The following is a 72,089-nucleotide window of genomic DNA, read 5'->3' on the forward strand; positions in this document are numbered from 1 at the left end:
CTTGATAGGGTATGAAGCATCCGTGGCTATACCACATATTCCTTCTTCATCGGCTATGCCACGCTACATTCTTATGTAACATTTCTCACCCCTATTCTGGTCCCCGTGAGTTCTTCACTATCCAATACTTGATCACCACCCCATGATCTAGTTCTTTGCCACAATCTCCCGTGAATACACCCTGTGATCATAGTCAAGTCGATTCATGCATATAAATTAAATCCATACCCTCTTGAGCTAAATTTTTTGGCTGTTTAGATAAATGGGCCAAGATTGGTCTTTAGAATTAACAACAAAAAGGTCAGACTCTGACCCTTATTGGATGGGCTAGAATGGCCTTACATCTAGTCCAAACTTGGCCCATTAACACCCTTAGATAGGCTAAAATGATACAAATCAAACCAATATACCAAGACATTAATGCTATAATGGTGTAGAATTACACCACTGTGATAATTTTGTAGATAGTTAAAGAGAGCTTCTATTGCCACACAACTTTTGCTAACACCACCCTAAATATGTGTTAGTCATTGGTGATTTACACATGAATTGGGGTGGCGTTAGCAAAAGTTGGTGTTGTAATAGAATTTTTCTACTCAAACTCTTAAGTGAAATACCTCGGAGTAAAATTTGAAGTGAGAACCATCAGTGTCAGTGGCAACAGATACGGGCTGATTAGCAACAGCTTTCGTCAAGGCATTCTCGTTGTTGGCAAGTATATTTTCACGTCCATCAATTGATACCGCATGAGAATCTACTGTCTAACATCCTCTAACTGTCCAATATAACCTGAAATGGGAAACTATTGAACCTCAAAAGCTAATCGTATTAGATCCATAATTAATAAAGAAATGCAGCTCCATGATTTTCTAGTGATTGGCATATACTCACTTGGATGGTTGTGATGAATCAAGCTGCATCGTGACAGGACCATCATTAACCAAATTAACCTTCCATAATCACAAGAAGAAAGAGTCAGACTATCCTTCCAGATTGACATAAATCTTTTGAAATTTAATGTCAGAGTAACTCTACCTTCATCATATTAAATCCACGATAGAAGAAATCAAGACAAGGGACACTGCTAAAATGAGATAGGCTATAGAATTATTATTCTGAAATCTTCTGAAATTTGAAGGTTTAGAACTAAAAATGCATTTCATCAAATAACTTTAGAAGACATATTATATACTTGAAAAGGTGCATATTTCGACCGAGGCCCCTTGCAAATTTCAAAAGCCAAGCCACAAATGATTGTTTGTGACGTTAAAACGCCTTAAGCCATTTGAGCTGGCTGAGTTGTTAATCACTTCCTGTTGATTCCTAAGGAAATTCACATCGGTTAGAGTCAATGGACTCAAAGGGATATTCACACGCTTCAACCACCAATTGATGTCCCAATGATCACAGACATGAAAAAAAATGCAAATATTGATAAAACCATAACTATTGAACTACAAAAATCCTTGAAGAAGTATTCAAATTTTAAAACCCACTCCCCTTCCTTGGTTTGAAGATACATGTAAGTGTAATAAAGATGATTAAATCTAGGTATGGCAAAACAAAACAATAATAAAAGAAAAACATAGAGAATAGATCTCATCACACTATCAAACAAATAAATAATTAATAATTAAAAAAATTCTCTCTTATCAGTACGTACTATCAGACAGTAATACCTTATAATCATATTTCGAAAATGACTGATGAGGCCATAACTGCAAATGTATGTTTTATGTAATGGTATGGGAACCATTATAGGGGTTGAACACACATGCTTAACACCTGCACACGCACACACAAAGCTTTGGATCATGTTCATATTTATTAAGCACGTTAGTCATACAAGTGAAATTCTAAGTTTGCTTCTATTATTCCATAGAAATAAATGAATACGAAAAAGGTTTGACCAGAATAACAACCTCAATGACACAATGAACAATTGGAATGGGACATCCCTGAAACAAAATAAGTTGAAGAAAAGATATGTTAGCAATTTTAGCAAATAAAAATAAAAGAAAACTATTAAAAATAGATAAATGCAAGTATTAACAGTATAATACAGTACGTACATCAATATTGAACACAACGATTTCCCCAGTTCGAATAGGGTCCTTACTCATGTGTAAGAACAAAATATCATCCTGCAAGGCCAATAAACATGTGAACTATTCGTAAATAATGTTCTCCACTTGTTGAGTACTTGATTTTTCATCCCAGAGTGAGGTGCTGGAATGTCCTCGAACATGAGTGAGGCTTCGAATAAGTTTGGAGCATTTTTCAAACATAAATGTTTGAAGAATCCAGTAAAAGAGATTGATACAAGATTAGGAGCATAGATTTCTATTTCCTTGAGATAGTTTAACATGCTCTAGAATTGAACCTTCAAAGCAGAGATCAGTTGACGACGTCAAGGACCAACTTGTGAGACTTCAGAACAGACCACTTCATGCATCGGTAATAAGCAGCTTGAAGAAGTGCAAGGGACAGTACAAATATCCATTTGAATCCCATCTGTATTTAAATGCTCATGAAGTAAGAAACAGAAACTTTTATTTAAAATGTCAACCAATGGAAAGATTAAGTATGCCTATTTACCAGTTTTCTTTCTTCCATTTCTGGTTCTGCTGCCCATGACAAAAATGTCATGACATCTTTCCCCATCTGCACCAAAATTACAAAAAGAAATGAGCTTTTAGGCTATGATAAATGAAATTTTCATGCAGGCTTGGATCATTTGATAAGATTTTTATTACACAAATATTGCAATTGAAGAATTGGGAAGAAATACCTGAGCTTCTTTCCCCAAGGTAGATCATAAAGGTCTATTCAAAACATCCAAATGCAAGATGGGCCATCACCTAAGGAGATCTCCCTACACTAGATATCCACCCAACCATATGATCCAAATCATCCAATCTACAAAGAAAAAAATTTGAATAGTTAAAAGAAACACAGATAACTTTCCATTAATAGACTTCAGATTTTACACTCATTCTTGGATAGATCTTTGTCATCCTCTGAGTACCTTAGCTCACTTGGTTTGATACATTGCAAAGCAACTTCACAACCACCCAAGCATATTGGTGAGTAGTAAACCCCACTAAGAAAGTGAGGAAACAAGCATTCAAGAATTACAACCAAATTAACAAGAAATAATTGATACAAAGAAGCAAGACAATGAAGTGAACCTAAGTACCCAACCTTGAATGGCTCATTGTCTATTCTGAAAGCTATACTAAGAATGTATTTCAGCCAAATTGGGAATCCCCTTAATTAGAGACAGAACAGATTGTTCAGCATCAAGAACACCACTAGATTATTTTATTTTTTTTCCTTTTTTAAAGATAGATATAAAGGGAAATAAACATAGAGTTGGAATTATTATTACCCAAAGTTCCATTCAGCACAAACATAGGGACCAATCCTAATTTCTTTAGAATTATAGATTCCTCCCCAAATGTATAAAAATCTTCTAATTTAAAATGTTGCTAATGGTTATTGATTCAAAATCAGATAGAACAGTTAGCAAGAAACAAAAATGATGTTAATCCGTCAGTTAATTCAAGGCACAGTGAACATCTTTGCCTTTAAGACAATCTTGGCCCCTTTTGTGCAACAGATTATTGGTAAATTTTGACTCCAGCATACAATGAAATCAGGTTACACACCATAAAAAAATGAATTACTAACAACTCTTTTTATTGCGCGGTTGTTAAGGAAAGAGTAACTTCCTGTATTATTTGAGAGTTACTATTGCCAGACAAACTGTTACTAACGCTACACTGACTATGTGTAATTATTTTAATGATTTATATAAGAATTGGTGGAACACTAGTAAAAGTTGATGTGGCAATAACAGCTCTCTTATTATATAAATTTTTTTTTTTTTGCACTTTACTCTAGGTTTTGTGAATATTTTTTTATGACAGAATTTGTGGGTTTCAAGTAAATAAGACTAATTCACTAACCTAGTAAAATTTCCTATCTTACTAAGGGTCTTTGAGCTCATAATGTGGCATTTAAAACATAATTTAAGTGACAAAATTTTTATACTTTGAATTTTTTTTCAAATACAATTATTTTTTTACTAAAGTTTTTCTCAATTTTTAAATTCGATTTCATAGCTACCTATTTTCAAAAACTTGGACCTAAGTTTATTATTTTTAAAATTAAATTTTTTTCTCCAAGCCTTTATGAGTTGATCAAGTTAACCTATGTTCTCAAACGGTTTGCCATGCTTGTCCCTCAAAAAAATAAAAAAATAAAAATTTTATACCTATCTCAATGGTTTGTCATGATTGATTGATCAGATTTGTTTTTTTTTTTTTGCACTATCTTGATTAATTATTTGTATGATATGTCATGATCTTGATATATCTTAGATGTGCATACGTTGATCTTGATTGATGTTACAGATACATTTACATTTTATGACCATATTTTTCTAATGTCCATACTTTGGTGATGTGATGTGACCCTTGGGCCCATTTATTTGAAAAACGTCTCGGGTACACCCTACTGTATTTGCAAACAGCACTAGCATGTCTAAGTTATGATGCATTGCATGCTTACATGTCCCTTATGGTCAACTTGGTACTAATACGTGGCCCGATCTCCTCGTGAGATGTAACGTTATTCATGAAAATCACAACTCCAATCACGTACCTTTATGGTATATAAAACTAGGGTATCTATACCATTTGATCAGGTGACCTTGAAAGGTATATCGATGTACTCACATTAGAATGACCTAAGCCTATGTTCTATTATAAGTTGCAGAGTCACATATCTCGATTGCCAACGGAGTACTAGTACGTGGTCAGTGTTATTATGGGATGTTAAATCATTTACGAAAGCTACAACCATAGACTCGTGCTTATACAATATTGTAAACACCCCATTTTTACACTCGCCTGATTAATCAACTCGTCAACTCGATCGCAACGATTCCCAATAATGGATGTTTATTCCATTGCTTTATTTTGTTACCAGATAAGTTTCAGAAATCCGGATAAGGTATCTCGAACTGACAAAACATTAGAAACCACGCTACGCTAAGAAAATACGATCCCAGAAACATAGAAATCATCATCTTGCAAACAAAAAGAAGCTTCATGATAAAAATCACTAAAAAATGATCAAATTACCAAAATACCCCTAACATCAAAATATCCTTAGAGCCTACATTACGCTTAAGAAAATCCATTCAAACACATAAAACAACAAATCGAAATCAAATAAATCATTTCACCAATTTTAACAGAGTTTGACAAAATTATAAAAATGCCCCTCATAAAGTTCATAACCATTTCACACGAAAATTTTTATAAATGACACAAACTAATATTTCCTTGAATTCCTTATGAAAAATCGATTCTAAAACATCCTAGAACATTAAAAATCGACTTAAAACATAAAAAGTCCTCTCTAGGGGCAAAATGATAATTTCACAATTTTCATAATTAAAAAATTCGAAATTAATAAATAAAATATTAAATAATTAAAGGAAAACATTAATAAAATTAATTTAAAATTTTGAACTAAAAAAATCGATCAATCGGGCTCTCACGAAAAATTGTTGAGGGTTCGTGAGATATTTCTTTAAGGACCCCTCCATTTTGGAATCCAAAGAATTAAAGATATAATAGAGGAGGATTCTCCAAAAAAATTAAAGTCAATTAAGCAAAACTAAAGTCAAGGTATTAAAGTCAATCAAGTAAGACTAAAGTCAAAATTAAAATCAATTAACTAAGACTAAAGTCAAAATCTTAAAGTCAATCAAATGAGACTAAAGTCAAAATCTTAAAGTCAATCAAATAAGACAAAAAGTCAAAATTCTAATAGAGTTCTACTTAAATAATAACTCTATTTAGTAGAGTTCTAATTAAAATAGAACTCTACCTAAAACAATTCTAATTAAAATACAATTTTACCTAAAACAATTTTAACTAAAACACAACTCTAACTAAAAGAATTATAATCAAACACTAATTCTATCTAAACCAACTCTAAAAAAAATCTATAAATAGGGGTCCTCACACCCTATTTTCGTATCAAGTTATAAATCCTAGGAAAAGTAGGTAAAAAGCCTTCCTAGCCTCCCATAAATCCAAGTTTTGGAGTCCCAACTCCTTACCTAACACCCATACTTCAATTTTAGCCTAAAAAACACCTAAAAGCCCTTCAAAAACACCCCAAAACCCATAACAAACTCAAAGAATTCAGATAAAAAAGGAGATACATTGCCTCGGAGATCAGAAATCAAATCCGGAGACATAATGAAACAAGGAGTACGGTACAAGGAGCAATTTTTGTTGGATCTGAGGGAACAAGGTTTTTACTATCGAAAAGATATAATTTCTTACTTTTTTTTATTATCTAGGTTTTTTTAGCAATGTAACTTATTTGGAAAATTAGTAGAGACCGACTTTGGCCGGGCGGGGTTGGTACCTAACACCTTCCAACCCCGTAACATGATCCCCGAATTCAGTTTTTTTTTTCTAGATTAGTTCTTTATCCGTTTAGAGTCATTAATCGATTCCTAGACCGTAATAACTAGGTGGCGACTCCCAAACCTCAAGGGTCAAAAGCGGATCCGCGCACCCCGCCGATCGAGGGCGCTTTCAGTGGCGACTCCGCTGGGGATCATTGAGGAGCAGACTTAAAAAGTCCCAAGTATGGGAAGCATTGCCAGTAGAGACCTTTTTATTTTTTATTTTACTTATTTATTGTTTCAGTTTATTTGTTTATGGTTTATCCTTTTTTTAGTTATATTATTAATGGTTATATTGAATATTTTGATCGACACATTTTTTATGGTTCAATCCAAGATCATTCGGAACGACTGTAAACAATGCAAAATTTCAAGAGAGTAATATCATTGAGGATAAGATAATGGTTGTTGGATCATGAGGTTTAGTTTATTTTATTTATTTAAAAAAAAAAGTAGTTTTCGATTGAGGTACGTGTGTTTGATTTGTGGTATTTTTTTTATTTAAAAAAAAAGTAATTTTTAGGCTTGCTGTTGGCAGCAACAACAAATATGTTTTTGTTTTGGGCGGTGTGTTGGTAGTAAAAGATTCTTTCACTTCGTGCGTGATGAGAAAAGTAAAAAATAAAAATAAAAAAAATCAAACAAAAACATCATTTTATGCATGTGTGCCAATAGTAAAATTAGTTTTTTTTTTTTTTTTTTGCTTTTTTCTATCTTCTTCTTCACATGGTAAAGAACAGACAGCAAAGAAAAATGTTTTTTTACCTCTCTCTCTCTCTCTCTCCTCTTCTGTTCTCCTAATGTAATCGAGTTTTTTTTTAGTTCTAATGAATTCTTTGAATCGTCATTTGGATTTGATCAAACCAAGCAAATAAATATAAAATAAAAAAAATAAATCCAACGCCACAAACACATTTTCTCTCTTGATTGGCCGCGCTACGAGTCATAGAATCATTTGTAATCCATCAATTTTGGTTTGTGATTTCGCTTCTGTACAATTGGGGAATGGACAGTCTAATGGGGAATACTTGAAGCCCGTAGTATTTCTCAATGTAATTTGGAATTTGGCCTTCGTTTTGCTCTCATCAGTTTTGCTTTCAATGACGATTTGTGTGGGACCATCCACCCCTCTTAAGGTTTGGATTGCTGGGTTTGCTCAGCAGTGTCTTTTACATGTGGGTTTCGTTTATCTTGAGTTTCGAATGAGGAATTCAGTTGGCGACGGTTAGGGAGATGAGGAAAATCAGATTTCCCCTTCATCTGATAACAAGCAAAACTTGAAAGTCCTCTATTTTTCAAATCAAGACCAGGGAGAACTGTTGGTTTAGAGAGTAAATCAGATTTGTTAAGGTTTTGAGAGATTTAGAGGGAAGCAGATGCATCTAATTGTTTTTTATTTTTTATTTTTTTGTTTTGAACTTTTCTTGATTTTTTTGTTTATTTATTTACTTGTTTTACTCTTGCTAATGGGTCATCTTTAGGTGGTTAACTGGAACCCAGGTTTAACCCCTCTTAAGTTAAAAAGGATTGATAGAGACTGAGGAGATGAGTTACTAACTAAAGTGGCCATGTGGTGTTGAGCCCTCATTTCTTGTCTTGTCAACGAAGGTATTTGAGGTCCTTGTGGGCTCAACTTTAGCTAGTTAGCAAAATAGTACATTAGAGAGGAGGTCATAACTTAATATTTCAACAATTATCATTCTATTATTAACTTAATATTCTTTGAAAATCTCGATTTGGTTAGAATCACCCAAAGTGATATTTGATTGCACCATAAAAATTAGAAAAATTGTTTTGATTCATTTAAAAAAAAAAATCTTTGTATGTTCAATGTTGAATCTGTTTGATTAATCTGTGTTATATTCATTGATTGCCTATCTGATATACCATGATCTCTATAGATATATTTTTGATGTGCTTGCTTTGATCTTGATCTCAATGCTATGAATTTTGTATTCTTAGATTAGTATTTATGTGGCATCTATATGATAATGGTTTGATGATTTGATCTGGTCCACAGGCTCATTTATATGAAAAAAACCCCGGACACACCCCACCTTATTTTGTACACACCACATGCACGTTTACTGTTTTGCACACTTACACGTTCCATATAGCCAACGTGGCACTAGTGCGTGGCCCGATCTCTTCAGAGATGCGACGTCATTCATGAAAACCATAACTGCAGTCATGTACCTTAGGGTATATCAAACTGGGACATCAGTACCGTCTGATCAGGTGACTCTGAAAGGTATATTGATGCACCCAAGCTGGAGCGACCTGAGCCTTTAACCTATTGTGAACCACACAGTCACATGTCCCGATTGCTAACGTTGTACTAGTATGTGGTCGGTCCCCTCATGGGATGCCAAACCATTAATGAAAGCTACAACTCTTGACTCATACGCGTAGGTATATAAACGATAATCCAAGTATATCAATTACACTTTTTGGTCAAAACCGGTGCCTAAGAGAGATCTGCCCCGCTATACCCTACTGTATGAGGGGGATAGACTACGTCTATTCTAGACGAGAGGTATTTAAGTGGGCCCTTGTTCAGCATTGTGCGCCACCTCTCAACTGGGGATCAAACTGGCTATTTTTGGCTTTAGAGAAATGAGTTGAGGTTTCAGATTATCACCTATACGGTATATCAAACCAAGTCACCACGTATCGAGAGGTATATAGGTGTATTTGGACAAGGGTGGCCAGATAAATTGCATTGCACGTAGTAAACCTAGAGTCTAGAAGCCTTTCTACAGATCACAACCCGAACTGACTACAGGTGTTCCCGGGTTGCTTTATTCAATCCAACCAACAGGTAAGTAAGCAGACCGATCCAGAATAATCAAACAAAACCCGCAATATCGGTCCGACCTAATAGGTGAAATGTACCGATTAATTTGAACCACTCAAACCAGTTGGCCCAATTGACAAATGGATCAAACTGATCAATACCAAATCAGTTAAACTAATTGGTTTTCACTTTTAAAGATCCAGACCACTTTGTATAGAAAGATTCGATCTTAGGATCAAATTAATTTATCTGATCAAAGGTTCAATCCCAATCAGGGGTAGACCCGTGTCTAACCTTTCTCACTTTCTTGGTCACCATAGACTTATAGTGCATTTGGATTCAATATTTTCCACCGGACTTAGGCTATTCTATATCGAAACGTTAATCATGTGGTTAAGAGTCAATGGTTAACCTTGGTTTACTTCCAATCAGGTAATAATTGGTCCCAAACGTTTTAAACCTCCATCTGTACCACTTTGGGTCCGTGAAAAAAGTCGTCTTTCTAGAGTACCATTGCCAAGTAGTCAGTTTTTGCCACGAAAAGAAACGAGTACCATGGATGAGCTGCGCTCCGTCAGATTTTAGAATCTTTTCAAGCACAGATTATTACTTCTGTCCAAACACGAATCGAATCCCTGAAAATTGAAAAGGGAAAAGATAAAGCTATAGAATCTTAGGATGTGTTTGACCTCGTTGAAAACCAAAAAGATGATCAGTTACACGTTGACCCTATCCTAGCTCATCGAATAACTCAGGTTGAAACTGCTTTGAAGAATATTGAAGACCCCGATGATCTTACTCTTGGATTATGGGCAATGACCTTGTTTCCTATTGTCCATCTGCCAGAGAAGTTCACAATGCCAGATACGGAGAAGTTTGACGGTATTGGATGCCCTAGGACTCACTTAAAAGTCTATGTCGGCATAATGCAATCTCAGGGTCTGAGTGAAGCTCAACTTTTTCAAAGAACCCTTATAGGTCCTGCCCTACGCTGGTTAATGTCATTGGACTCGTCTCGGGTAAGAACATGGCATGAATTGATGAAAGAGTTTATTGGTCGATATCATTCAACACAGATATTAAACTCACAAGAAGAGATCTAGAAACTACTAAACAGAAACCCGGGGAAACTTTCACTGAGTTCATTGCTCAATGGAGAGCTAAAGCAGCTCAATTGTGGGACCGACCTCAAGAAAAGGAACAAGTCAAGATTATCCTCAGGAATCTCACTCCAAATTATGTCAAGTACTTGATGCCTCAGTACCTTCCTACTTTTCAATCCCTCCTTGAGGCTGGAAATCAAGTTGAGGATGCTTATTCTTTGGGACTTTTTGGTAACTCGTCTGAGTCAAAACCCAAACATTTCAAACCTAATGTCAATTCTTTACAAGTGGCCAACACCTCCTTCGCACTATCTCCTCAAGCTACTCAACCTTCACAAACTAAGCCTAGGAGACAGTTTGCCAATCTTGGAATGTCCCTTAATGTTGCTTATCAAAAATTGATGAAAAGAGGATTGCTGGCGCCTTTACAACCTAAGCCTTTGCCTAATCCTCTTTCCCTAAATATGGATAATGGGCAATTCTGTGAATTCCATCAGATGCCTGGTCATGTTCTTGACAGGTGTATTACTCTCCGACATGCTATCCAAGACCTTATTAAGCAAGGAAAAGTCATCATACCCATTCCTATTACTCCCAATGTTAAGACTAACCTTTTGCCTATATTTCAAAATCAACCCTCTCCTACTCTAAACCTAATATCAATATCCAAATCCGAATCAGTTGACCCAGTTTCTTTTATTCACCCAATTGGTCTTAACAGTGCATTCGCTCTATGCCAGAATGAGCTCAACTACCCTAAGGCAGTGACAGAACTAAATAATAGAGAAATCATTGAAGCAACGGGTTGTCCCGCATATAACAGGCTTGAATCAGAATATGAAGAGAGTGTAAAAGCAGGTAAGTTCAAGTCATCCATCGAAGATAACTGAAGTGGCATAGACTCTAGAATTGTGTCCCTCTATTCATAATGATGTCGTTTTAGGATTTTTTTTAGCTTCAGTTGTGTCAGTCTTTGAATTCAGTTAGTCATCTTTATTTTTGGGTTTTAGTTAGGTTTGTCAGTCTATGTTCTTTTCAATTCAATAAAATAAAGAAGCTTTTAATTATCATGTGTGCAATAATGATGTGAATATAAAATCTAACATGAGAAATGACTTAAAGCTCACTAACCAAATTTGATAAATATTGGAATTAAAGAGTACACTCAAGAAGTGCAAATTGGTACTATATTATCCCCAAGGGAACATGAGAGAATTATAAACTTACTTGAGAAATTCAACAACATTCCTACTTGATCTCATGATGATATATTGATAGATTGCACCAAAATAGATCAAGTTCTAAAGTTGATGATGAACTTCAAAATCAAAGATTATTAGTCAAGAATGATGTAGTTGAAACCATCAACAAAGGTGTTAAGATTCATAAGAAAGGATTCATCATGTTTTTCACTCGAGTGAAGAGAGTTCTCATTCACAAAAGAATATGAGATTTCTTTTGAAGTTTGGAAATGGTTGAACAAGTCAAAGTCAAATACAAAGAACTCAAGCTCACTCAACTCCGTAGAAGAAGACTGAAGATTACTCCTTCTCATAAGAAGATTGAAGATTACTCATTCTCAAAAGAAGACCTTACTCGACAAAGTAATCAAGACCTCGAGTTCCTAAAACCTTAACCAAATCAATTAGTATTTCACCAAAGGAGGCCTTTTTTGGCCGAACTGTTTTCCTGTTTTACCAAGAAAAAGATAACCTTTCCAGCCTTTTGCAACTTTTAAAAAAATCAATAGCCTTTTTTTTCTAAACCACACCAACCAACCTTGGGAGGTAAATCAGTATGAACTACGTTTTGACCTGATCCCAAAAGAAAAAGAAATATTTGGAGTATGTAGGCAACCTGAGAAGTTACTTCAGGCCCGGTCACGCAAAGAATAAGTGTATTCTCTTAAGAAAAGTGTCATCTAAAAGGAAAATCCCCTATTGAAAGGTTCAAAAGAAAAGAATGGCAAACTAAGGGTATTAGAAAAAAGAATCAAAAGAATTGATAAAAAGAAAAAAAAATGCCAAACTAGGGGCATTTAGAAAAAATCAAAATGATTGACAGAAAAAGAGAATATCAAATTAGGGGCATTTTGGGAAGTTGAGCCTTATATCTTTTTTTCTAAATCATATCCTAAGCCTACCTATTAAGTCCTCCTGAATGCTAATTGACTCGGTTAAGGTGCAGGGAATGAAGAAGTTGTCGAGTTGGTTATTCAAGATCATCAAGAAAAAAAAAAGAAGCCTGTTAAGTCGAAAACCCAAAAGGGCGACTTAGACAAAATTTATGGCATAACCATAAAAAAGAAAGCCTGCTAGGTTGAAAACCTGAAAAGACGACCTAGGCAAAAATCAAGGCATCATCAGAAAAAGGAAAATAAAGCCCCTTAGATTGAAAACCTAAATAGGCGATCTAGGCAAAAATTAGGGCATTACCAAATGGGAGGAAATGTTTCATCAAGAAGAAAAATTCAGAAGGAAGCTTGTATAGAAACTAGAAAATGCAGAACCATTCAAGCCACAATATTCATTTTTTCAGCTAAGAGCTCATGTCCGACGAAGACAATGTTGAAGTCGAAAAAATCAGAAGTCATCTTGAACATTGTAGGATCTTCAAAAGTATGTTTACTTGTTCAAGTGTTCGCTAATGGAAAATGTAAAACCATCAACCACTTTGAAGAGGAAGATATTCTATTCTAATATTTATCAAGATTTTTTAAGTCCAGCTCAAGCATTTTTCAAAAGAAATTCGAAAGAAAATGGTCAATCCCTTATTGCACATATGATAATCTTAAGAGTCTTAAATTTAAGAGAATGTCATTTCTTTTATCTGTCATACATCAGAGTCCATATTTTTCAAACGTAATCCATTATATCAGTCTCATAGAATTAATAGGATTATTTAAGTTCCTATAAATCTAAGCCCGAGAAACGTGGATTAGTAAGTTCGAGTCTGAGAAACGAGACTCCAACTTTTTGAATCATAGAATGAGTAGGTTTTTTGAAGTCCCTACAAACCTAAGTTCGAGTCTGAGAAACGAGACTCCAACTTTTTGAATCATAGAATGAGTAGGCTTTTGAAGTGCCTACAAACCTAAGTTAGAGTCCAAGAAATGAGACTCCAACTTTTTGAATCATAGAATGAGTAGGCTTTTGAAGTGCCTATAAACCTAAGTTCGAGTTCGAGAAACTCCAACTTTTTGAATCATAAAATGAATAGGCTTTTTGAAGTGCCTACAAACCTTAGTTCAAGTCCGAGAAACGAGACTTTAACTTTTAGAATCATAGAATGAAAAGGCTTTTTGAAGTGCCTACAAACCTTAGTTTGAGTCCTAGAAATGAGATTTTAACTTTTAGAATCATAGAATGAATAGACTTTTTGAAGTGCCTACAAACCTAAGTTCGAGTCTGGGAAACGAGACTCCAACTTTTCGAATCATAAAATGAATAGGCTTTTTGAAGTGCCTACAAACTTAAGTTCGAGTCCGAGAAACGAGATTACAACTTTTTGAATCATAGAATGAGTAGGTTTTTTGTAGTGCCTACAAACCTATGTTTGAGTCCGAGAAGCGAGACTCCAACTTTTTGAATCATAGAATGAATATGTTTTTTTTGAAGTGCTTATAAACCTTAGTTCGAGTCCAATAAACGAGACTCTAATTTTAATAGGATTGTTTAAGTTCCTATAAACCTTAGCCAGAGTCCGAGAAATGAGACTCCAACTTTTTTTATCATAGAATGAATTAAAAGGATTGTTTAAGTTTCTTAACCCGAGAAGCATGGCTACAATAGGCTCGAGTCCGATAAACGAGACTCAAACTTTTTCGAACTCTAAAAAAGAATTTCAAATTTCAAATAGGATTTAATGAAGTTCCTACAATGTTATGACTCCAATTACCACATTGTTAAACCTTACCATGATTGTTTTCGTTGCATAAGTGCATCTCAATTTTGAATCATTATTGTCAGTGAGAGAATATCTCAACGACCTGACACATTTTTACTTAATAAGCATTACACCATTGCACACACGTGCACTTTTGCATTAGTCAGGGATAATTTTCTAAAATTTGAGGATCTGACATCATCAGTGAGAGTTCAAGCTCGAGGACCTGACAACCTTTTAGTTCGAGGAGAGTTTTACCCTCAAGGATCTGAATGCCTCGACGAATTGCTAAATCAGGCTGCAAAATGAACTATCACTAGTTTTGGCATTCGGATATCGCACTATCTACCAAAATAGATTTGCTATCTAGTTTGCTTCAACTCTCTACCAAAGAGGGGCATCTGTAAACACCCCATTTTTGTACTCGCCTGATTAATCAACTCGTCAACCCGATCGCAACGATTCCCAATGATGGATGTTTATTCCATTGCTTTATTTTGTTACCAGATAAGTTTCAGAAATCTGGATGAGGTATCTCGAACTGACAAAACATTAGAAACTACGCTACGCTAGGAAAATACGATCCCAGAAACATAGAAATCATCATTTTGCAAACAAAAAGAAGTTTCACGATAAAAATCACTAAAAAATGATCAAATTATCAAAATACCCCTAACATCAAAATATCCTTAGAGCCTACATTACGCTTAAGAAAATCCATTCAAACACATAAAACAACAAATCGAAACCAAATAAATCATTTCGCCAATTTTAACAGAGTTTGAAAAAATTACGAAAATGCCCCTCATAAAGTTCATAACCATTTCACATGAAAATTTTTATAAATGACACAAACTAATATTTCAATTGAATTCCTTACGAAAAATCGATTCTAAAACATCCTACAACATTAAAAATCGACTTAAAACGTGAAAAGTCCTATCTGGGGGCAAAACGGTAATTTCATAATTTTCATAATTAAAAAATTAGAAATTAATAAATAAAACATTAAATAATTAAAGTGAAACATTAATGAAATTAATTTAAAATTTTGAACTAAAAAAATCGATCAATCGGGCTCTCACGAAAAATTGTTGAGGGTTCGTGAGATATTTCTTTAAGGACCCTCCATTTGGGGGTCCAAAGAATTAAAGATATAATAGAGGAGGGCTCTTCGAAAAAATTAAAGTCAATTAAGCAAGACTAAGGTCAAGGTATTAAAGTCAATCAAGTAAGACTAAAGTCAAAATTAAAGTCAATTAACTAAGACTAAAGTCAAAATCTTAAAGTCAATCAAATGAGACTAAAGTCAAAATCTTAAAGTCAATCAAATAAGACAAAAAGTCAAAATCCTAATAGAGTTCTAATTAAATAATAACTCTATTTAATAGAGTTCTAACTAAAATACAACTCTACCTAAAAAAATTCTAATTAAAATATAATTCTACCTAAAATAATTCTAACTAAAACACAACTCTAACTAAAAGAATTATAATCAAACACTAATTCTATCTAAATCAACTCTTAAAAAAATCTATAAATAGGGGTCCTCACGCCCTATTTTCGTATCAAGTTATAAACCCTAGGAAAAGTAGGTCAAAAAACATTTCTAGCCTCTCATAAACCCTAGTTTTGGAGTCCCAACTCCTTACCTAACACACATAATTCAATTTTAGCCTAAAAAACACCTAAAAGCCCTTCAAAAACACCTCAAAACCCATAACAAACTCAAAGAATTCAGATAAAAAAGGAGATACATTGCCTCGGACATCAGAAATCAAATCCGGAGACATTGCCTCGGAGATCAGAAATCAAATCCGAAGACAGAACAAAACAAGGAGTACGGTACAAGGAGTAGTTTTTGTCGGATCTAAGGGAACAAGGTCTTTGCTATCGGAAAGGTATAACTTCTTACTTTTTTTTATTATCTAGGTTTTTTTATCAATGTAACTTATTTGAGAAATTAGTAGAGACCGGCTTTGGCCGGGCGGGGTTGGTGCCTAACACCTTCCAACCCCGTAACATGATCCCCGAATTCAGTTTCTTTTGTTCTAGATTAGTTCTTTATCCGTTTAGAGTCATTAATCAGTTCCTAGACCGTAATAACTAGGTGGCGACTCCCAAACCTCAAGGGTCAAAAGCGGATCCGCGCACCCCGCGGATCGAAGACGCTTTCAGATATATCAAACCAAGTTACCATATACCATTTGATTAAGTGCATTCAAGAAGTATATAAGTGCATTTGGATAAGGGTGGCCAGATAAATTGCATTTCACGTAATGAACATAGAGTCCAAGAACCTTCCTATAAGTCATGATCCGAACTTATCATGGGTGTTGCCGGGTTGCTTTATTCAATCTAACAAAAAAGTAAGTGGGTAGATCGGTCCACATCGCTCAAAGTGAACCCGTAATACCGGTCCAACCTAATAGATGTAACTAATGAGACATGCCAATTAACATCAAGTTAAACTAGTTTGCCCAATTGGTAAATGGGTCTTATGGATCAACATATGGACCAGTTAGACTAATTAACTTAAAAATATTGGATGAAGTGATTCAAGTAGAACATTCGGACCTATTAGATCAAACCGACCCAAACTCAAATGGGTACATAGTCCTAATCACCTTGTATTGACCAATATAATTCAATAAATTGAATATTTCATATTTAACAAAATCAAGATCAGTAAAAAATCATATTAAAGGATGTACTAATTAACACAACCTAGATCTTACCTTTTGAAGATTGTATAACCCTTAATTATGATTTGAAAATTTCTAAGATTTATGATCAATCGACAAATCATTTTCATGTAATATTTCTTGCTTAGAATGTTTTACCAGTTTGAGATTCTGAATCTAGAGGGTTAAGTTAACAAATGCTATCAAGAGGAATTTTTATTTTTAATTGTTAAAAACTTACTCTCGGGTTTACCACCAGTAATCCACCTTTGAAGGGGTCTCAGGGTTATCATTGTACCTAAGCTTAATTGTCCACTGCCTAGTTAGGGTCGTAAGTTTAGTCAGTTAGAACGAATATCAGTACCAAGTCAACAGTCAGAAATGTCCTCAGAATCTCTTAACATTGCTCAGTTATTCCTTGAAGATCACAATACCTCAGTCCTACAAATTGTAAGTAATGTCCTGAGTCCTCAGTCTACAATTAAGCCTATTGTGGGTACTTGTCTTTAGTTTTCATAAGTCATGTGAGTTAGTTTAGGTCTAGTTTTTTCTGTAATGTTATGTTTTCTTTAAATCGGATCTATCCTTTTTTTTATTTTTGTTAAGTCAAGTTAGTCTGTCGCCCCATTTGAATTTAATTGAATAAAGAAAATTTTTAAATACCTCGAGCGAATTAATTAATTAACTGGTAATTTAGTTTTAAGGAAAGATTCTTGAATGAGAAGATAAACGTCATACTCCAGCTCCAATTGAGGAAGCAAAGGTTATTAACCTTGGAATAAAGGAAAATCCTCAAGATATTCGGATTGGTGTCACATTATCTCTCGAGGAACACAAGGGGATAGTTGATTTGTCAAAAAATTCAAGACGTTTTAGAGTGGTTTTACGAGAACATGCCAGGAGTAATCACATGCATTATTCAACATCGGATTCTGTTACATCCCGATACTTGATTAGTAAAACAAAAAACTTTGACATATGAAGCCAGAATGAAATCTGAAAATCAAAAAAGTGGTTATAAAGCAAATTAACACTGGATTTTTGAAAGTAATAGAATACCCTGAGTGGATTGCTAATATAGTCCTAGTTCCTAAAAAAGATGAAAAGGTTAAAATGTACGTGGATTTTAAGGACCTGAATAAGGCAAGTCCAAAAGATAGTTTCCTTCTATCACACATAGATGTTTTATTAGATAACATGGCAGGACACGCTTTGCTATATTTTATGGAAGGATTTTTATGGTAGATCAAACAAAGATGGACCTTCATGACATGCAAAAGACTTCGTTCATCACATAGTGGTAAACCTTTTGTTACAAAGTCATGCTTTTTTATTTAAAAAATGTTGGGACCACCTATCAAAGAGCAGTTACGATGCTATTAAGTTAGTCTTTTTCTCCAACACCAATAATACAATTGAATATGAAGAGTACATCATTGGGCTCGAAACCGCTTTGAATCTAAGCATCACAAAAATTGAAGTATTCGAGGAGTTAGCCTTGGTCATACATCAATCGTTAGAATAATGGAAAACTAGGGACTAGAAGTTAAAGTTCTATCATGAGTATCTACTAAGCTTGGTGAGAAAATTCAAACCCATCCTATTCTAACATCTATCAAAGGAAGATAACAGATTCGTTGACGTCTTGGCCACTCTCTTATCAATGATCAATTTGCCTCTAAGCGTGGAATTACGGCCTATCATTGTCAAAGTCAAAGATAAATCCGCATATTACTATCAAATCAACATTGCTGCTTAATTCCCTGATGGAAAGTCATAGTGAAAGCGCCCTCGATCCGTGGGGTGCGCGGATCCACTTTTGACTCTTGAGGTTTGGGAGTCGCCACCTAGTTATTGTGGTCTAGGAACCAAACTGACTCTAACATGGATAAAAAGAACTAATCTACCACAAAAAATCTAAATTCGGGGATCATGTTACGGGGTTGGAAGGTGTTAAGCACCAACCCCGCCCGGTCAAAGCCGGTCTCTACCAACTTCCCAAATATATCACATTGCTAAAAACCTAGATAAAAATAAATAAAAAAATTACATACCTTTCCGATAGCAAGGATTTTGTTCCCTCAGATCTGACAAAAAGAGCTCCTTGTACTGTACTCCCTTGCTTCGTTCTGTCTCCGGATTTGACTTCGGATCTCCTAGATCAAGGTATCTCCTTATTTTTGGATCTGAACTCTTCAAGTTTGTTGCGGATTTGGGGGTGTTTTTGGAGGGATTTTAGGTGTTTTCTATACTAAAATTGAAGGAGGGATGTTAGGTAAGGAGTTGAGGCTCCAAAACTAAGGTTTATGGGGGGCTAGGGGAGCTTCAAAACCTACTTCTCTTAGGATTTATGATTTGATCCGAAAATAGGGTGTGAGCACCTCTATTTATAGAATTTTTTTAAGGTTGATTTGGATAGAGTTAGTATTTAATTAGAGATCTTTTAATTAGAGTTGTGTTTTAGTTAAAATTATTTTAGGTAGAATTGTGTTTTAATTAGAATTGTTTTAGGTAGAATTGTTTTTACGTTAGAACTCTATTAGATAGAGTTATTATTTAATTAGAATTCTATTATGACTTTTGGTCTTATTTGATTGACTTTTAATATTTTGACTTTAGTCTTAATTGATTGACTTTTAATATTTTGACTTCAGTCTTGCTTAATTGACTTTAGTTTTGACTTTAGTCTCACTTGATTGACTTTAATACTTTGACTACAGTCTTGCTTGATTGAATTTAAATTTTTGGAGAACCTCCTTCCATTATTTCTTTAATTCTTTGGACCCCCAAATGGAGGGGTCCTTAAAGAAATATCCCACGAACCCTCAACAATTTTACCCGAAAGTCCGATTGATCGATTTTTTAATTCAAAATTTGAAATTAATTTCATCAATGTTTCACTTTAATTATTTAATATTTTATTTATTAATTTCGAAATTTTTTAATTATGAAAATTGTGAAATTACCGTTTTACCCACGGAGAGGACTTTTCTAATTTTAAGTCGGTTTTTAATGTTCTAGGATGTTTTAGAATCGATTTTTCGTAAGGAATTCAATGGAAATATTATTTTGTGTTATTTATGAAATTTTGTGTGTGAAATGATTGTGAACTTTATGAGGGGCATTTTCATAAATTTGTCAAATTCTGTTAAAATTGGTGAAATGATTTATTTAGTTCCGATTTGTTATTTTATGTGTTCGAGAGAGTTTTCCTAAGCGTAACGTAGGCTCTAGGGTTGTTTTGAGGTTAGGGGTATTTTGATAATTTGATAATTTTTTAGTGATTTTTATCGTGAAGTTTCTTTTTGGTCTACAAGATGATGATTTCTATGTTTATGGGGTCGTATTTTCCTAGCGTAGCGTGGTTTCTAAGGCTTTGTTAATTCGAGATACCTCATCCGGATTTCTGAAACACATCTGGTAACAAAATAAAGCAACGGAATACACATCCATCATTGGGAATCATTGCAATCGGATTGACGAGTTGATTAATCAGGCGAGTGCAAAAATGGGGTGTCTACAGATGCCCCTCTTTGGCAGAGGGTTGAAGCAAACTAGATAGCAAATCTATTTTGGTAGATAGTGCGATATCTGAATGCCAAAGCTAGTGACGGTTCATTTTGCAGCCTGATTTAGCAATTCGTCGGGGTGTTCGGATCCTTGAGGGTAAAGCTCTCCCCGAATTAAAAGATTGTCAGGTCCTTGAGCGAGAGCTCTCACTGACAGTGTCAGATCCTTGAATTTTAGAGAATTCTCCCTGACTAAAAAGTGCAAGTGTGTGCACTGTGTGAAATTGAGTAAAATTTGAGTAAAACAAAACTCGAAAAAATTTGAATGATATTTGAGACAAATCTGAGCAAAAGTTGAGAGAAAGTTAAATGTCCTACTCTACCTACTCTACGTGAAAGAGTAATAAATTTATATTTTTTTGAGAGTCTTATTCTACCTACTCAGAGTGAAAGAGTAATGCACTAAATTTTTTTTAGGAAGTTCTACTCTACCTACTTGGAGTGAAAGAGTAATGAACTATTTTTGTTTTTTTTTTTTTTTGGAAGTTCTATTCTACCTACTCGGAGTGAAAGAGTAATGAACTAAGCTTTTTAGAAGTCCTACTCTACCTGCCCAGGGTGAAAGAGTAATGAACTAATTTTTTAGGAGTCCTACTCTACCTGCCCAGGGTGAAAGAGTAATGAACTATTTTTTTTTTTGGAAAGTTCTACTCTACTCTACCTACTCAGAGTGAAAGAGTAATGAACTAAATTTTTTTTGGGAAGTTCTACTCTACCTACCCGGAGTGAAAGAGTAATGAACTAAGCTTTTTAGAAGTCCTACTCTACCTGCCCAGGGTGAAAGAGTAATGACCTAATTTTTTTGGGAAGTTCTACTCTACATACTCGGAGTGAAAGAGTAATGAACTAATTTTTTAGGAGTCCTACTCTACCTGCCCAGGGTGAAAGAGTAATGAACTAATTTTTTTTGGAAAGTTCTACTCTACCTACTCGGAGTGAAAGAGTAATGAACCAAGCTTTTTGAGAGTCCTACTCTACCTGCCCAAGGTGAAAGAGTAATGAACTAATTATTTTGGGAAGTTCTACTCTACCTACTCGGAGTGAAAGAGTAATGAACTAATTGTTTTGGGAATCCTACTATACCTACCCAGGGTGAAAGAGTAATGAATTAATTTTTTTTTGGAAGTTCTACTCTACCTACTCGGAGTGAAAGAGTAATGAACTAATTTTTTTTTGGAAGTTTTACTCTACCTACTCAAAGTGAAAGAGTATGAACTAATTTTTTCTGGGAAGTTCTACTCTACCTACTCGGAGTGAAAGAGTAATGAACTAATTTTTTTCTTTTTTAGGAAGTTCTATTCTACCTGCCCAGGGTGCAAGAATAATGAACTAAGCTTTGAGGGAACAAACGGGGGATTAACCTCTTATTTGACTTTTTTTTAATAAAAAGTTGGATTTTATGAAGGTCTGGTAAATATTTTAACTCTCTTTGAATCTGAGGAGTTTTCAAAATTGCTATCAAGAGGGTAACCTTTAATGCAAAGTTAACCTTATCCTTTGGGGTTGAAATTGACCAGGCATTAGGACAAAAATGCCCCTAGTTTGACAAGGAACATTGCACTAGGGATAATTGAATATAATTTGAAAATAAATGCCCCTAGTGTAAGGGGGGGAAACTGTACTCTTTAGAAAAAAGGAAGTGCTCTTGTTATGAAAGTTTGAAATCCTTGATTACCGCAAGTGCAATAAAGGTTTAACTTTTAATTTTGACTTTTTATATTGAAGATTTTGAGTCAGGCTCAAAGATATTGGAACAAAATATTTCTTTCTGAAATTCATCATAGAATTTGTTCTTTCTCCCCGTCGGTTCGCTTAGGGACATGAAACTCTTCAGATTAATCATAGACGAGATACTTGTATCCACTGAGTCTATATTTGGTTCAAACTGGGTATTGAAACTTGATCATTCGGACTTCTGATATTTCGGCTCGGGCTACCTTTTCAGCTTCTCAACTCAACGGAGATTTTCTTTTATTTTTTGATAGCTCTAAGTTTTGCCTAGATTGCCTATCCAGTTTTTCAATCTAGCGAGCATGCTCTAGCTTTTGCCTAGATCGCCTTTTTAGGTTTTCGATCTAGCGAGCTTACAATTTTTTCTTTTTTCCTTGCTTTGATTGTTGTCAAGGTCATCCTTTCAGATCTTCAACCCTGCGAGCTTACCTTAATTTTTGCCTAAGCCGCCCTTTTTGGGTTTTCAACTTAGCAGATTTTTTTCTTCTTCTTCCCTTCTGAACTTCTGGAGTTACTGTCTGATCATGCTTTGCTATCTTCCTTTACTTCTCACACGGTACTTAGGAGGACTTTCATGGGTAAGCTTAGGACTAGGTATAAAAAGAAAGGACTTTTGAGGCTCAAAAACCCAAATGCCCTTTGTGTGACATTTCCTTTTAAATTATTTTCTTTTTCCTTAAATTTTTTTCCCCACTTTGACAATTTTTTTCTTTTGAATTTTTTTTTTAGATTTTTTCTTTGTTGGGGAATCTATTTTTATTTTTTTGATGTGGTCGGGCCTGAAGTAACTTCTCAGGTTGCCTACGTACCCCAGAATTTTGGGATCAGACCAAAACGTAGTTCGAATATTTTTCCCTCCCTTAGGTTAGGTGATCGGGCTAAGAAAGAAGAAGGCATAATTTTTTTCTTTTTGAAAAGGCTGCGAAAGGGTTGAGAAAGGATATATTGAACTGGGTAATAAGAGAATTGATTCGGCCAAAGATGGCCTCCTTAAATGTAGTTCCGTTTGATTTGGTCAAGGTTGGTTGATTCTGGTAATTCGATTCCATCATGATCTTGAAGTCTAACAGTTTTTCCAGATAATATTTCCTTGATGATTGAATCTCTCCAATTGAGTTCAAACCTTCTATAATCGAGAAGAATACTCAAAAATTTTTTTTGGGTAGTATGATGCTTAGATCTTTGACTTATAAGTGATGAACTTTGACTTTCTTGTCAAACATGCAAGTGACTCCTCTCCATTGACAGACCCAATCTGTTTCTAACAATTAACTTCTATCAAGACCTTGAGATACAGGATTTTCCCTTTTAACCGGTAAGATTGCTTCCATATCATATTAGAGTGACTCTAGTAGAAGACTGTATTGAAGTGTAATATGTCCATAATGCGAATGGTAACTTTTCTGGCCAATCCCGGTGTGATATGTGATTGACACATTTTCACGATGATTATCTTGAGATTTTTACTGGCTGCTTCAACTATTCCATCGATTTTAAAATTCCAGCACTGGTACATTTTATAATCCCTCCTCTGACTATGTTAGTCAATTCTGGTTTGTATATGTGGTGTTCTCATAGGATGGGTATATATTTCATGTTGAACAACACTCCAAATTTAACTGACATATCCTCATAAGACCATGTAAGCAAGTCTTTTGAATTTTCTGAATAAATTCATCATCTCTTTGTGATCCTCTGGGGATAAGTTAGTTCCAATATGAATTTCTTGGGAATTATTTTTGTTCCGAGGTCAATGACCTTTAGTTCCTCGAGCAAGACATTTATCTTCTCATTCAAGAGGGGGTTCCTTATTAGAGGAATTTCTCTTTGAAGCCAGTTATTAGTTAACTCGTTAATGCGCTCAAGGTATTCAAAAATTTTCTTTATTCAATTAAATTTAGATGGGGCGACTGACACCATTGCAGACTCAACAAACTAACTTGACTAGAACAAAATAAGAAATAAAAAGACAGATTTGATTACTAACTTGATAGAAAGAACCGGACTCAAGACTCATAAACAACTAAAGACAATTACCCACAACGGGCTTGATTACAGACTGAGAATTCGAGAAACTATTTCCAAGCGGTTAGACTGAGTTTTCTTCTTCAGATTTTTGCATTCTTCAGACTTACTTCTTCTCTCTTGGCCAAGACTGCATTTGGTGGTGAAAACCTCATTAGGGACCGTCACTTTGGTAAAAGGAGGGCTAGGAGGTTTATGATTGACTGATCGGATGAGAAGGATTGGGTCAAACAAGAGTTGAGTATTGGATACCATGTTCAAAGTCTGAGGAGGTTGGTAACTGGGTAGAGGGTTGGTAGTAACATTCGGTTGCTCAGGGGCAGGGACAGTAATTTTTTTGGCGTCGATGAGGTCTTGAACTGTATGACGAAGAGCGACACAACGATCAGTAAGATGACCGGGATTTTGGTGAAACTCACAAAATAGGTTGGGATTGTGAGAAGTGGGGAGTGGATTTGGTAAAGGTCGAGGTTGGAGAGGTGCAATGAGCCCTTTACTTAATAGTTTTTGAAGGACAATGCTCAAAGGCATCCCAAGATTGGTGAATTTCCTACGCGGTCGAGGTTGATTAGGGTTAACTTGGTTACTAGGCAAGATAGTAGATTGGACGGGTGTAGTAGACGTATTGGCTACATAGGCGTGATCAGTACTAGACTTAGAATTGGTAAAAGGCTTTTTGAACTTGTTGTCAGAAGGATTGGAAAGGATTCCGGAAGCGAAAGCATATTCCAATTGGCTACCAGCTTGCAATAGAGACTCGAATGTAGGAAGGTATTGGGAAACTAGATGTCGGGCATACCCTTGCGAGAGGTTTTTTAAGATAATAGCCACTTGTTCTTTCTCTGAAGGTCTATCCCACATTTGTGCAGCCTTGGCCCTCCAGCGACCAATGAAATTAGTGAATGTCTCCCCATTTTTCTGTTTAGTTGCTTCCAAATCCCTTCTTGAGGTTTCAATCTCAGTACTGTATTTATATTGATGCCAGAAGGCCTTTGACATGTTTTCCCATGTACCCACAGTAACTGGATCTTGAGACATTAACCAACGTAGTGCTGATCCCGATAGAGTTCTTTGGAACAACAATGTCATTTGTTCGTCGCTGAGCCCATAGTGCGCATGTTGGTAACATACACCTTAAAATGTGTTTTTGCACACTCTGTCCCACTAAACTTGTCCATTTCAGGCATCACAAACTTCTCTGGCAAATGGATTCTAGGGATGCGATTTAAAGCTTCAATGCCTGCTGCAATTTCATCAATACCCTTTATACTTTTCATCGCTGACTCCAATTGAGACATTCTATTAGATAATGCCGGATTCTCATCAACATACTCTTCATCTCCGTCGAGCTCGAAGACTTCACGTGGACGTTTCTCTTCAACATTTTTCCCCTTTAGGTCATCTAGGGGAATTCCCGTTGATTCCAAGGTCTGTTCTAATATTTCCACTTTGCCTTTTATATTGCTGATATCATTGGCAAAGGCTGCCAAGATCTTACGGATCTCTGTGAGCTCAGATTCTGAAGCCATCTCTGCTTGTTGACTTGGTACTGTGGTTCTTTCTAATCGACTGGACTTACAACTCCAACTAGGAGGTGGACGCTTGAGTTTGGGCGCAATGATAATCCTATATGACCCCATCAAAGGTAGATTTAGTCAATTTCGGTATTAATCCCTTGATAACATTTTTAAGAATCCTGAGATTTTATTGAATATATCATTTGTAAATCATTTTTCCTTCATTCTCTTTTCTTCTAGAAAACATTTTTTTTTAAAAATCTTGTTCTTATGGAAAACACTTTTTCTGGAAAATATATATATATTTTTTAGAGAACATTTCTTCTAGAAAATACTTTCCTTTTGTAAACCATTTCTCTTCTTTAAAAATGGGTTGAAACCCGAATTTAGAAAAGAATTTGATTTCCATTTTGATCTAAATAGCCCGACCCATCATGATTATTGGATCGAGATGGACTGGGTCATTATAAATTATTGCAAAAAATGGATTCTTTATTGGGTCGGTGCACCCATTTTAATTTTCAAAAAGAAAATTTTTTATCTTTGAGGACAACCATACATTCTTGATCTCATCATTCACATCACTTACATACATTCATCAATCACATGCATTCATTCAATAAACAACCCGGGAACACCCACGATAAGTTCGAGTCGTGACCTACTGGAAAGGTTTTTAGACTCTAAGCTTACTACGTGCAATGCATTTTTATCTGGCCACCCTTGCCCAAGCACACCTATATACCTTTCGATACGTGGTGACTTGGTTTGATATACCATATAGGTGATAATCTAAAACCTCAATTCACTTCTCTGAAGTAAAAAACAGCTAGTTTGATCTCCAGTTGAGAGGTGGCGCACAATGCTGAACAAGGGCCCACTTAAATACCTCTCGTCTAGAATAGACGTAGTCTATCCCCCTCGTACAGTAGGGTACAGCGGGGCAAGATCTTGCTTAGGCACCAATTTTGACCAAGAAATGCAATTGATATACTTAGACTATCTTTTATACCTACGGGTACGAGTCAAAAGTTGTAGCTTTCATAAATGGTTAGGCATCCCACGAGGGGACCGACCACGTACTAGTACTACGTTGGCAATCGGGACATGTGACTGTGTGGCTTACAATAGGTCAAAGACTCAGGTCGCTCCAGCCTGGGTGCATCAACATACTTCTCAGAATCACCTGATCAGATGGTATTGATGCCCCCAGTTTGATATACCCTAAGGTACGTGACTGGAGTTGTGGGTTTCATGAATGACGTCACATCTCCGAAGAGACCGGGCCACGCACTAGTGCCACGTTGGCTAAATGGGACGTGTAAGTGAGTAAAACAGTAAACGTGCATGTGGTGTGTGCAAAACAGGGTGGGGTGTGCCCGGGACCTTTTTCAAACAAATGGGCCCATGGATCCAATCAAACCTATCATACATTTAATCAAAACCAAAATCATTCAAATCATATGAATATTCAATTAAGATCACATTATTCCCATCACATACGCACATTAACATTACGATCAACATCAATCATGTATTTCAAGCAAGATCATGGTAAATTAATCAATAAATATGGCATATGATAATGATCAAACAAACATTGCAATAGGCATAATTTTTAAGGTCCAATCAATGATCACTTTTGGGTGATCCAAAATAAATCGAGATTCCAATAGGTGTTACATTGATGATAGAATGACAATGGTTGAGATGAGCTCACTCTCAAGAACATTAATTGTACCAACATTAGATAAATTCAGATTTTCTGTGAATTAGGAAAATACAATCTGAACTTGCATCGATGATATCTAAGGCTCCCGATAACGAAATCGAGTGAACTCAAGTTCTAAATTAATCTACTCGATAAGATCTACATTTTATTAATAGGTATCCAGACTTAGTTCTCACCAGAATATTCTGTAAAAACGTTTTAACGTTGCTGTCCCAACTTTCATTCAAAAATAATTCCAGATTTACAGATTGAACTTGCATCGATGATATCTAAGGCTTCCGATTACGAAATTGAGTGAACTCAGAGTCTAAATTAATCTACTCGACGAGATCTATATTTTATTAAGAGGCTCCCAGACTTAATTCTCAATAGAATATTCTCTAAAAAATTTTTAACATTGCTATCCCACCTTCATCATTCCATCATTTTCATAGGTCAATTTGAATCTTTCATTATTTAGGGGTCATCAAAAAGTAATCCTTAATTGGAAAAAAAATGCAATACCCAAAATCATCTACAATAAAGAAAAAAAAAATAAACAGAAAAAATAAATAAAATAAATCCAACTAAATAATAAAAAAAAACTAGGTCATCTTGGCAATGCTCCCATACTTGGGGTTTTTCAAGTTTGATCCTCAATAGTCCCCAGCGGAGTCGCCACTAAAACCGCCTTCGATCCGCAGGGTGCGCGGATCCGCTTTTAACTCTTGAGGTTTGGGAGTCGCCACCTAGTTATTGTGGTCTAGGAACCAAACTGACTCTAACATGGATAAAAAGAACTAATCTACCACAAAAAATCTAAATTCGGGGATCATGTTACGGGGTTGGAAGGTGTTAGGCACCAACCCCACCCGGCCAAAGTCGGTCTCTACTAACTTCCCAAATATATCACATTGCTAAAAACCTAGATAAAAATAAATAAAAAAATTACATACCTTTCCGATAGCAAGGATTTTGTTCCCTCAGATCTGACAAAAATAGCTCCTTGTACTGTACTCCCTTGCTTCGTTCTGTCTCCGGATTTGACTTCGGATCTCCTAGATCAAGGTATATCCTTATTTTTGGATCTGAACTCTTCAAGTTTGTTGCGGATTTGGGGGTGTTTTTGGAGGGATTTTAGGTGTTTTCTAGACTAAAATTGAAGAAGGGATGTTAGGTAAGGAGTTGGGGCTCCAAAACTAGGGTTTATGGGGGGCTAGGGGAGCTTCAAAGCCTACTTCTCTTAGGATTTATGATTTGATCCGAAAATAGGGTGTGAGCACCTCTATTTATAGAATTTTTTTAAGGTTGATTTGGATAGAGTTAGTGTTTAATTAGAGATTTTTTAATTAGAGTTGTGTTTTAGTTAAAATTATTTTAGGTAGAATTGTGTTTTAATTAGAATTGTTTTAGGTAGAATTGTTTTTAAGTTAGAACTCTATTAGATAGAGTTATTATTTAATTAGAATTCTATTATGACTTTTGGTCTTATTTGATTGACTTTTAATGTTTTGACTTTAGTCTTAATTGATTGACTTTTAATATTTTGACTTCAGTCTTGCTTAATTGACTTTAATTTTGACTTTAGTCTCACTTGATTGACTTTAATACTTTGACTACAGTCTTGCTTGATTGACTTTAAATTTTTGGAGAACCTCCTTCCATTATTTCTTTAATTCTTTGGACCCCCAAATGGAGGGGTCCTTAAAGAAATATCCCACGAACCTTCAACAATTTTACCCGAAAGTCTGATTGATCGATTTTTTAATTCAAAATTTTAAATTAATTTTATCAATGTTTCACTTTAATTATTTAATATTTTATTTATTAATTTCGAAATTTTTTAATTATGAAAATTGTGAAATTACCGTTTTACCCCCGGAGATGACTTTTCTCATTTTAAGTCGGTTTTTAATGTTCTAGGATGTTTTAGAATCGATTTTTCGTAAGGAATTCAATGGAAATATTATTTTGTGTTATTTATGAAATTTTGTGTGTGAAATGATTGTGAACTTTATGAGGGGCATTTTCGTAAATTTGTCAAATTCTGTTAAAATTGGTGAAATGATTTATTTGGTTCCGATTTGTTATTTTATGTGTTCGAGAGAGTTTTCCTAAGCGTAACGTAGGCTCTATGGTTGTTTTGAGGTTAGGGGTATTTTGATAATTTGATAATTTTTTAGTTATTTTTATCGTGAAGTTTCTTTTTGGTCTACAAGATAATGATTTCTATGTTTATGGGGTCGTATTTTCCTAGCGTAGCGTGGTTTCTAAGGCTTTGTCAATTCGAGATACCTCATCCGGATTTCTGAAACACATCTGGTAACAAAATAAAGCAACGGAATACACATCCATTATTGGGAATCATTGCAATCGGATTGACGAGTTGATTAATCAGGCGAGTGCAATAATGGGGTGTCTACACATAGTATATAGACATCAAAAGAGTTTTGAAAAAACAAGAATTCCTAGAAGAAACGTCGAGAAAAGAACGACAAACACTATAGAGATTTGCATCTTCATTCATCATGTACGCAGGAAACTTATACAAAAAGATCTCATGATGGAATCCATTTATTATTTGTTGATGAAAACCAAGCCGAATAGATAGTAGTTGAACTACATGCAGGAAACTATAGACCTCACATAAATGGGAAGACGTTAATCAAGAGAATTATAAGACAAGGATATTACTAATCACTATGGAAACAAACTATCATCGCATGGTCAAGACTTGCCATAAATGTCAAATATATGCCAATCTCATACATGTGCCTTTGTCCCAATTAGTTCATTTGACTTCACCGTGGTCATTTTCTGTTTGGAGAATTGATATAATTGGTAAAATCACACTTAAAACATCAAATGGGCATGAGTACATTCTAGTCGTCACTGACTATTTCGCTCAATTGGTCGAAGCCGCGCTCTTATGCTGTCCTCACTCCATCTCGAGTTGGAAAGTTCATCCAAGTAAATATCATCAATCAATACATGGTACCTTCGAAATTGATCTCTAATAACGAGTAAAACTTTAAAGTCGAGATTATTACTCTATGTTCAAAGCTCAAGATCAAGCACCATAAATCATCTCCTTACCGTCTTTAAACCAATGAAGCAGTTGAAACAACCAATAAGAATCTCAAAATAATCATCAGAAAAATATGTCAATCACACCGAGATTGGTAAGAGAAGTTACCATTCAGACTATGGTCATATTGTACTTCAATACGATCTTCCACATAAGCTACCCCCTACTCTTTAGTTAAATGAAAATCCCATCTCTTAAGGTCTTGATGGAAAGTTAGTGGTTAGAAGCAAACTGGATTCGTCATCGGTATGAAAAATTAAACTTAATTGAAGAAAAATGACTTAGAACTTTGTACCACGTGCAAGTTTATTAGAGAATAATTGCCCATGCGTTTGACAAAAAGGTCAAAGCTCGCCACTTGCAAGTTGGAGATTTGGTACTCAAAAATAATATAATACCTATTTTTTACTCTAAAGGAAAATTTAAACCTAATTGGGAAGGTCCTTTCATCATCAAAGAAATACTATTTAGAAAAACTGTCAGATTTTAAGATCATGATGGAATTGAACTACCAGAACCAACGAACTTTGACCAGATCAAGTGGTACTATACTTAAGGAGGCCATCTTTGGTAGAATCAATGTACTGGTTACCCATCTCAATATCTCTTTTCTTAACCCTTTGTAGTCTTTTTTCAAAAAAATAAAAAAGAATAACCTCTTTTTTTCTCAATCCTATCACCTAATCTGATGGAGGAAATAGTTCGAATTATGTTTTGGTCTAATCCCAAAAATTTGGGATATGTAGGCAACTTGAGAAGTTACTATATATATTGTTAAAATAGGAAAGAAAATGAAAAAACTTTAAAAAAATACCACACAAGGGGCATTCAAGTTTTGAGCCTCAAACCTCTTTTCTTTCTATGCCCAGTCCTAAGCTTACCTATGGTAGTCCTCTTAAGTATCATGCAAAAATGTCAATGAAGGTAACAAAACATGATTAAGCAGTAACTCTAAAAGTTCAAAAGGAAAGAAAAAGAATAAAAAAAAAACTCTGGTAGGTTGAAAATCCAAAAAGACGACTTAGGCAAAAATTAAGGCAAGCTCGCAAGATTAAAAATCCAAAAGATCGGCCTTGACAATAATAAGAGTAAAGAAAAAAAATTGTAAGCTCACTAGATCGAAAATCTGAAAAAGCGATTTAGGCAAAAGTTAGATCACGCTCACTAGATTGAAAATTTAAAAAGACAATCTAGGCAAAAGTTAAAATACCCAAAACAAAATCTCAGTCGAATTAAAAATCTAAAAAGGCAGTCCAAGCTTAAACATCGAAAGTTCGAATGACCAAGCTTCAATACCCAGCTTAAACCAGACAAAGACTCAGAAGCCACGAGTATTTTGTCTATGATTGATCTGAAATTTTTTTACTTCCCTAAGTGAACTCAAAGGGAGAAGGATAGATTTTACGATGAATTTCAAAAGGAAATATTTTGTTTTTTTGAACCTGACTCAAAATCTTTAATATAAAAAGTCAAAATAAAAAGTTAACCTTTATTGCGCTTGTTATTATCAAAGATTTCAAACCTTCTTACCAAGGGGTACTTTTATTTTTCTCAAGCCTGTAGTTTTTCCCTTTACACTAGGGGTATTTTTTTAAATTGTGTTCAATGATCTCCAGTGCAATGTTCCCTGTCAAACTAAGGGTATTTTGTTCTCAAGCTTGATCAATCTCAGTCTTAAAGGATAATGGCAATCCTGAATTTAAGGTTACCTTCTTGATAGCATTTTTTTTAAAACTCTGAGATTCAAAGGAAGTTAAAATGTTGGCCTGAGATTCATAAATTTTTTTGAAAAATCACTGAGGTTCAAGCATAAGCATTTTTTTTATCTCACATTTGGTTTTATCTAAAGAAAAGTTCATTATTCTTTCACCTAGAATAGGTAGAGTAGGACTTCAAAGAAAAAAATTTATTACTCTTTCACCTAGGGCAAGTAAAGTAGGACCTTCCAAAAAAAATTTCATTACTCTTTCACCCAGAACAGGTAGAGTAGGACTCCCAAAAAATAAGTTCATTGCTCTTTCACCCAGGGCAAGTAGAGTATAACTCCTAGAAAAAAGTTTATTACCCTTTCACCCCTAGTAAGTAGAGTAGGACTCCTAGAAAAATAAGTTCATTACTTTTTCACCCCGAGCAAGTAGAGTAGAATTCTCAGAAAATAAGTTCATTACTTTTTCACCTCAAACAGGTATAGTATGACTCCTAGAAAAATAAATTCATTACTCTTTCATCCCGAACAAGTAGAGTAGGACTCACAAAAGAAAAGTTCATAACTCTTTCACTCAGAGCAAGTAAAGTAAAACTCTTAGAAAATAAGTTCATTACTCTTTCACCCCAAGCAGGTAAAATAAGACTCCTAGAAAAATAAGGTCATTACTCTTTCACCTGAAGTAGGTAGAGTAGGACTCTTAGAAAATAAGTTCATTACTCTTTCACCAAAGGTAGTTAGAGTAAAACATTCAACTTTTACTCAAATTTTACTCAGACCTTTCTCAGAGTTTGCTCAGATCTTTACTCAAACCTTTCTCAGATTTTACTCAGACCTCATTTAGATTTTTCTAGAGTTTTACTTCGTTTAAATTTATTTAAGATTTTGCTCAAATTTTATTTTTTTGCTCAGTCATCTTACTCAAATTTTTTTCATGGAATTCAAAATAGAGACACAACTTTTCAAAATCATCATTACACTATTACACACATGTGCACATTCATTGCATTTGCATTAGTTAGTGAGAATTTTTAAAAATTTAAAGATCTGACATCATCAGTGGACCTGACAAAGTTTTTTAGTTCGGGAAGAGTTTTACCTTTAAATATCCGAACATCTTGATGATTTGTTAAATCAGGCTACAAAATGAATTATCATTGACTTTGGCATTCAGATATCGCACTATTTACTAAAGTAAATTTATTATCTAAGTTTCCTTTAACCCTTTGCAAAAGAAGGGCATTTGTAGATACCTCATTTTCGCATTCGCCTGATTAATTAACTTGTTAACCTGATTGCAACAATTCCTAATGATGGATGAATATTCTAAATTTTTTATTTGTTACTAGATGTGTTTCCAAAGTTCGGATGAGATATTTCTAGCAAACAAACTTTAGAAACCACACTACACTAGAAAAATATGACCCAAAATATAGAAGTCATCATTTTGAAATAAAAGAAGTTTTACGAGAAAAAATCATCAAAAAATAATCAAATTATCAAAATACCCCTGACGCCAGAACATCCTTAGAAGCTACGTTACGCTTAAGAAAATCCTTTCAAACACATAAAACAACAAATTAAAACTAAATAAACCATTTCACCAATTTTCAATAAATTCAAAAAAATTACCAAAATACCCTTAGAGGGTCCACGGTCATTTCACACCAAAAACCCATAAGTGATACAAACTAATATTCTCATTGAATTCCTTATAAAAATTTAATTCTAAAATATTTCAAAATATTAAAAAACAACCTCTCAATGCAAAATAGAAATTTTCCAATCCTAAATTCAAAAATTTGAAACTAATAATTAAAACATCAATTAACATAAATGAAAATCTTAATAAATTAAGTTAAAATTTTTTAATAAATAAATTCAATTAATTAAGCCCATGGGACAAATTTTAAATGGTAACTCATTTACTTAAGTGGGGCCTACCTGATATTTAATAAAGAACCCTCCATTGGGGGGTTCACCAAAACTTAAATAATTTTCATTTTACGTAAGTTTTAAAATTTAAATAAAACCTAATTGAATACTAATCTAAACAACTTAACACATTAGTTTGAGATAAACCTTATATCTAAAAAGCCTAATCAAATCCTAATATTATCATAAAGTTCTTTAAAAATGAGCCTCCACCACCTAATTTTATAGGCCAATAGAAACCCTCGAAAACCAAAGTCAAAGGCCCTCTAAGACCCTAAATCTGGAGTCCCAAGTCTATACCTAACCCGAAGCCCCAATTTTTAACATAAAAAACACTCAAAACCCCTAAAAACATCCTAAAAACTGATAAAACATCTAGATTTAGAAAAAATGAAGTCTCATCTCAAAGATCGAAAGTAGATTTTAAAAAAATAAAAAATGAGAAGATTCATACGATGAATGCTCACCACTAATTTCTGAGGGAACCGATAGTCGTAATCACTCAAGTAAAAGGAAAGGTATTTTTTATTTATTCTGGATTTAGGCTATTTTACAATGTAAATATTTGGGAAGAGTAGACATCGATTTTCGTCATATGGGATTGGTGCCTAACACCTTCCAATCCCGTAACATAATTTCCGTACCCATAATTTTTTTGTAATTTTATTTTTCTTATTCGTTTAGAGTCATTTTTTGATTCATAAACCATAAAACTAGATGGCGACTCCCAAAATAGTAAAGTAGATTCGCACTCGCGGATCGAGAGTACTTTCAAATACTAAGGTCAATGAGAAGATACTTCAGCCATGCAAGTTTGCAACTGAGGAGAGTCATAACCCTATATTCGGCTTCAACAGAAGACTAAGAAATGACAGCTTATTTTTTTCGTTTTCCATGATATGGGACTAGTTTCAAGCATAGTGCAGTAACCACTGGTTGATTTTGGGTCATAGGACAGTTTGTCCAATCGGAGTCCCAGTAACTTGATAAATGTAAGGAGCTAGAAGAGGAAAGCAAAATTCCTTTGCCAGGAATGCCCTTCAAATAGTGTAAATGACATATGACAACATCATGATGAGGTTGAAAAGGGTTCTACATGAACTAACTTAGCATATGTACTGAATAGGTAATGTCGGACCTAGTGATGTTAAAATAGATTAATCTGCCAATAAAAAGTCGATAAGATGAAGGATCAACTAAGGGTTTCCCATCAGTGTTGGTAAGCTTCAAATGTTATTCCATTGGAAATTCAACAAGGCGAGCGCCCAACATGTCAATCTCTTGGAGTAACTCATGGGTGTATTTACGCTGGCTCAAAAATAGGTCGTTAGAAGAACTGTCAGCATCTATCCCAAGAAATTATTTAAGCTTTTCCAAATCTTTGATATGAAACTGTGGTGGAGAAAGGCTTTCAATTGTTCAATTGCAATGCAAATGTCTCCAACAATGATGATATCATCCACATAAACAACAACATGAATAGAAGAAGATGACATTGTCTTACTAAAAAGGGAGTAATTGGTGAGAGATTGTATGAAACCATTGTTGAAGAGTGAGCTGGATAATTTTGAAAACCAATTCCGAGAGGCCTATTTCAAACCATAAAGGGATTGCTACAATTTGCACACTTTGTTAGCATTATTTTTGGTAAAACCTGGAGAAATCTTCATGTACACCTCCTCATCTAAGTCACCATGAAGGAAAGTATTACTAACATCCTATTGATGCAATTCCCAATTCTTGATTGAGGCAATGGCAAGTAGACACTGAATAGTAACTAACTTGGCAATCGAAGCAAATGTCTCATGATAATCTAGTCTCTCTTGTTGGGTGTATCCCTTAGTCATGAGATGAGCTTTATAGCACTCAATGGAGCCATCTGAATGGCATTTGATCTTGTAAACCCACTTACAACCAATAAGTTTTTTCCCTAGAGGGAGTGAAGTGATAGTCCATGTTTTATTTTCTTCATAGGCAAGAATCTCAAAGGTCATAGTAAAGTAAGGAAGTTTTTGTAATAAAATTGCAACAGATCGACTTGCTCAGTAAATCTCTTTATTTTTTTAATTTTAAACTGAATTTTGCGTCATCTAGAATCACACTTCTCTCATAGTAACCATAAAAAACAAAAGCCACAGTAGGTGTAGAATATCTATCATCCACTCATCAAATTCGGTGAGAACGTACGTTGTAAGATACTTCTTCCACAAATACAGTGCCATGTGTAATTGATGCTGGCCGTTTCACAATATCACTTACACTACTGATAATCTGTCTTAGGCACGTGGCATACTCAATAACTTATCCAACATGACTGGTTTGGAAACCGTAGATCTACCCTCCTCGAAATACAAAAAGATGCGATTCTATATCCCGAGAACAACCGATCTACGATTTTCGAAACTGCCACGTTAGATAAATCAATTGAATATGCCACGTGCCTAAGTCAGATTGTCATGACTCTTATCATTTATACCCCTAAAAACGAGACTTTTACAAACCTTTGCGACCCATGGACATTTCAAACATTTCGGCCCACATTTTAATGGATGTTTGTTCCTGATGACCTAACTAATAAGAGAAATTTTATCTCTAACCCGCACATCCGCCTTTCAGTAATCTTAATTTTTAAATTCCAAATATTGAAAAGCATCGTGGGATCCACATGGATTATCATATTGATAATCGAACACCATAACCTTATATATTTCATAAAAAAATTTATGATAAAAAAAAAATTAAAAAAAAAAAAACAAAAGTTTTCTAACTGAATCAAAGGTGTTGAAAATAACCAACTACCAAACACTTGAATTTAAAATTAAAATTCAACAATAAATTTTTTTTTTAATTCATAGAATTTCATCATCTACAGCACTGCGGTATTGGTTTATGTTTTTAAATGCCACAAGATGATATAATCATGAAATGTCATTTTTTTTCACGATGGGCAAGAGATAAAAGTTCTCTTATTGCTTATGTCATTAACACCACATGTCAAAATGGTGTTGGGTTGTGAGCAAACAATCACTCCAGTAACCATTGTATCTAAACATAGTTTTAAATCCTGAAAATAATTATTTAAATGCATTAAGTAATTATATAATGAGTGGTGCTTAGAGTGATTGTGTAAGACATTGTATTAGCATGTGTATGTAGACTCATAGATGCTTTTCCTAGAGATACAAGTAAAAACATCTGTGGCTACATGCACATATCTACGGCTCATTGTCTACGCAATATCCCGCATAGTCACTCGACATTCATATTTATACTTTACAAAATAATTCAATATAATCACATAATTGGCCAACTTTTTAATTAATTGAATTTGATAATTACTCGAGTTGACTTAGTCTAATCAATGTCAACTTGACTCATTCAAGTTTTCTAGGCAAATTGGTCCAAAGGTGGGTGTTTAAGTGGTGATTCTACCCCTAATCCATGCGGAGTCAAATGGACATGTCTCAATCAACTTTAAAACATATTATCCAAAACTCAAGGAATACCCAAACTATGACTAAGAAGACTAATTGTGAATGATAACATGAGAAAAGCAATCAAATTTTCATGAATATGACTTTCTTGACTAATGTAGTCATAGATGAAAAAACTTACATTACCTGGGAATTCTCACTAGACGTTTTTGATCTTCAACTCTTGAATTTTTGGGTGTGCCTATTACACAATCTTTTCAATGCCAAAATCAAATTACGATAAAATAGCGTAAAATCATATTTTTGTATGTGTCAACCCTTATATTTATGCATGCAAAAATCTTAAGATTCCCTTGGATCTCATTTCACAATTTGATCATTATCCCTTTTAGAAGGTGAATCTTAATTAAGAATATATCTAATCAAAATCTTTTCTTTATTCGACCATTTTTTTTTTTTTTTGAAATTTTCTCTTATCAAAATTCTAACCACTTATGACTTCATCCAATCTCTGATTTTAGGGATTTAGTAAATTGTTCTATCACGTGTCAATAACTCCCCAACCTACCGAGGTCTAAACACACTTGTAGGTATGACCAAACCAACCAAGCTATCTTACCCAATTCTTCGGATTTAGGTAAGATAGCTTGAAATTTTTAGATTCACTCGGATCCTTAGATGTCATGTGTTATCCCTTGGCATTTTACAAAAAATATCCTCCGCAATAATCGAGTTCCTAGTCTTGCTTTTGAGCATGTCACATCGAGTACAAAATCGACTCTTGTTGGGTTACTTGCTGTGGGATAATGGGATAATCGACTATAGCCAATTTTCTTTTCTAGAGGAAGCATGTCTTTCTAGTTTGGTTAACATAGTCAAGTTAAAAATTTTCAATTTTATTAAATTAATGATCAAAAAAGAAAAAAATACTAAGAAATATTGACTCGGTGGATATAATACAGATGGCATCAATTCCTACTTACACATGATTTTAGAACTTGTATGAAGTTTACATAAGTTGGATATGTCATCTTGGTCTTGGAGGCAACCTAACAAGCATAGCTCAGTTGGTTTGAAACATTGCAAAGCAGCTTTGGGGTTTAGAGTGAGATATGGTGTGCTAAGAGGGCAGTTGCCTCATCCCGCACCCTTGACAAAAGAAAATTCAAATTTATATTTTAGTACTCTAAGTATAAGTTGGGGTACCAATAGGAACTTTATCTCTTTGTAATGCTTGAAGAGTGTGTTTTAATTAATTAAAGTAATTGGGGCGTATGATAAGTGAAAGTCGGGGTGCCAAAAGCAGCGAAACGGTACTGAAGAAAAAGTAGACGGAGATTAAGCTGTGGGTATTTTTGTCATTTTGCTGAGACAAATGGCTTTTCTAACTAACGACAATAAAAAGGTACAAAACTGCTAAATCAAGAAAAGTTTCTTGTGGATGCTTTTTGGCCTCTGCAACCTTATTGTTGTTGATAGGTGAGGGAGAGAACTGAAGAGAGTGGGAAATTACTTTTTTACCCTGCTCAGAAATCATTATTTCCTCTCTTCATTGCAATGGCGGGGAAGATTATGCACGCGGTTCTCTACGATAGTTATGGAGGCGGTCCTGCTGGCTTAAAGGCAATTTCTTCTCATCTTTTTTTCTTTATAAGTTTAATTTTAATTTTATTATTATTATTTAAAGTTATTATTTAATGTGTTTTTGGGTTGAATTTTGAATTGTGAAACATTCAATATTTTTATTGCAAGAGGACTTAGAAAATGATGAGACAAGGAGTAGTGATTTGAAGAGAAAAAATATTTAAAGAGAAATTTGAATTTTAGATTAAATAATTAAGACTCATTTGGTTTAAAGGACAATATAGGGTTTCTAGGGAAGTTGAAGATGATGAGTTTTTGGGAAGAAACCCAAAAATATCATTTGTATAATCCCTGGAATATGTTTAGAAACTTTCCTTGATTTATCTGAACTTGGTTGGTTAATAGGGTACAAATCCAGGTCTTATGTTATTGAAATTGAGTTTACATATGCTTTAAGTGTGTGTTGGGTAACACTTCTGAAGTCTGAATGGAGGTGGTGCACCTTTAAAATTCAGATGTCAGTAGCTTTATTGCCGTCTGTTTCGATTCAGATTTCAGAATTAAGAACCAACATTCAGAAGTTTTGGTTCAGCGATGAGGGACGCTGGATGAAACTTCTGAATTTGTTTTTTATTCCTAAAATGCCATCCTCAAAACATTGATTTCTATCACTTATCCTTTCTTTATACAAATCCTAAAACCCTTATTTTTAACTTTTCTACCTCTCCTTCCTCTACAACAGAGTTGTCAAGGTCTCTCCCTTTTCTCTCGTTTCATGCTTGAAAACCCTATATTTTTCACTTCGAAATTAACATGGTAAAATCTTTCTCTATCTTTGATCTACCATTTCGATTATATACTTGTAATTTAAAAATCTTTAGGGTTTTTTGTGTGTATGGGGTTTAGGTTTGTTGATTTGGGTGTTTAAAGAAAAAACGATTGAGATTATTAGGGTAGTCATCTTGGTCTTGGATGATTTTTAAAACCATAGGAGATTAGTGTCTATGCTAGAAGATCCACCATGTTATAATGAAATATTCTCACCGCAAGTACAAGCTGATATGATCACTTTACGTGATCAGATTGCAAATCAACTAGAAAATACATGATTGTTTATTGTTTGAGTATTACCTTGTTGGAAAATAATTCTCAAGTATGAATTCAATTTGAAAACAATACTTTTGGAGTGTTTGATTTATTAGAAATCGAAATTAAATGTGTGAATGGTTTCATTATGCATAACGTATTATGTTTTTCGGTTAACAATTTATTAGAATTACAAAAGGGTAATGTTGTTAAAATGACCATTATGTTTTAAAATTCTGTTTGTAGCCAGAAGCTTTTAAAAATGACAAACAAACAACTTTTCTGGAACTAGATTTTAGATTCCGGATTTCAGAAAATAGAGACTAGACTTTAAACTTCAGATTTCAGATTTCAACTTTTAACTGTCTCTGTCTCCATATATTTTCTTTTGGGTCTTCCTTTCGCTATTTTAGTAACTTCAACTTGAATATTTCTTGTAATTAAGGCTGTAGTAGGTTTCGTTGAACATGTCCAAACCATCTCTATCGTCTTTCTCTTACTTTATTGCATATTGGAGGGAGTTCTACATTTTTCTGAATGTTAAGAATGGTCTTTTCTCTCATCCATCTCAACATCCTCATCTCTTGGTCTTGGTGCTTCTTGACTGCCTAACATTCAGCTCCATAAAGCAATAGCTGGGCTTACTACCATCTTATAAATTATTTCTCTTTTAGTTGGATTGGCATGTGTCTGCTGCACTGTATATACCAAAAAAGGGAGCGCACCTCCACTTTAAAAATCCAGCTTTGATTCTCTAGCAGAACTTCCTCAACCTCTCCTATCTTTACGTGTAAAGACCCAAGATAACGAAATTGGTCACTTCGAGTTATTTTTAGACCATTAATTTTAAATGAGTGTTACTCTTTCTGGGTGTAAGTGCTAAATTTACACTCCGTACACTTCTTCTTGGTTCTATATTTGTCATTTGCAGTGGAGCTATTCCTAAATTTTATCGATGTACTAAAAAAAAACTAGTTTTGTGTAGGTTCCCCCTTATCATCTCATCTCTCTCCATAATTTGATAGCTATCCGATCTTCGGACAAGTAGTGCTGAAAAAAATGCGTTGTTTCCTGTAGCATCTAATGCACAATCACATATACAAATTAATGTGTATAATGTTGCTTTTGTGTTTGATTAGATGTTGGAAGGTATGACCATGGTTATAAAATTTGATTGAATGTCTAAAATTCTGGGATTTTGTTTTGGTTTTGAAGCTTTCCAAAAATAACCTTGTAAGAAATAATACAGTGGTCTACACATGCCCATTTCCCCCCTCCCCCAATTTTACATTGTTTAGTAGTCATTGCTCCCATTCAGTGAATAAAGCTAAGAGGGATAAACTATACGCTTTCTGTGAAAAAGGAAAAATAGCTGCTCCAATACTTATTACAAATATTAATTGAAAATTTTCGAATATGTTTCACTGAAATTGGGATGCTTCAGCAAGTTTTTTCCTAGGCTAAATTTTGGTATGAAACTGAAATTAAAAATGTGGGTATAGAACTTCTGATCACAGTAATTTTTCGTATGGAAAAAATTGGTATCATTCTAATAACAGCAGCAATCTATGGAAAAAAAAACAACTGATTGGGGTCTGATCAATGACTCAAATAATTCTAATCCCTAATAAAAATAAATAGATAAGCTGAGCTCTTTATCCTCTTTTGATGTTCCTTGGTCAGGGCTACATGACTTGCTCAATGTAGTGTAGAGATTATGCCTGGTATTAGTTGTGAAGGTTCTATGGTTTATATACATTAATATCCTCTAGCTGAAATCTGTCCAAGGCTAAGGCTTCAAAGAACCAACACATCATGTTGGATATGTTATAGGCATAACCAGTGGCGGAGCCAGGATTTCCTCCTAGGGGTGAAAAGCATAGTTAATGATCACATTGAAGAGCTTGAAGATCATCGGATTTGGAGAGAAAATTCAAGTGCTTTTGGTTAGAGGTTGAAGAAAAGGACATTTAGATCATTTCTCACTAGTGTATGAGAGAAGACTCAAGTCAAGCGGGCAATGCCATCAATTTAAAAGCATTGGGTATATTTGCCTAAATGCCTATAGGCCCCCTTGACCTCGGTCTTTACCAATAAAAAAATGCAAAATGATCTCATTACCCTCGTCTTCAACCTGAAACAAAAAACCCTATGAATTCTCTTCCCAACTTCAACCTCTTAGATAAAAAAATTTTACCCTAGTTTTCAACCTTAAGCTTAATCGACTTCAACCTTTAAATCGAAAGAAGAAGATAGGCTTTTTAAAATAGAAGATGATGAGATTTTTGATAGAAAATTCTAAGGTATTATACATGGAATTAAGACAATATTCAAAAGGATGGATTGAAGATGAAATTAATTAGATTAAAATTAATTTATATAGGGGTTTAAGTGCTTGAATCCCATACCTTTTAGCCATTAGTGAAACAAATGGCCCACATCCCGATTGAGTAACTTCTTTTAAACTTTGGATTTGAAGGAACCCTATCTATGTTCCTCATGTAGCAGTCTTTGACTATAAAACCCTTGTCAACTGACATAAATTGAAAAAATTCTTGAAGATAAACAATGCCACACTCCTCACTGTCCCAAATCTCGCCTTCTCAGCCTTGGCATCTTTCTCACTCGACCTTATAAACTAAATACCCCTTATACCCCATGACCTTGACATCTCTCTCTCTCTCCATTTTTCTCTCTTTGTCATTATTTCCATCATCTCTCTCTCCCACTCTCTCCATTGTTCTATCCCTATCACTCTCTTCACTCTTTCCATTGTCTCTCTCTCTTTAACTCTCCATTTTCCCTCTTTCTATCACTCTTTCCATCGTCTCTCTCTCTTTCACTTTCCAGTTTTCCTCTCCCTGACACTCTTACCATCATCTCTCTCTCTCTCTCCATTTTTCTCTCCTTGTCTCTCTTTTTATCTCCTCTCTCTCACTTTCCATTTTTCTCTACCTGTCACTCTTTCCATGGTTTCTCTCGATCTCTCTCACTCTCCATTTTTGCTCTGTCATTCTTGACATCATCTCTCTCACTCTATTTTTCTCTCCCTATCACTCTTTCTATTCTCTCTCTCTCTTTCTTCCCCTATTTTTTTAATATTATTAAGTGGTGCCTTGAGGATTTGAAGAAGACACCAAAGGTAGGCCAAAAAGGAGTTGCACAATGAGTTCAAGACCCAGTGATCCAAGGCAAGTTGTTTTCGGAAAAATGATCCGATTCTCAATTCTTTCTTAGAAATTGGGGCAATTGGACCTTCCCGTACCCCTCTCTAAACGTTTAGGACTATTCTTTCATTCTCTCTGGCTCTCTCTTATATTTTTGTACGTTACCTACGTTTGAGAACTCGATGGGTGCATTATATAGGCCCAAACAGCCTTGGGAAATAATGGGCATTCCTTGGGGTTAGTCTCGCATGGCGACGCCATCATCTTGAGGTATGTTTCATGTGGAGACACATCGTGGAATGGGAAGGCCCCTTATTTTCTAAAGCTCATTAATATTGCGATAAAAAATAGTTGAAGGAATTATATTGTGTTAATCGTTTAATGTTGCATGCTTGTTTCATTTGAATGCACTATTTTTTATATGGAATGACTGGCATTTTATACATGCTGGGTAATATATTGTGTTTGATAGAATATTGAAGAATGATAAGAAGATGAAAACACAAGAGAAAAGCCACGATTAGGAGTGGGACATGACATGAGATCAAGTAATAATAGGCAAGTGAAAACTAAGGATCGGTTACAAAATCTATCTTAAGAAGTTGACTCCTTCAGGACAAAGAACTTCGAGAAGTTTTGGCCTGTCAACTGGCAAGTACTTCATGAAAGAATAGGTGTCTCCTTAGAGGGATAGGGTTCCAATAGTCAGATGAGCTAGGAAGGATTGTCTGACAAAACATCGTGAAGGAATTGGCGTCTCCTTAAAGAGATGCGTGTTCCAATAATTGGTTGAGTTAAGGTGAATTGGGTAATAACTAGTACAAATCTCTTGAGGGATGACCCGTACTTGGTAGGTAACTCCCACAATAGTGATGACCCAATGATGGTACCTCTCCAAACTTTGAGGAAAATAAGGGGATTGGCTCGGGTGTAAAGGTGTTAAAAAAGTAAATAAAGAAGTAAAAATAGATTATCAATTTTTTAAAGATGGCTTCTGCAAAGAGCACAAAACATTTATGTGATTGACTATACTTGCATGTTCGGTTTTAAAGTTTTTATTTTTAAGCTAGGAATTGATTTGTTAGATCTTTTTTGCTTTGCTAAACTTCACCACTTACTGATGTTTTATGTCAGCAAATGAAAATGAAGCGGCGTTAATGAGCTGTAATAGGAGACTTTGTGATGATCCTGTCAGGATTTTACTAATTGGATCTTGGCAGTCTTGTGGAAAAGCTATGTAAATTTTGAATGTTTGTAAATGTATGGATTTTATTTTGTTGCTTGAATTACGATTTTCATGACTCATTTATAGTATTTGACTCTTTTTAGTAAAGAGTGTTAATATAGAAATCGGGGTCGTGACAATTTGTGTGGGGTTCTTCCATGCTGTCCAACTCGTTTCTTCTTTTTCACTTGGGCATCACATATGGTAGAATCATTATTACTTAAGCGGTCACTTAATCAACTGGAAGAATGTCATTCCCAAGATATGTTGTGTGTGTATTGCCATTACTAACTTGTTATATCATCTGCTGCTTCGCTACAGTTCCTCTTTTGTTGTATTCAAGACATTCTTAAGGTCCTTGGTGCAAAAATACAGTTATCCACTTCCTTCAAGGGTGGTCCTCAATTGCTTCTATTATCCAAAATATTACTTTGCATTTGCTTCCTGTTAAGAAATAAAGAGAAGACATGGAATTTCTGAAGGCATGAAGGGAGATATAGGATTCATTGTTCTAAAAGTCGAGCTTTAGTCATTGATGTGTTTGGAAGGTAGGACTTAGAAATTATATTTGGAGTTCATTGGTTCTTGTTGTCCTTAGTTTTTGTCGTGTAGGCCAATGAATGCCTCTTCACAACTTCATTCTCCCTTTTTCCTTATTGTGATATCTTGTCCATTTCATCATTTCAATACCATTATCTTTGAAAATAAAAGGAAAGAAAAAGACTCTGAAACACAAATTGATTAGTTTTTAAGTTTTAGTTCAAACTTAAAACTAGGAAAATAGGCAATTCCCGTGCAAATGTAGAGTAAGATAATTCCAAAAGATTGATCAAATTGCGAAGTTTCTTTAAAAATGGCCAAAAGTCTAAACTCATGAAGCGTCTAACAGATGTTCGAGTTCAGTTTGAGAGTTTAACTCATCATCTGTTTCTTTTTTCTTTTTTCTTTTTTTATGTTGTCAATGCATATTTCGTTTTTTTTTTTTTTTTGGAAGCTATTAATAGCTTCCAGATTTTAGGATGGATACTAAACGATGTAGGAATTGAACAGTTGGTGTTATTATATTAATTTGGTACTTCAGTCATTGCTCATCAGAATATTATTACTTAGTTTTCCTGCCTCTTACAGCATGTGGAGGTTCCAGTTCCTATCCCGAAGAAAGATGAGGTTCTGTTTAAACTGGAAGCAACTAGTCTCAATCCAGTTGATTGGAAAATGCAGAAAGGGCTCCTCCGACCTCTTTTTCCTCGCAAGTTCCCATACATACCAGGTATTTTCAGAGATTTTTGCTGATCTGTAAATTTTGAAAGAGTTTCCGTCTATATTATGAATCAAGGCCCTTGTCTTTCTTTAGTTAGAATTCCGTTTTCCTATTCTAACCTATCTAACATTTGTCAATCTCTATTATGTTATGCTCTTCCATATCGTTCTCTGGATATTGGATTACACTCTTATATATTATTAGTACAATGAAAAACAGTACTATTATTTGGTTCCTATTTGAAACCATGGCAATTAGTTATATGCTCTTGGTTTAGATGTTCTCGACCGTGGCTAACCAACTATTATGGCTAACCAATTAAGAAAGCTAGAAGGAGCTCCATAGGAAGGGTTTGGCAGCCATTAGAATCTTCATTCTTTTCTTTTTTCTCATCACCTCATCTCTCATAGCTCTCTCTATATTTTTCTCCAAATGACCATTTCCTCTTGGGTGCTAGGTAAGTACGAAAGATAGTTTTGTTTTTCTTTTCTTTTTCTACATCTTAAACCATTGATTGAAACCCCTCTCTTAATAATATTTTTACTAACAATGGTAGAAGGGTTTGAGGAAAACATTCTAGCCGGAGAAGGCCAAGAGGTTATGAAGAGGATTCCATCACCGATCAAGATAGGATTTGATCTCATTAATGTAGTTTAATAATGATAGGAAGGAAGTAATGTATGTATATCTATATATATATGGGTAGCATTCATTTGCCAAATTCCTAGACAAAGTGTTTTATCTTATATGGCCTAAAATTTTCGGAATGGGCTGATTTTTTGTGAGGATGATCTCTATGGTGAGGAGACCATCCTCACAAAAAATCACCCCATTCTGAAAATTCTAACCCTAGTTTATAAGTTGAAGAATCGTTTACCGTCAATTTTTCACCGTTAGTTTGTAACCATTTTTCATAGGGTTAGAAGTTTTAGAAAGGGCAGATTTTTTGTGAGGATGATCTCCTCACCATAGAGGTCGTCCTCACAAAAAACCGGCCCATTCCGAAACTTTTAGCCCATATAAAACAGAATTTTGTCCAAAATTTTGGCTGTTGAACCCAGCCCTATATATATTGTAGTTAAGCCATGATCTTTGTTCTAAATGAAATCCGATGATGTTGTGTGTAGACGTTAGTATAGTTTTGTTGATGCCATGATTGAGATGAATGCTTTGCATGATTTGAGTTGAAGAAGAGAGAATACAAGGTATGCTTATGAGGAAAAATGGTGGTGTAAAGCAAGTAGGGCATAGGCCCTTGGGTGCAAGACCCTTAAGATGTCGAGGATGATTCTGGAATGAGGTTGTTACGGTTTAGCCAAACTGAGGATAAAATGGCTAAATTGAATGTTGTGGTTTAGCAATACCGGTGATAAAATGGCCAAAATGGGTGATAGAAAATTGTTCTGTGTTTATAATTTTTGATCATGTGATGAAGTATTTGGTTTGTATTATTTCGTTGTTGTTATATGATGTGCATTTTGTTCAAGTTTGTTTTATTATTGTTGAACTATGTGAAGGGGGTTTCATGTAACTCCTAGAGGGCTTCGTTGCTCATGCTTTTAATATTCAAATACATTGGAGTGAGGCGACACGACATTGGAGGAATCGAGTGGAGGATTCATTCAATTTGACCAAGCATTATTAGGAGTTATCTTGTTTTATTATTATTGGGTGTACGAGGGATAGGGGAAACACTACCACAAAGATATTATAGTTTATTTAACATTGTTGTTGTCTTGATTAGACTTAGTTTGCGTGCTTAAAAGTGTCAGTAGTATTAAATGCAACTAATTCGTAGAATTCTTTCTTTAGTTTTCCTTAATTGGAAACCTAATATACTGTTTTGTAAAGGCAATTGCATTAAGTTTCTCTTTGAATCTAAACATGATTTTTATATGGAATAAAGTTTTGGCAGTTAACTTTCATCAGAAATTGGTGTCTCATTATTTTGATCTATATGCAATTTCTAGTGATTAACAAAAAACAATCTCAGTATAATCTGTAATTTTCTCTCTCTTTAGGAACCAAAACTTCAATATAGTTTTTTTTATATTAGTTTCCTAAATTATTCCCTTCCTTGGCTTTCTGTAGAGTCCAAGTTTGAATTTCAATAAGTAACAAATTGGATAGAAATTCCCAAAGACAAACTAATATTTGTTGAATTCCAATCCATGGAAACGCCCAATAGGCTTCTTGTTCATTTTTGAAATACAAAACCAACCAGCTTTTGTAAATAGATATTTTTCTTTGATGGGTCATCAAGTCCTCTTTTTGAATTGGTATGATCCATCAGAAACCATTTTAACGTGAGTGAGATATGATTTTTTTTCATTGGGAATATGTCAAACTTGTCCATGTTGTAAATAGTTTGGTGAGTTCAGCTGAATGATGTCTAACCGAGTCAGTAGGGAAAGTTGACTCTTGGAGGGTTAGTGGACTTCTTTTCATCTCACCCCTAGGTTTAGGTTCATGGGTCGAGCCATGGACTATGGACCTGGTTGTGGGTCCCAAAATCTGGCGTGTGACACAAAATGCTTTTAGGTGCATGATGCTTTTCCAGTAAGTTAACTATTATTTTAAATTGCACTAATTCATAATTTGTCGAAGGAGTTAATTCCCATTAAGACCGTTCATTTGTATTTGATTGCTTTCTTGGTATTGAATTTTGGTCTTAATGCTTGTTTTGGTCAGCTTGGAAATGGAATATTTTATAAAATATTTAGATTAGTATGCAAAGCAATACAATGATCATGGAAATATAGTGGTAATTCATTGAAACTGGAGAAAATGATAAAACAAGCATGAAAATAGAATTGTTAAGCAACAATAAAGTGATGAACAACCATATGATATGTGAAATGAAGATCAATACAGTTTTATTACATGTTGCCACAAGTAAGTGAGAGTCTGATAGCCAAAAACAAGTCATACATATGGACTTCGGGGAAGAAAGAAGCAACCTGTGGAGGAGGGTGATTCATGCTAAATATGGAGAAAAGAGGTTGGTTGGTATAGTGGTGAGGCTAAAGGATCTTACGGGTGTAGTGTGTGGAAAGGTATTCTGAAGGGTGTTGATAGCTTTGATAGGGAGATTAGATTCAAAGTTGGGTTGGGGGACGAGGTTAGATTTTGGGAGGATATTTGGTGCGGTACTTCGTCTCTGCTATTCAATTTCCATCATTATACGCTTGTTTATTGAAAAAGTACAACCCTGTGAGACAGTGTTTGATTCGGGACAGTAATATGGATTCTTGGGATCTGGGTTTCAAGAGGAACTTCAATGACTGAGAGTTAATTGAGATCACATCTCTTCTAGATCTTCTTAATTCGCTCCAATTCAGAGATAATGAACAGGACATGAGATAATGGTTCAAGGCCGAGGACAAGAGGTTTTCTGTTAAATCTTTTTATAATTGCTTGCTCCCGTCATGCGAAGTCTCTTTCTCATCATCCATCATTTGGTTCACTTTTATACCACCCAAGGTTATCTTTTTCTTATGGCTTGCCTCTTTGGGTAGAATCCTAACCTTGGACAATCTAATCTCTCAAGGGTGGATCACCCCAAACTTTTGTTACCTGTGCTCGAAGAATGGGGAGTCCGCCAACCACATTCTTATTCATTGTCCCTTCTCACGTGATATTTGGATGTTCTTTTTATCTCGTTTCCAGGTGGTTTGAGTTTTCCCTCTTTCTCTTTTCACACTGTTGGAGGGTTGGAGATTCAATATCTTCTCTTCTAGAAAGAGGTATTTTTGAACTATCCTTCCTTCAGCCATTGCGTGGGGTCTTTGGAAAGTGCGCAACAACAAAGTGTTTCAGAATAAAGAGAGCTCATCTCATACGGTGATTTTGGAGATTTTGGGGTTACTCTTCTTTTGGTCAAAGATGAGTAAGGACTTCGAGGGCGTGTACTTCCAAGATTTTGTTTTCAACTGGAATACCATTTGCTACTCGTAGCCCCCCTTCGAGTGTGTAACTTTATTTTCCTTTGTTCTTTCTTTTGTTTTTGACTTTTTTCTTCCTTTGTTTCTGGCATGTTCGTGTTTTTTTGTCTTGCTGTTTGGGGGCTATCTCAGCCACCTTTTCTCCTTTCTTTTCAATGGAAAATTTTATACTTATAAAAAATAAAAAAATAAAAACAAGTCATACATGGAAATGAGAATAATCATGTCACAATAACCGCATACCCTTTAGCATATAAGTACTTGTTTAAATGAATGTAGTATTAAGTGTTGTAATCAAGCATTATTATACATTTTCTTCAAGTACGAGTAAATTGCTAATATATTTAACTAATTAGAACATGGAGAACTATACGTTCATGTTTATACACACATACTAATGTGCTTAAATTGAATTACAATTGTATGACAATTAAATACCTCATAAATGACAATTATAAGTCTTTTCTAAAAGAAGTTTATAATTTTGTGTTATTTTACGTCTATAATATTTTAAATTTTTTGAGAAGTTTTAGTCAAAGGTTATGATTCACCACAATAGTCCCCCACCGAATTCTTGCATTTATTATTTTGGTCGAAATTTACTGTTTATTACATATTTCCCAGAATGTTCTATTGAAATATCTACTAAAAAAAACTACTAGTTGAATTCCTTATCAATCCCTATGGAAATGGAATTACTTTGTTGTATTTCATGTTGGAATTTAATATGATGGCCACTTTGATATTTATATGTTTGAAATCCAAAATTGTAGGCATCAGGAAATATATGTTCTAAGCCTTGTTTTCCTGACGGAACAGGTACCGATGTAGCTGGAGAGGTGGTAGAGGTTGGTCCAGGTGTCAAGAATTTCAAAGTTGGTGACAAAGTTGTAGCTGTACTTAGCCATACTGTGAGTGCCTCGGTTCACTCTCCTCTTTTTATTTCTTTTTTACATTTTTCCACTTTATGCCTGTGTGGTTTATTCTTTATTACACTATGTTGCTGATCCCAAACTTAGATAAAGGAGGGTTGTGTCCTGTTAGCATCCCGTCAAAACTTTGTCCTCTCCTACCAGGAATGTTGATGATAATTTTATGTTTTTTTGGTTTGGAATCACACTGTCCAAGAGAACCACCTTCATCGTAAACCATTTGGATTGCAATACATTTGCAGTGTAAATCATTTGCAAATGCAAATGCAAGTAATTTTCTGAAATCAATTTTACTGGTGCTTGGTTACACAATGCAAATGATTTGCATGGTGAAAATTTTGCATGGATATCCTAAATTCTTAAGAAATTTCGGTAAATGATCTGCAGCAGAAAAAGTAGCGTAAATTATTTGCAAAATCACAATCAAATTTTTTATTGCAAAGATCAACGAATCACAAAAAAAGATTCGTAAGAGATTTCCCAATGGTTACTAAGCAATAGTAAACCAAATGCATGCAAAACATTTGCAGTGCAAATGCAAATGATGTGTAGTGTACCAAGCAAGGCCTTAGTCGCAGGGACCTTCTTCTATGCTAGGTGCCACTGTTGCTCCCTCTTTTGCTTCTTCAAATGGTTCTTTTAAAACTGGCTTGCATCAGGTGCTTCCTTGTACATCTGACCGAGTTGACTTAGGATTTAGTTGTGGTGAGTTGAACAAAGGATTTCGGGTTTAAGATAGGGTCGATTAAAAGATCTAGGTTGCTGGATTTTAAAGTTGTATTGGTTGGAAAATATGGTTTAAGGGGCTAAATGCTGAATTACTTATTTTTATGTGAAGTTAAAAACTTAAGTTTCGATGCCTGCAAATCTGACCTCCCTAAAGCTTTAGATGGGTTCCACCGAAACCAAGGATATCTCCCACATCAACAATTGAATGATTTTTACAACCCCATCTGTATTCATTTGTTTTGGAATTTTGGACTCTGAAGCCAAAGGTTTCAGTTTACTAATAAAGAAACAGAGAAGTAACTAACTAGTTGCAAGTATATATATATAGAGGGTCAGTTTCGGCAGCCAAAATTTATCCTACATGGGTTAAAAGTGAGATCATCCTCACAAAAATTCAGCCCATTCTAAACTTCTAACCCCATCAAAAGTGGTTTACAAATTAAGGTTAAAAATCGACAGTCCACAATTCTTCATCTTGTAAATCATGCCCATTTATTTTCCTGATGTGGTGTTATCCACTCTTAGAATGGCTATTGTATATATGACAGGTTGGAGGTGGTCTGGCTGAGTTTGCTGCGTCTCAGGAGAGCTTGACGGTAAAGAGGCCTCCCGAAGTATCAGCAGCTGAAGCTGCGGGCTTACCTGTCGCTGGTCTCACTGCATATCAGGCCCTTACCAAGGCCGCTGGGATCAAGCTTGATGGCACTGGTAATCAAACCAACATTCTTATCACTGCAGCTTCAGGTGGAGTAGGTCACTATGCTGTTCAATTGGCAAAGCTTGGAAACACACATGTTACAGCCACTTGTGGGGCCCGGAACATTGATTTCGTTAAGAGCTTAGGAGCTGATGAGGTTCTTGATTATAAGACACCAGAAGGAGCGGCCCTGAGTAACCCATCGGGTCGGAAATATGATGCAGTAATCCATTGTGCAACGGGTATTTCTTGGTCAACTTTTGAGCCTAATTTGAGTGAGAAGGGGAAGGTTATAGACATCACTCCTGGTGTTAGTGCAATGATGACTTTTGTGCTGAAGAAACTGACCTTCTCTAAGAAACAATTGGTGCCATTACTTTTGATCCCCAAGGGTGAGAACCTTGAGTATTTGGTTGGGTTGGTGAAGGAAGGAAAGCTTAAGACAGTGGTGGACTCGAAACACCCACTGAGCAAAGCTGAAGATGCTTGGGCTAAGAGCATTGATGGCCATGCTACAGGGAAGATAATCGTGGAGCCGTAATTAAAAGATAATGTGTGAGTTTGGATTGGTATTGTGTTTATGATGATATTCAAGTACTAAAAACTGCTTTATCTATAGCATAATTTGTCTGGTGTACGTAAATAAGTTTCACCTAAAGAACAAAGACTCAGACCAATATCTGACTCCTATGTAAAAAATGCTACCATGATGTGCAATCTTGCTTCCTAGTTCCTCCAATCATCTTTTATTTATTTATGAGTAAATTACACTAACCCCTCTGTGGTTTGACATAATTACATGTTGGCCCCCAAACATTTTGACAATTGCATTTACCTCTCCTATCACGTACGGTATTAAAATTCAGATGTTATTTTACTATTTAACCTTATTATCTTTTTTTATAAATAAAAAAAATTCTAAAAAACGATAAAAATGCTTATGTTTAAGGGTCTGTTCTTTACAAAAGTCAGTTCCAGCTCCAGAAATTGGTTTATGGAAGAAGTAGAAGTCTAGATCCTGAAAAGTTATATCCAGCAGAAACTTGTTCGTTACAGAAGTATCTAAGCCAGAAATTGATATTCGTTTGACAGTTTTTTGTTGTTGAATTCTGATCAAATGACTAGAATACTCTTAATGTTGATAATGCATTTAAAATGTACAAAAAATGAGCAAAATATCTTAATAAATATATAATTATACTAAATATATATAAATATAATAAATTTATATTAAAAATTTATAAGAATAATTATTTTCAATTAAAATAAATTTATAAATTTTATAATTCTATCGAAATTTCGGTAGTATCTCCTCTTAAAAATGAACATATGATAAAGAAAATACCTGCATAATACACAATCCAACATCTACATAAAAATGAAGGGTGTTTTGATAATAAAGTAGTGATGATGAATTACTTTTGATCTTGATAATAAAGATGAATGGTATTTTGGTAATTTCATTTTATTTTTTAAGGTTAAGTTTGATTAGAAGTTTGATTAAAGATGAAGGGTATTTTGGTAAAAATGAAGGATATTTTGAAAGATGAAGGATATTTTGATAAAGATAAAGGGTATCTTAGTAATTCCCTTTTGTTTTTTAAGGTTAAGTTTAGTTGAAAATTTGATTAAATATGAAGGGTATTTTGATAATTTTCTTTTGTTTTCAAAGGTTAAGTTTGATTGGAAATTTGATTAAAGATTAAGGGTATTTTAGTAATCTCTTTTCATTTTTCAAGGTTAAATTTGGTTGGAAATTTAATTAAAAATGAAGGGTATTTTGATAATTACACTTGAGTCATTTTTTACGTTTTTGGCTTCTCGTAAAAGCCATTTGACAAAGTCCCTCTTGGGTGACTTCTTTTAATAGTCACTTTTAGGCTTCAATTGAAATCTACAGGAGCAAAAAAAAATCTAAATGAACATCATTTATTTGTCTTTTTTGCCTTAAAAGCAGAAAAAACAAAAAAAAACTGGCTCTTGTAGCCCAAAAGAACATGACCTATCTACACTCTCATGCGAACCCATTTAGTCACAAGGTTGTTTTTGCATGTTATTAAAATTAATATTTTAAAATGGGTAAAATTGTCTTTACAAAATGTAAAAAACATCTTTCTTTAACGGTTTGATTGATGGCAAGCAGACAAAAGGGAGGTAAGTGAGCTTGGTAGATAAATTATAGGGGAGCTAAGTATAATTATCAATCCATTAGGGGGTTTAGATAGAATTATGTCAAATCACAAGGGGTGAAAGTGTAATTTACCCTTTAAAATGAAGAAAAGATATCTGATTAATAATAAGAATTTTTTTTTTCTAAAGGTTCCTGACAATACATGAGGCGCTAATTTGGGTCAAATATTCTGTAATGCATCGAACAACTTTATTCTAAGGTAAGTCCTATTTAGTATTTACTTATTTTCTCTCCTGAACTCCATAAAACTCTCTTGAAACTTGACCTTTTTAATTTCATTTCTTGCTGCCATAACTACACTGTTATTCATTTTTAATTAATTGATGGAAACATTTTTCATTGACATACTTTCTTTGGTGTGGACAATTTAGCAATGCTAACTTGGCTGGAACTTCCTATTTTCAAGTTTTTGTCAATGTCAACGTGCGCACATAACAATAGTTCATGGCATTGTAATTCATGCTTAGGCATTTTCTTTAGTTATATTTTCTAATAATTATAATTAAATGTGAAGATCATCTATCCTTCGCATCAACATGTATTCTGCATCATTTGAAACTTGGAAGACTTGATACCCTACAAAGTTGGTTGAGTGAGCAAAAAAGTACATCAGACTAGAAGACGATCCCTATAGCTCAACACACAAAAACAAAACTATACACACTGTTATAAAGATAAAAAACCAACAACAACAATAACAACCACAGAAGATTAAGGAGGGTGCAGACTCAACAAAATAAGAAACAAAGGAAGGAGAGTATGTAATTCTCCATTCCTATAAGTGAGATCCTTGCACTAATCCATACCGAGCTATTCTTCAAATGGCCCTAACCCTTTCCATAGACATAGGTGAAGCCCGACGAGGACTATTGTGCATATTATAGTCTGAGCTCACAAAACCAATAGATGTCGAGCTCAGGAGTTTTCTTCAAAAAATGGCAAAGTAAGGTCATCTCGACAATTTTGTAGGTAGGGCTAGATCAAATAGGAGACCAAAAAAGTAGTATAGGAAAGAATAACACCATGAACAGGAACAAAAAGATAGTAGGATAGAAAAGCCACGATGAACCATGTCATGATAAGAATGGATGAAAAGAAAGTGGGTGAAAGTCAGGCAGATGGGAGAGTAAGAACGCGTTGAATTGAGTAAATGGTGTAAGTGTATACTACTTAGAGTGGGCCCACTGATCTGATCTCCATTCAAGGAGGACACATAGTGGCATTTTCAGAAAATGACCTAGAGGGAATAGTACAACCTCATTATGATGCTTTGATCGTGAAACTGCAAGTAGGTACTTTCGACAACGACAACTCAGTGAACATTTTGTATGCCTCTTATTGAGGTTTTTTCTAAGTTTGGACACTCACATCTTACTATACAAAGTCTTTTAGACCCACAATCACCTACCCATACAAGTCACTCGGTACTGGGCCCTGGGGCCCACAAACGACTCCCATCACTCAAGAACACTCCCGAGGGGTCCTTAGGACCCTGAGCGCACCCTTTACTCATTCACAGGCTCACAAACACTCATCGAGCCTACGAAGGCCCTAATAATCGATATTACTCTACGAAAGCTTGTTGAGGCCCAAATCATTCACATATACAATCATAATAAAAACAATAGATACTGAGGAATGATAAACAGGGATGTATATATACAAGATTTTGCAATGTTTACATAAAAATGTCTATAACTAATACAAAATATCTAAATATCTTTGCAAGGTACATCAAAAATTATATGAAAGGGGGTCCAATATTGTCTGGAACACTCTTGAATCTCTGAGATCGCTCTAGCGGAAGAACCAGCCATTGATGCAAAACCAGACCCCCTAGAAGAAAGTAGACCATGCATCTGTAGTCGTCTTTCACAATCCGTGAAAAAAGCTCAGCATCCAAGGCTGCATCCTACTCTGTCATCCCCACAAGATTAGCTCCCGGGATAGACGATCCAGCGGAGGGAGAAGCCTGAAAAGAAAAACAAAGCAAGTTAAACACAAGCTGATATATATGCAGGATATGGAAATAAATGACTAAAAGGAAGGTATCCGAGGATGGGCAGAGGTGTTCGCTCCATCCCGACGTTGATGATAGTCCTGAAAAGATCAGAAGAGAATCAATCAAAAATAGGAGAAAAATAAGTTATGATCTACACAAGAATGAAAAAAGGAAAACAACACCATTTCAGCTTGAAGATGGGACTCCCGTAGGGCCATCTCTAGCTCCAACTCTTGAATGTAGGCTGATTGCACCTTGATGCGAGCGGCCTGTCTTTAATATGGGTCACATGCTCCTTCACCTCAGGCCAAGAAGCCTTCCACCAGTTCTTCATCTCTACAGTCGTCATCATATGCACCTTGATGACATCGTAACCCTCTCAAAAGGGACAAAGATCATCGACCTGAAATCAATAGTACGAAACTAATGAGAACAATAAAAAGGTAAAAAATCTTAAAGAAAGAGAGACAAAGACAAAATCCATACCACAATAGCGTGTTCCTGGATCAAGACCCCTTCGATCTTGCTAATCCTGGCTCGGGCAGTGATTGCAGGCATAATGCATCCGATGGATACCTGTCTGAACCAGGCTTAGAAGTCACCACCCCTCACAAAGCCAATAGCATATATGCCCCTCACCTGGGCCAGATACTCATTTACTGTCATTGCCCCAAAAATAGGCTCAGGTGGAGCGATAGGGACGCTAAGGCTCTTATTGTGCTGAAAGAATAGACACTCCCCCAGATAAAATGTATAGCACTGTTCTCCAATGAAATAAGGGTAACACTATCACTGGGTGTCACGCCAATAGGCGTTTTGCACCTCCTACCTCTCGCTAGCTGTACGAGGAAGATCACAAAGCGTGACGGAGAAAATCTACAAAAAAAAATCAGACAATGAGCACAAATAACCTCAAGTTGAAAAAACAGGGATAAAAGGTCAAGAGCACTCACGTCTTGAAGACAACATCAATCAATGTAGGTGCGAGCACTTCGAGGGCTACTCTTGATTACCTTAGCAACCCGGGTGGCCTAGAAAGCACCCAAGGGATAACCCTCATCGGGGTAACGCCGTGTCGGCATATAGAATAAGAAGTAGACAAACAAAAATCTAAAAAAAAACGTAAAGTGTTAGGCAAGGAATATGAGACTGAACAGGAGAAACAAACAAGGGGACGAAAAAGAAGCGTATTTACCTAAAAAATTACCAGAAGAAGCAGGTCAAGATCTGAAAGCTCCCTCGATCCGCGGGGTGCGCGGATCTGCTTTTGACTCTTGAGGTTTGGGAGTCGCCACCTAGTTATTGTGGTCTAGGAACCAAACTGACTCTAACATGGATAAAAAGAATTAATCTACCACAAAAAATCTGAATTCGGGGATCATGTTACGGGGTTGGAAGGTGTTAGGCACCAACCCCGCCCGGTCAAAAGCCGGTCTCTACTAACTTCCCAAATATATCACATTGCTAAAAACCTAGATAAAAATAAAAAAATTACATACCTTTCCGATAGCAAGGATTTTGTTCCCTCAGATCTGACAAAAAGAACTCCTTGTACTGTACTCCCTTGCTTCGTTCTGTCTCCGGATTTGACTTCGGGTCTCTTAGATCAAGGTATCTCCTTATTTTTGGATCTGAACTCTTCAAGTTTGTTGTGGATTTGGGGGTGTTTTTGAAGGGATTTTAGGTGTTTTCTAGACTAAAATTAAAGGAGGGATGTTAGATAAGGAATTGGGGCTCCAAAACTAGGGTTTATGGGGGCCTAGGGGAGTTTCTAGACCTACCTCTCTTAGGGTTTATGATTTTATACGAAAATAGGGTGTGAGCACCTCTATTTATAGATGTTTTTAGGGGTTGATTTGGATAGAGTTAGTGTTTAATTAGAGTTCTTTTAATTAGAGTTGTGTTTTAGTTAGACTTATTTTAGGTAGAATTGTGTTTTAATTAGAATTATTTTAGGTAGAATTGTTTTTAAGTTAGAACTCTATTAGATTGAATTATTATTTAATTAGAACTCTATTATGACTTTTGGTCTTATTTGATTGACTTTTAATGTTTTGACTTTAGTCTTAATTGATTGACTTTTAATATCTTGACTTCAGTCTTGCTTAATTGACTTTAATTTTGACTTTAGTCTCACTTGATTGAATTTAATACCTTGACCTTAGTCTTGCTTGATTGACTTTTAATTTTTGGAGAACCCCCCTCTAAAATATCTTTAATTCTTTGGACCTCCAAATGGAGGGGTCCTTAAAGAAATATCTCACGAACCCTCAACAATTTTACTTGAAAGCCCGATTGATCGATTTCTTCGATTCAAAATTTTAAATTAATTTCATTAATGTTTCAATTTAATTATTTAATGTTTTATTTATTAATTTCGAATTTTTTAATTATGAAAATTATGAAATTACCGTTTTGCCCCCGGAGAGGACTTTTCACGTTTTAAGTTGGTTTTTAATGTTCTAGGATGTTTTAGAATCGATTTTTCGTAAGGAATTCAATGGAAATATTAGTTTGTGTCAGTTATGAAATTTTTTGTGTGAAATGGTCATGAACTTTATGAGGGGCATTTTCATAATTTTGTCAAATTCTGTTAAAATTGGTGAAATGATTTATTTGGTTTCGATTTATTATTTTATGTATTTGAATGGGTTTTCCTAAGCGTAATGTAGGCTCTAGGGTTGTTTTGAGGTTAGGGGTATTTTGGTAATTTGATCAATTTTTAGTGATTTTTATCGTGAAACTTCTTTTTGGTCTGCAAGATGATGATTTCTATATTTCTGGGGTCGTATTTTCCTAACGTAGCGTGATTTCTAAGGTTTTGTCAATTCGAGATACCTCATCCGGATTTCTGAAACATATCGGGTAACAAAATAAAGCAATGGAATACACATCCATCATTGGGAATCATTGCGATCGGGTTGACAAGTTGATTAATCAGGCGGATGCAAAAATGGGGTGTCTACAAGATCCCGGCTTTTCGGGATGTAGTAATCCCCTTCGCTACACGATCAAGGCCTGCAAAAATGGTGCCATAGATCAGGCTTCCCCAATCGCAGTCTCCAATGTGGTCGATGTCTCGCATCCCCGAGAAGATAGTGGTGGAGAAAAAGGAATCATCCTCTAAGAAGAAGCAGCTACCAATGAAGAGAAGGAAGCAAATGCGAAAGACGATGTTGAAATCGACATCACCAAAATGAGTCGCTCTCTTTATAAGTATGAGGAGCCCCATCCTCTCCCTCAACTAACAACAACCCCATCAAATCCTCGATGCTGAGCCGACCCATTTTCCCTACCATGAATGCAAGGACCCTTGCGATGCCCAATAGCTTGCCCATCTCCTGAACGAACAGCATAGTCAGGGGCAAGGACTCTCTGTCCATGGTGATGCCCGTGATCGCCACAAAGTCCGAGTACCTAATGCCTATCTCCACCTCCGACATATAGAAATAGTGTGTCGTCGGGAACCAACGCTCCACCATAGCCAAGAAAAGCGGATGATTAGCCTTGAGAACGAGAATCTGCAAGAAGGCATTGAACCCTACTATTGAGAATTACGTCTATATATCATCTGAAAATAAGGTGGTTGTAGATAAAAATACACTCCATCGACCACGAAAGATGGCTAACGGATATGGGGTAAGCATGTCCAACCGTACCAAGATCGATAATTGCCTTCCCAGTCGGCACATAAGAGAGGTATCATGAACCCTCTCACTTTTCTCCACAGGAATCTCGACTGACCTTGCTTGCACCAATGGCCATATCCGCTTGGCCTCTACCCCCGGTAGCCCTGCTACTTCTGCTGCCATCAACTCGATGAAAGCACCCTCGATCCGCGTGGTGCGTAGATCTATTTTTGATTTTTGAAGTTTGGGAGTCGTCACATAATTATTACGATCTAGGAACCGAACACTGACTCTAAAAGATAAATAACACTAATCTACAAAAGAAAATATGGGTCTGGGGATCACGTTACGGGGTTGGAAGGTGATAGGCACCAACCCCGCCCAGCAAACATCGATCTCTACTTTTTCCCAAAGAATATTACATTGCTAAAAGACCTAAAATAAATAAATAAAATAATAAAAAAATAAAAAAATTTACCTTGATGATCGCAACAATGGTTCCCTCAGAATTGGTGGAGAGATTCCTTGCTTGTGATTCCTTACTTCATTTCTGTCACTAGATCCGTTTCTGATTTTTTAATATGAAGTATCTTCTTCCTAAATCTGAGTTTTTTTTTTGATGGATTTCTAGGTGTTTTTTAAGGGTTTCTGGGTGTTTTTTGATCAAAAGTTGGGGGCTGGATGATAGGTAAGGAATTAGGACTTCAAAATTAGGGTTTGGGGAAGGTTGGGGAGCCTCTTTGACCTACTTTTTCTAGGATTTTCTCTTTGATACGAAAATAGGTTGTAGAGACCCTTATTTATAGATTTTTTTAAGTGCTTTTTAGATAAAGTTAGTATTTAATTAGAATTACATTAGATAGTTTTAGAGCTTAATTAGAATTCTATTAGATAGTTTTAAAGTTTAATTAGAATTCTTTTAGATAGTTTTAGAATTTAATTAGAATTCTATTAGGATTTTGACTTTGGTCTTATTAAATTAATTAGGGTTTTGACTTAAGTCTCCCTTGATTGACTAAAATTTAGGGTTTTAACTTAAGTCTTACTTGATTGACTAAAATTTAGGGTTTTGTCTTAAGTCTTACTTGATTAACTTGATTTTAGGATTTTGACTTATGTCTTACTCTCGGAGATGACTTTTTACGTTTTAAGTCGTTTTTCAATGTTCTAGGATGTTTTGGAATTGATTTTTCATAAGGAATTCAATGCGAATATTGGTTTGTGTCACTTATGAATTTTTTCGCATGAAATGATCGTGATCTTTATGAAGGGCATTTTCGTAATTTTATCAAATTTTGTGAAAATTGGTGAAATTATTTATTTGGTTCCGATTTATTGTTTTATGTGTTTGAAAGGATTTTTCTAAATGTATTGTAGGCTCTAGGGATGTTTTGATGTTAGGAGTATTTTGATAATTTGATCATTTTTTAGTGATTTTTATCGTAAAGCTTCTTTTTGGCTGAAAAATGATGATTTCTATGTTTTTGGGATCATATTTTCCTAGCGTAGTATGGTTTCTACAGTTTTATTAGTTTGAGATACCTCATCTGAATTTCTAAAACATATCTAATAACAAATAAAGCATTTGAATAATCATCCATCATTGGGAATTGTCGCGATCGGATTGACGAGGTTATTAATCGTGTGAGTGCGAAAATGGGGTATCTACACTTGACTGTTCCTACCATCTATTGGGTCATCAGCATGACCACTCTAAAAAGTTCTCGCCTCATCAGCTCGGCTCCCAAAAGAAGAATCGACTTCCACAAGGACCTGTTAAACCTATTCGACTCAATTGCCATGTCATACCCCAAAACAAAACAAGTCCTGGTCCTGAGTCTAGCTTCTTCCTCTTTATCGGAAGAATGTTGTGCAACTCTAGTCCTCCTCTCTCTACCCATCTACAAGCCACCAATGTGTTGGATCAACAGTGAAAAACCTATGATTGCCTATCTCGGTATAACCTACCAAAATTCAAACAACCTCACCCGCCTACCCCAAACCTACCTATATCAAATGGTACCTAAGCAAACCAAGTAGATCCATTTGCCAAACCTAGGAAAGTTGACCCTAAGACCGACTACATTAGCTCAATCCACCCAGTCAATAGTCAAACCAACATCAATCCATTCGCTCAAACCTACGAGCTCCAATCCCAACCCCGCATTTCATCTACCCAAACCCAATATCATAAGTCTAACATTGACATTCATCATTCCTCGCCTACACTTATCAAACCCAAGACCCAGTCCTACCTACCTCAAACTTATACACCCTCCGACCAATTTACAATGAACCATCCATCCAACTTCCCACTTCTCTCTAACCTAGAAACTCTCGACAACTCAACAAACACACCACAATCCAAAAACTTAGTCAAACCATACCCACCATAAGTCCACAATAAGACCAGCGATAAATAAACAAAATATCTGGGAACAAGAAAAGAAAAAAGTAGTGTGACGACATAAAAAAATCAAAAGTATGCTAAAATAATCCGCGACCATGAAAAAAAAAGAATGTGGCACCCTACCTTTGACACCAAGACCATGTCCTTCATCATGACACCCATTTCACTCACATCCCCACCAAATCCCAAAACCACCACCTAGTCATTCAACATCCCAAACCACAAAACCTTTCCAACCTTCCATCCAATTTTAAAATTTTGACTCCCAAATAGTTCATCAACCTAAAACATCCACCACACCTCTTATCCAACAGAAATTCGACTCAGCATTACCATTCCCACTAACAACCCCTAGACCAATCCTACCATGTTCATCTTATCCACCAAAACCAAAAATCAATCCATTCAAACTCCATCCCCCAACCAAATCAATTCACCCACCAAAATCAACATTTCCAAACCACCCATAATTTTTGCCTTAAAACAAGCTCCAACTCGTTCAAAACAGTCCCTACATCATCCCCATTCACAATCATTCCAACGCCACCATTAAGCTCATTAATCCTATCCACAATCTTCCATCATAACCCATAACCAATCCACACCTTTTTCTAATACAAAGCATCACCAACTTCGGTCAAAATATCCATATTTGTCCCCACTCACCCCGACACAATTCAAACACCCACAAGACTACCATAACAACCCTTGAACATTACCACCCAACCTCAAACTCCACCATAAACTCGACCAAAAATACCTTCAACAGCCATACATTTCCCTAAAAAAATCATAACCACATCCCAAGCCAATCACCACCTCCTAAGAACCCAAACCTTATTCCCCATCCCATAAAATGCCAAACCACATTCTCACCATCCACTAAAACTCAAACCAAGCAATCATTTATTCACCACAACCATGTTCAACAAAATGAAAGAATTAAAAAATAAACAAAAAATAATAATAAATAAATAAGACAATTCAAAAGGTTCCTAATCACTTCCATGAAAACATCATAAAAGGAAAAAATGAGGCAATTCAAAATGTTTTCGATTGTTCTCATGGCAAGCATTTCAAAAAGAAAAGGATACTACAAAAGAAATTAGAATAAAGAAGTGAGTTTCAAATACCAAGAATTTCCAAGAACGGATGAACTTAATCAAAACGGCATCCGTGCACCATACATGAATCAGTAAAAAAAATACAAAAAATTTAATTAGTTAAAAAATTCAAAAATAAAAAAATCGATCAAAAATCAAAAGAATTTCAAAAACCTTTTCAAGTTGTATTCAATTCCAATTTGTCAAAACACGACAAAAAACATCCAAATTTCAAAACTCATCAAATTTTCATCAAATCCAAGATCTCAAATGAGCTTCGTGCCATCGAGATCAAGGAATTAATAAGGTAAATCCTATTAGACCTCGTGGTTGGGTAGCCATTTTCTATAAAAGTCGTCGATCTACTCGGTGTTTTAAAGTCGTATTTTAACAAAGCATTCTTTGTAGTTTTTGCACGCAACTCCTACAAAGAGTAGATGTAGACATTCTAATTTGAACAGGCTGCAACTCAAAAGGACCCAAAAAATTAATATTTCCAATAAAAGTCGCTAATTGACCTAAAAAGTTCAAATCGTCAAAAGGTGACATTTTTATCAAATCAAAGGTTCCTAAGACCCCAAAAGGTTTAATGGAACAACAATAAGACTCGGCACACCCCCTACCTTCCCCATATTTTACCGCTCCACTCTCGAAATCGAAAGTGCCCCAAGTCTGCTTAAAGCCCACCAAGCCTCAATCCCCCAAAAATCATTTCTCACCTCACCCAACTTAGCTTAACCCTAAATCCACATAACCAAAATCCTAAAATCCACTCACTTTTAAACTTATTAAGCCCTACCAAGAAATGAACAAAATTTAACAAACTAAATATTTCCTAGAAACCTAAGCCCAACATACGAAAGCCCACATCCACAACCCTAATCTATAAACCATTATCCACATCAACCAATCAACCTTTGATCATCAAATGGATACTTATCCTTACCACAACTTACCTCTTAAAAATCATTACACCCAACCTAATCCATCACTTTTCTTTAATAATGCCACCCTCTATACTCCATGTCATAAATCTAATTCATCACATTTCTCTAATACAACTACCAACCCACACCTCCCTTCATTATTCACCTTTAACCCATTCTCACAAGTCATTTTCACATCCCTTCCTTCCAATCAATTCACCTAAACACTCTCCATATCCTTTGGACACTTGTCACCATCATCTTCACCTCCTCGAAACCTAAATCACCTAACTCCTTACATAACCCATTCTTTTAATCAAATACCATACCCCCTCATCTCACCTAACACTTAATCATATTTTTTCAACCAAACACCACATCAATTCACCTCATCAAATACTCAACCCAAATGGGTTGGAAAAGATCCAAACCATTTGAATAAAAAAAACCATCCATTTACCCCCATCTCACAAATACCATCATCTCAACTCTAAATTTCAACCTCACCTTCAACCCTCATGCCATTCTTTATTTTTCTACCTTCTCACCCTATCCTACCCTCAAAAGTAATCTTTCATCCCTATAAATATTCTCATCACCTCGTAAAAAATGATACCAAGTCTAAGTCAAAAAGATCTCTCAACTTTCTTCTACTCAACTCCCATTCTCTTTAAATATTTTTCAATTTAATAATATACTCTCATAACTCACTAAGGACTCAAAGAAGGAAAAGAATAAAAAAAGAAGAAGAAAGGAAAAAAAGGAACAAGTTGTAGACACCCCATTTTTGTATTCGCCTAATTGATCAATTCGTCAACCCGATCGCGACGATTCCCAATGATGGATGATTATTCCAATGCTTTATTTGTTAGTAGATATATTTTAGAAATTCAAATGAGGTATCTCAAACTAACAAAACTGTAGAAACCATGCTACGCTAGGAAAATATAATCCCAAAAATATAGAAATCATCATCTTGCAAACAAAAAGAAGCTTTATAATAAAAATCACTAAAAAATGATCAAATTACCAAAATACCCCTAACATCAAAACATCCTTAAAGCCCCCTTATGCTTAAGAAAATCCATTCAAATACATAAAATAATAAAATGAAATCAAAAAAATCATTTCGCCAATTTTCACCAAATTTGAAAATTTTATGAAAATACCCCTCATAAGGGTTAACTATCATTTCATGCCAAAAAAGTAAAATGGTAATTTTCTAATTTTTAAAATTTTTAATTTTAAAATTAATAAATAAAATATTAAATAACATAAAGTAAAACCTTAATAAAATTAATTTAAAAATGTAAACCAAGTCAATCTCATAAGACTTAAGTCAAAATCCTAATCTAAAGAAACCAAGTCAATCTCATAAGACTTAAGTCAAAACCCTAATCTAAAAAAATCAAGTAAATCTCATAAGACTTAAGTTAAAACCCTAATTAAAATAACCAAGTCAATTTCATAAGACTTAAGTCAAAACCCTAATTAAAATCCTAATCTAAAAAGACCAAGTCAATCTTATAAGACTAAAGTCAAAACCCTAATTAAAACCCTAAAAGAAACCTAATCAAACACTAACTCTATCCTAAAGACTCTATAAATAGAAAGCCTCCACAAACTAATTTCGTAGGTCAAAGAAAATCTTAGAAAAAATAGGTCAAAAAACCTACCTAACCTTTCCAAAACTCTGATTTTGAAGCCTTAACCTCTTACCTATCATCAAAATCCTAATTTTTGTTCACAAACTCCAAGAAACTCTTCACAAAACACCCAAAAATCCATCAAAAGAATTTAGGAAACACTCAGATCTAAGAAGTAGGCACTTCATCTTGGAGATCTATAGTGGATCCAGTGATAAAAAAGAAGCGAGTAATATCTTACGAAGAACCACTGTACCAGTTCTGAGGGAATGACTTATTGTGATCGTATAGGTATACTTTTCTTTATTTTTTTTATTTATTTTATCTATTTATTTTAGATTTTTTTTTAGCAATGTAATCTTCTTGGAAAATATTAAAGACCGACTTTTGCCGAGCAGGGTTGATGTCTAACACCTTTCAATCCCGTAACGTGATCCCTAGACTTAGTTTCTTTTTGTAGATAATTTATTTTTATCCATATTGAGTTAATGATTGGTTCTTAGACCGTAATAACTAGGTGGCGACTCCCAAATCTCAAAGTCAAAAGCGGATCCGCACACCCCGCGGATCGAGGGAGCTTTTAGTGGCAACTTCACTGGGGATTAAATTTGTTACTTTTGACTTCAAAAAAGTGGGTTGAAATTTTAGATTATCACCTATATGGTATATCAAATCAATTCACCACGTATCGAGAGGTATATAGGTGCACTTGGACAAAGGTGGCCAGATAAATTGCATTGCACGTAGTAAACCTAGAGTCTAAAAACCTCCATATAGGTCACGACTCAAACTTATCGTGAGTATTTCCAAGTTGTTTGTTGGAAATAAACCTTACAAATGATGAGATCAGGAATGTACGATTTTGTCCTCAAGGAGTAATCTTTCTATTTAAACCTGATTCAAAATTAATGTATCACTAGGTGCATCAACCCAATAAAGAATCCATTTTAAATGGGTAATGATTCATAATGATCCAGTCCGTCTCGATTCAACAATCATGATGAGTTGGACCATTCAAATCAAAATGGTACTCAAACATATTTCTAATTCGGGTTTCAACCCATTTTAAAAAGAAGAAAAATATTTTTTAGAAGAAAAATATTTTTCAAAAAAAAAATATTTTCCAAAAGAAAATGCTTTCTAAAAGAAAAGAAAATGAAGGAAAAATGATTTACCAATGATTTAGTTTTTTATGAAAAAATGACTTACAATGATATATTTTACATGGACCTTGAAAATGTACTAAAACACCTTTTTGTGTCAGACAACCATCATAGGGATGCACCCTGTAGAGAAAATCAACTTCGGGAAATTCATGTTGAGATGTGCTCTATACTTCCATAAGTTTGAGATAGATTGGAACCTCTTACGTGCTATGACTAAACGTTGGAACCCTTACCTTTACATATTCCATATTAGGCGTATGCACTTATGCCCCATTCATGAGAATTATTGTGGCATTATGGGGATATCCACTTCAGGACCTCTAGTCATGCCCTCATTGAGACAGGATATTCTGGTGACCTCGCTAAGGGACTGAACATTTCGAAAGAAGAAGCCAAGGCCCTAGTCCATAACAGGAGATTGGATTTAGTACCTTTACTGGGCCCATATCGCTCCCGCAGTCATCCCGTCAATGTAAAATCAGAAACCTGGCAAGCCACTAGAGATTACCGTCTATGCTTGAGAATCTTAGCCTAATACATGCTGACCTCCAAAAGTAATGGCCAAACTATCCATGAGAGTCCTTCATAGATATAGCCTCTTAACTTTCAAGAAAAGCTAACCCTGTACCTCTTATCCTAGCTGAAACTTTCTCAAAATTAGATGCCATATGTGGCTTTACGACCATCTCCAAATTGTAGATGTCCCTTCAAACCTCGAGTATGGGCTAGAGCACTTTTCCAAAAGAAACTTGTTAGTGCGTCATAACTCAGTCAAGGCTTGGAGAAAATGGTTGGATTCTCGCCTTACCTGTCATATTGATTTAAGATGCCCTTGGTGGATAACTGATCCCCCTGTCATAAGAACCAAAATATCCTATTATGTTCATTTGATTAGACTAAAAGAAACATCTTTCTACAAACCTGCATTGATCCCAGAGTAGTACGACGTATCTATAGAGTTATCTTTACCTCAACACAAAACTTTCTTCCCTCCCGAGTCATTGACTGAAAAGTTAGTGCATTACATTGAGAAGGCTTGGAACAAACGCATCTTAAGGTATTCAGACGGACCGACAGAATTCAAAGAGCCAGTTGTTAAAGCCAAGAGGATCAAACTTGATAGTTCTATGTAAAAAAATAATTTAAGTCAAAAAGATGTTATTCAATGAAAATTTTTTTGTCAACAATTTTCGATACTTTCAATAAAGCTATTTTTCTTTTGAATAAACATTTATTTGAAATGAACATTGCATGAATGGATTATTTAATGGATAGGTGCACAACTTCAATGACTCATCAAAATGTTATCAAGGGGGTAACGCTAAAATTGATTAAATTTATCTTTGATGGGGTGTCTAGGATTATCATTGCATCCAAATTCAAGCGTCCACCTCCTAGTTGGAGTCGTAAGTCCAATCGGTTAGAGCGAACGACAGCACCAAGTCAACAGGCAAAAATGACTTCGGAATCTAAGCTTATAGAGATCCGTAAGATCTTAAGCCATTGTCAATGATATCAATAGTATAAGAGGCAAATTAGAAGTTTTAAAATAGATTTCAGAATCAAAGGACAATCCCCATGAAGATCCAAACGGGAAAAGGGTAAAATAAAATGCAACAAGATATGCGCATGAGGTCTTTGAACTTGACGGAGATGAAGAATATTTCGATGAAAATCCAGTGTTAACCAACAGGATGTCTCAGTTGGAGTCCGCCCTGAAGAATATAAAGGGTAACGATGAAATTACAACAGGCATTGAAACCCTGAATTGTATCCCTAGAATTTATCTGCTAAAGAAATTTGTGATGCTTGAAATGGACAAGTTCAATGGGATAGGTTGTGCAAAAATGCATCTTAATGTGTACGTTACTAACATGCGCACTATGGGGCTTAGTGATGAACAGATGACATTGTTATTTCAGTGAACTCTATCAAGATTAGCTCTACGATGGTTGATGTTTCAAGATCCAACTATAGTAGGTATATGGGAGAATATGTCAAAAACTTTCTGGCATCAATATAAATACAATACCGAGATTGAGACTTCAAGAAGGGATTTGGAGTCAACTAAATAGAAAAATGGGGAAACATTCACTAATTTCATTGGTCGTTGAAGGGCCAAGGCTGCTCAAATGTGGGATCGACCCTCAGAAAAGGAACAAGTAGCGATTATCTTAAAGAACCTCACACAAGGATATGCTCAGCACCTAGTGGCCCAATATCTTCCTACTTTTGAGTCCCTATTGCAAGCTGAAATTCAACTTAAGGACGCTTTGACTCTGGGGTTCTTTCTAATTCCTCAGACAATAGGTCCAAAAACTCTTTTGTTTCCAAACCCAGTACCAACCATGTCTACATAGCTATACATCAGCTACCTCAGCTCAACCCCTAGACCGGACTAATAACCAGGTTCACCCAAGTCAACCTCAAACTCCTTGTCAGTTTACCAATTTAGAAATGAGTCTTACTGTAGTTCTTCACAAATTGATGAAAAAAGGGCTTCTTATCCCTATCCAATTCCAACCTTTACCAAATTTCTTACCAATTGGACGCAACTCTAACTTGTTTTGCGAGTTCCATCAAAACTCTGGCCATCACACTGATCGATGTATCACCTTGAGCCATACCATTCAAAACCTTATCGACAATAAAAAAAAGTCACCATCCCTAGTCCAACATCACCAAATGTCACCACTAATCCATTACCTACCTATCAACCTCCACCAGCCCTAAACATGATTTCCAATACCCAATTACCATTTGACCCTGTATATCTCACCCATCCCTTCCAAGTAAAATCATCTAGTTGCCCCATCGTCGGAGTAGTTTTCGCCGACTAAGTCTTCACCACGAGTCACGAGCCCTTCGATCTAGCCTTAGACGATGCATACTGTCTATCCCCACCTCGTTACAGTAGCCCCGCATTCACTAGTTACCTATTGGCTCAAATGAACCCAAGAAGCCTTGTCTCTTTGACAGATGAAAATCCATACTTGTTGATTAAAGAAGATGAGTCTTTCTCCTTCTCCTACGATGAAGTTAGACATATGACCCGAGGAGGAAATCTCTTTAAACCACCAGAACTCTGTGTTGACAATCCTGCAGCCTTGGAAAAAAAAAGAAATAGATCCCATTAAAGAGAACATTGAAGAAGATGACTCCGTGATCAACCAATTGAAGAGATTAAGGCCAATATCTCAATGTGGGATTTGCTCATGGCTTCCACTACCCATAGGGAGACCGTTCTCAAAGCACTAAGTACAGCCCAAGTCTCCCTCGATACTTCTCCAGATCAGCTGGCTAGTATAGTAGGGACAATTTATGTGAAAAATATACTGTCTTTCTCAGACTCAGATCTCTCAAAAGAATGAGCAAGCCATACTAAGCCGTTACACATTACAGTTGACTGCAACGGGATGAGGGTACTTCTGATTTTAATTGATAACAGTAGTGCACTGAATGTTTGTCCTTTGAAGACTGCTACTTGCTTCGAGTTTAAAGCTAAAGATCTCAAGCCCACTAATCAGGGTGTTAGGGCATATGATAACACTAAGAGGAATGTACTTGAAATTTTGCACCTTCGATTGTCCACAGGCATAGCTGAATTTTCTCTAGAATTTTAGGTCTTAGATATCCAGTCTTCTTTTAATCTATTGTTACGAAGACCATGGCTACACCAAATCAAAGCCATACTTTCCATGCTATATCAGAAGTTAAATTTATTAAAGATAGACTAGTAATCACCTATCACGGTGATGCTGAGATTGTAGGGATTGTAAACAGTACAGAGATCAAGAGTGAGTTGCTGCTTGAGATTCAGCCAGAACAACAGGAGGTACAACTCAGCATGTTTGAATTCGAAAAGACATGCTCAGTCCAATTGGATCACTTGGTAAAAGGATATTTTCCTATCAAAAATACTCCAATTGCTATATGGCTAACATGTTCAAGAACATGATGTTTTTTCCTGGTATGGGCTTAGGTCGCAAGCAACAAGGTATCAAAGAAACACCAGTCATTAAGGAAGTCGTCGGCATATTCGGGTTAGGGTATGAACCTATTAAGGAAGATTGGGCCTAATATTGGAAGAATAAACATGACAAGGCAATTGCAAAAAGATAAGGGCGTACCACGGATCTGATTAGAATGAAGTTTTATCGTAAGACCTTGAATGGATATTTCATAAAAGAATGAGAAGATTTTCGATACTATGGGTTCCTATAGCCATTTATTGATCACATCATGGGTACTCATCTATCGAGGTTTGAAATCTTCTTCAGTATGGATTGGCCTGAAAAGAAAACAAGCACAGGAGTGGAAGAAAAGGAAGTTGAAGATTGGCAACTCAACCTGGACTCCCTTAACATTGATCAGTTGTTCATTAAAGATCATAGTGTATTAGTGTTGTCAATCGAGAAGGGGACCTCAAATCCTCAGTCTATAATCAAGCCCGCGGTCAGGTTTCTGGCCAATTATCATGTAATGAGTCTTGTGCTACATGTCGAAATTGATTTTGTCAGTCCTATTAGTCCTGTTCAGTCCAACATGATTGATGAGTCTTTTATTTCTGTTGAATCAGGTAATTTAGTTATTTCTGCTGAGTCAGGTGAGTCTGTTATTTTCACTAAGTCAAGTGAGTCCGTGAAGTTTGCAATAAGTCATGTTACCCCATCTCTTTTTAATGAAATGAAAGAAATTTTTGATTACCCTG

The 72,089-nt window shown here is 35.3% G+C and overlaps 2 protein-coding genes and 1 long non-coding RNA gene across 4 annotated transcripts; 1 reads left to right on the plus strand and 2 right to left on the minus strand.

The window, feature by feature from the left end:
* Window positions 1-228: 228 nt before the first annotated feature.
* Window positions 229-2,370, minus strand: LOC147391256 (uncharacterized). The gene is made up of 4 exons (XR_015183140.1): window positions 1,923-2,370; window positions 1,680-1,785; window positions 1,036-1,081; window positions 229-950 (listed from the first exon to the last, which is right to left on the minus strand). It is a non-coding gene; the product is annotated as an uncharacterized LOC147391256 (long non-coding RNA).
* A 27-nt stretch (window positions 2,371-2,397) lies between these two features.
* LOC147391257 (cytochrome c1-2, heme protein, mitochondrial-like) lies at window positions 2,398-3,218 on the minus strand. The gene is made up of 5 exons (XM_086459038.1): window positions 3,205-3,218; window positions 3,029-3,103; window positions 2,898-2,919; window positions 2,599-2,664; window positions 2,398-2,514 (listed from the first exon to the last, which is right to left on the minus strand). The coding sequence occupies exons 1-5, from the start codon at window positions 3,216-3,218 to the stop codon at window positions 2,398-2,400; spliced, it is 294 nt and encodes a 97-aa protein (XP_086315164.1).
* A 35,884-nt stretch (window positions 3,219-39,102) lies between these two features.
* On the plus strand, window positions 39,103-53,044 carry LOC147391258 (chloroplast envelope quinone oxidoreductase homolog). Of its 2 annotated transcripts, none has more exons than XM_086458142.1 (4): window positions 39,103-39,303; window positions 45,871-46,012; window positions 50,767-50,858; window positions 52,157-53,044. In XM_086458142.1, exons 1-4 carry the CDS (start codon window positions 39,238-39,240, stop codon window positions 52,844-52,846), a joined length of 990 nt encoding a protein of 329 aa, XP_086314268.1. In that variant the 5' UTR covers window positions 39,103-39,237; the 3' UTR covers window positions 52,847-53,044. The 2 variants fall into 2 exon arrangements, with proteins under 2 accessions (XP_086314268.1, XP_086314269.1); XM_086458143.1 differs by lacking the exon at window positions 39,103-39,303 and adding an exon at window positions 44,751-44,777.
* The last annotated feature ends 19,045 nt before the right edge of the window (window positions 53,045-72,089 follow it).

The sequence above is a fragment of the Akebia trifoliata genome, chromosome 11 (genome assembly GCF_017979445.1).
Source record: "Akebia trifoliata isolate Shusen 1 chromosome 11, ASM1797944v1, whole genome shotgun sequence".
Classification (NCBI taxonomy): Eukaryota; Viridiplantae; Streptophyta; class Magnoliopsida; order Ranunculales; family Lardizabalaceae; genus Akebia; species Akebia trifoliata.

Bases quoted from the DNA above. Each gene is read 5' to 3' on its own strand.
- LOC147391257 (XM_086459038.1), bottom strand. The intron at 2,665-2,897 runs GTTGGGTGGATA...ATTTTGGTGCAG, and splicing joins TGGATGATTTGGATCATATG to ATGGGGAAAGATGTCATGAC. The intron at 2,515-2,598 runs GTAAATAGGCAT...ATTTAAATACAG, and splicing joins AAATGGAAGAAAGAAAACTG to ATGGGATTCAAATGGATATT.
- LOC147391258 (XM_086458142.1), top strand. From the start codon at position 39,238: ATGGCGGGGAAGATTATGCACGCGGTTCTCTACGATAGTTATGGAGGC. The intron at 46,013-50,766 runs GTATTTTCAGAG...CTGACGGAACAG, and splicing joins CAAGTTCCCATACATACCAG to GTACCGATGTAGCTGGAGAG. The intron at 50,859-52,156 runs GTGAGTGCCTCG...TATATATGACAG, and splicing joins TAGCTGTACTTAGCCATACT to GTTGGAGGTGGTCTGGCTGA.